We start from the raw sequence: 72,089 nt of genomic DNA, 5'->3' as shown, positions 1-72,089 counted from the left end.
CTTCAATCTCACACGCACCAAACGTAGCACTACACCTACAGACCCATCATGCACACCAGACAAGGTTAGAAGCACCACCTTATGTATACCCACGAATGCAACCACCAACATTGCATTATAGTTTTCACGTCTAGTAGATGTGAAGAGGGGATTTGTCATATATATATATGTAAACATTCATACACATAGCTCATATATTATACAGTGCCAAGCCAAACCGCCTGACTCAAGTCATTTCACATACCCCTGCTAAAACAGGAACCAGGTCACTCTCCCTGCAATAAAACTACCCCCCCTAACACTATCCCCTCACCTCTGTTGTCTTACCACCCCAGGAAACAAAGACATTCCATCGCAAGAACACATACACCCAGCCATAAAACTGACCCCCTCTGTTCTCCAGCGTCCATGATTTGGTCTCAACTCTCCAATATTTAAACACTAACCATGTATGATTCGTAAAACATTGTGGTAATGGATTCCATGGTTGAAATTCCAGGGTTGATTGTTTACGTAACACCAGTGAATTTGAGCACTTTCAATTGTGTGGAACCATGTTAGGTATTTAAAGTTGAAAAACAACCTCTATAGAAAAACATAACGGCATATGTTTCGGGAAATTAGCTAGGTTGAATTTGGTTATTCGAGCTTTTCCCCTGATACGTAGAAATCCGTAACAGGGGCAAGTGTTTTTTTTCCCTTGACGAACTAACAGATGTAAACGTGAGTCTCTGAGTAAGTTTGCCATCTGAAGCATTATAGTAGTGAGTTTCCGTATAGTTTGTTTTTGCTGGTAAAAGTGTTTTGTTTATTTGTTTACTGGTTATGGTCAATTTTAGGGGTTGATTTAACTTAGTTGACATTGTGTTCTGGCGGGTTTAGGTAGAACTCTTTGTTCCGGGACGGATGGGAGTTACCAAAAATAAGTAAATTAAAGGAGCCATGAGAGAATGCGAATGCATATTTATTAAATATCGGGGATTAAATTACGGATTCCATACACTGTGAAATGTACGACATTTGCGGCAGAGGGAAAAAGTAATGCATTGGATAATAATGTTATCGGGTTAATTGTATCTAAAGGTAGCATGTTCATTTAAGTAAACATATCCGTAGACGATGTTTAAAACTTATGATTAATGATTTGAGTCAAAGGGGAATTATCATTAGGTTTTAGTTATAGTTCACTTATTGAGTTTCTGATTCGAGGTAGCATAGTGAATGATAGTTAGGTGTGTGGTGTCTCACTTTTAGAAGCCTCCTGGGATTATAATTTTGGGGAGAGTGGGGGAGAGAGCAGCCATAAACGACCAAATTGAAAAAGGTCTGCAAATATATACACATAAAACAATTGTTAGAACTATTTGTTTTAGTGCAAGGGTATTTTAAAGAGGCACGCTCACATATGGAACCTTATGAGATGTTATTTTATGGGTTTTAATTACACAGGTGACTATTTCTATTGTAAGGATAAAGGGTTCTTTATGTCTAATATGGTATGACCTTTTGACCTTATCGTGACTGTCTTCTGAGGTCTGATCAGCCTCAGGGGAGAGTCATTTGTATAATGAATGTAGTCATATTGAGTTACTAGTTTTAAGGTAAATTCATTAGAAATGAAGCAGTTTTGGTTGAGGGGTTAGAATTACTGTTTGAACCGCAAATGAGAAAGTGGTTCAGGATTCTGTTTTTACAACATTAGCTGTGAAGTTGTTGAATGGGCTATTAGTGATTTGGTATTGTTACAGAGAGAAAGTCATATTTATCATTGAGAATAAATAGGGGAAGATAACATATTTTGAGCCAACAGGGCAGGGAAGAAATTGAGATATTTTTGTTTGGTTTTAACACCTGTGTACGGGAGTGCCAAAAGATGGGAGACATTACCTGTGCAATGGGGGAGGGTGTCCGTATGGGGATTACATGATAACCAACTTGGGACAGTTCTGGGATTGGAGAAGAGGATATCCTTATAGCATAGGGGATCCCACAAAGGGGGACCATACCAATAACTCCTGGTGACAGCTAGTTGAAAGAGCTACCCGGATTCATATCGCACTGCGGGAGGGTAAGGCACATTTGACACTGTCGAACAATAACAGAGTTCGAGAGGAGAACTGGAATTAACAGAATTCTGGGGGCCATCTCTCGAATGAAAAATACCTTACTTGTCCTTTCCTCACTGTTGTTGTTCATAGAAGTGAAGATGTGTCTGGCTCTTGCTAAGCGATGTGTTCTAGGGGAGAGGGTGGGGCTTCACATGGAAGCTGTTCGTCTGAAGCTGCCTTATCGTGGGTGACATATTCCTGATACAGCACGTCCTACTCGAGTATGCGGAGAGTGGTAATTTGACCCATGGTTTAGACGGTGAGGATTTTGTTCCAAAATAGAAGAGATACCGGTGCAGGTTCCCATATTGATCGTGGACACAGGTCATAGCTCATGGGGAGAGAGGATATGAATCCACTCACCCAGTATGGAGAAAGGTAGAGTAGAGTGGCATAAAGAGACGCTTAACCCTTTAAATAGAAATGAAGGAGGATCAAGGGTTGTGGTAGGGAGATGACCAGGTCTTGGTCGACACCCTAGTACGGTTCTGGGTAGAGGAATGTGGGTCGGTATGGTAAAGCTGTTCATGAAAGCAGGAATGCCAGATAATGACACTTGTATTGATTTGCACTATTTATATCCCCAGGTTCCCCTTAAATCAAGACTTCCTCCCTTTACAGTGACAGGAGGAAAATATTACTGTCTGGCCCGGTACGGTACACATGGGAAATACGTGGGGGAAGTTAGTACTTGCAATAGGACAGAGAATATGACCACTGACGAGACCATGTCTGATTTGACAGGCTGGTTGAACTCTGGGGATTTCAATCAAATAAAATGAAAACTGATCTATCAGCAGCAGCAGCTCTGACTGCACCTGACTACAAGAACAAGTTCCATTTGGATGTTTCTGAAAAGGAAGGATTCACATCGTCCGTCCTATTCCAGAAAACAAGAGGGGAGAGAAGGGTATTGATGTACCACTCCTCCAAACTTGACCACATTGAGGTAGGACAGACAACATGCTCCAGATACGTTGCTGCAGTAGCAAAAGCTATTGAAAAAACAGCTCACCTCGTGATGTGTCATCCATTGGAGATCCACACCCATCATGGCGTCGCTGCGTATCTGATGAGTAAAGAATTCACGTTTAGTGCTGAAAGAAAAACTAAGATTCAGAACAAATGCACTCAGTCACATATCACGTTTGTGAACACAGAGAAAAATATGGCAGATGCACTCAACGCAGAAGAAGGACTGCCCCACTCTTGTGCTGAAAAAGCGGCACAATAATTAAAACTGAGACCAGACCTGAAGAATGAACCATTGACTAATCCCGACTACTGGCTGTACACTGATGGCTGCTGCTACAAAGGGAAGAAGGAAACATAGCAGCCTATGCAGTGGTGCAGCAATTCCCAGACGGCTCACACGTCACCCTTGAATCGGCCATCATCCCTCAACCAGCATCGGCCCAATTAGCTGAAATCATCGGATTGACACAGGCCCTCATCAGAGCAAAAGGAAAGACTGTGAACATTTACACAGACTCAGCTTATGCTCATGGAGCAGTCCACACTGATGGACCACAGTGGGTAAGAAGGAACTTCACTACAACAGGAAACCTCCCAATCAAACACAAGAAACAGATGGAGAAACTAATAGCAGCAGTATCACTACCGGAAAAGGTAGCCATCATGAAGTGCAAAGGACACCAGCAATTGAAAACCAGGATCAGTGCGGGAAATGATGCAGCTGATAAAGCAGCCAAGAAGGCTGGAGGTTACGCTCCCAAACAGATGGTACTACAACCACAGCTATCACAAACAGAGCTTACCCAGCAAGACATAGTGGTGCTACAACACTCAGCAGGACCCTATGAACACTCAGTCTGGGCACAGAAAGGGGCGACCAAAGGACCAGATGAACTCTGGAGATGTCACGACGGCAGACTGGTAGCCCCAGCAAACCTTTGTCCAGAACTCATACGAGGTGCGCATGGCCCCACACATGAAGGCAAATTGAGGACCTTTCAAAAGGTCTCGCACATCTGGTGGCACCCTCACATGGAAAATATGACTGACTTATTTTGTGACGAATGTAACATTTGTGGCAGCCACAACCCAAAGAAACCATATCAAACACCAATGGGCTCATACCCAGTACCTAATGCATGTTTTCAGGACATCAGCATAGATTACACCGATATGGGCGCTGATAATGTAACCAAAGGGAAACGCTATCTCTTAGTCATGGTAGATAGGTTCTCCAAATGGGTGGAGGCAATACCAACAGCAAAAGAGGATGCCAAGTCAGTCATTAAATGGCTACAAACAGAACTTATACCCAGATATGGTATCCCAGATAGATCTCAGATCCGACAATGGGTCCCACTTCAATAACAAACACCTGAGACAGGTGGAAGAAAGATTTGGCATAACCCACAGATTTGGATCTGTGTACAGGCCCCAGTCTCAAGGTCTGGTAGAACGCGGGAATCAGACTCTGAAATCTAAGATAGCAAAAGTGTGTGCAGGTTCGAAGTTGACATGGGTTGAAGCCCTGCCCCTGGCGTTGATGGCCATGAGAGCCTCACCAGGAGCAGGCACCCATCTCTCTCCTCATGAGATAATGACTGGAAGAGTCATGCCTGGTCCACCAAGGGAGGGAGGTCATATGCCCGCTCTTGATGTACAACAAATTGTAATGTCTGATTATGTGAAAAAACTGACGGTTCTCTCTGCAGCACTCTCTACCCAGGTTCACAAGGTCCAGGAGGGGGAGCTGCCTGGGGACACGCCACCACTGAAGATAAAGGTTGGGGACTGGGTGAGGGTTAAAGTCCACAAGAGAAAGTGGCTGGAACCCAGGTGGACTGGACCGTCAAGTGAAGGAGGTTACTTCACACTCAGTCCAGGTCAAAGGTAAATCAGGCGCACCTTGGCACCACCTTACACATTGCACTCCAGCCCCAACTCCTTCCAGAACACTGACAGAGGTCAGAGCTGATTTGAACAGCCTAAATTTGATTCCAAATGAAGATATTCCTGACTCAGGTAATGGGGCATCAAACCCCTATTCCTGATACATTCCTAGCACCACTCCCTTCAATCTCACACGCACCAAACGTAGCACTACACCTACAGACCCATCATGCACACCAGACAAGGTTAGAAGCACCACCTTATGTATACCCACGAATGCAACCACCAACATTGCATTATAGTTTTCACGTCTAGTAGATGTGAAGAGGGGATTTGTCATATATATATATGTAAACATTCATACACATAGCTCATATATTATACAGCGCCAAGCCAAACCGCCTGACTCAAGTCATTTCACATACCCCTGCTAAAACAGGAACCAGGTCACTCTCCCTGCAATAAAACTACCCCCTAACACTATCCCCTCACCTCTGTTGTCTTACCACCCCAGGAAACAAAGACATTCCATCGCAAGAACACATACACCCAGCCATAAAACTGACCCCCTCTGTTCTCCAGCGTCCATGATTTGGTCTCAACTCTCCAATATTTAAACACTAACCATGTATGATTCGTAAAACATTGTGGTAATGGATTCCATGGTTGAAATTCCAGGGTTGATTGTTTACGTAACACCAGTGAATTTGAGCACTTTCAATTGTGTGGAACCATGTTAGGTATTTAAAGTTGAAAAACAACCTCTATAGAAAAACATAACGGCATATGTTTCGGGAAATTAGCTAGGTTGAATTTGGTTATTCGAGCTTTTCCCCTGATACGTAGAAATCCGTAACAGGGGCAAGTGTTTTTTTTCCCTTGACGAACTAACAGATGTAAACGTGAGTCTCTGAGTAAGTTTGCCATCTGAAGCATTATAGTAGTGAGTTTCCGTATAGTTTGTTTTTGCTGGTAAAAGTGTTTTGTTTATTTGTTTACTGGTTATGGTCAATTTTAGGGGTTGATTTAACTTAGTTGACATTGTGTTCTGGCGGGTTTAGGTAGAACTCTTTGTTCCGGGACGGATGGGAGTTACCAAAAATAAGTAAATTAAAGGAGCCATGAGAGAATGCGAATGCATATTTATTAAATATCGGGGGATTAAATTACGGATTCCATACACTGTGAAATGTACGACATTTGCGGCAGAGGGAAAAAGTAATGCATTGGATAATAATGTTATCGGGTTAATTGTATCTAAAGGTAGCATGTTCATTTAAGTAAACATATCCGTAGACGATGTTTAAAACTTATGATTAATGATTTGAGTCAAAGGGGAATTATCATTAGGTTTTAGTTATAGTTCACTTATTGAGTTTCTGATTCGAGGTAGCATAGTGAATGATAGTTAGGTGTGTGGTGTCTCACTTTTAGAAGCCTCCTGGGATTATAATTTTGGGGAGAGTGGGGGGAGAGAGCAGCCATAAACGACCAAATTGAAAAAGGTCTGCAAATATATACACATAAAACAATTGTTAGAACTATTTGTTTTAGTGCAAGGGTATTTTAAAGAGGCACGCTCACATATGGAACCTTATGAGATGTTATTTTATGGGTTTTAATTACACAGGTGACTATTTCTATTGTAAGGATAAAGGGTTCTTTATGTCTAATATGGTATGACCTTTTGACCTTATCGTGACTGTCTTCTGAGGTCTGATCAGCCTCAGGGGAGAGTCATTTGTATAATGAATGTAGTCATATTGAGTTACTAGTTTTAAGGTAAATTCATTAGAAATGAAGCAGTTTTGGTTGAGGGGTTAGAATTACTGTTTGAACCGCAAATGAGAAAGTGGTTCAGGATTCTGTTTTTACAACATTAGCTGTGAAGTTGTTGAATGGGCTATTAGTGATTTGGTATTGTTACAGAGAGAAAGTCATATTTATCATTGAGAATAAATAGGGAAGATAACATATTTTGAGCCAACAGGGCAGGGAAGAAATTGAGATATTTTTGTTTGGTTTTAACACCTGTGTACGGGAGTGCCAAAAGATGGGAGACATTACCTGTGCAATGGGGGAGGGTGTCCGTATGGGGATTACATGATAACCAACTTGGGACAGTTCTGGGATTGGAGAAGAGGATATCCTTATAGCATAGGGGATCCCACAAAGGGGACCATACCAATAACTCCTGGTGACAGCTAGTTGAAAGAGCTACCCGATTCATATCGCACTGCGGGAGGGTAAGGCACATTTGACACTGTCGAACAATAACAGAGTTCGAGAGGAGAACTGGAATTAACAGAATTCTGGGGGCCATCTCTCGAATGAAAAATACCTTACTTGTCCTTTCCTCACTGTTGTTGTTCATAGAAGTGAAGATGTGTCTGGCTCTTGCTAAGCGATGTGTTCTAGGGGAGAGGGTGGGGCTTCACATGGAAGCTGTTCGTCTGAAGCTGCCTTATCGTGGGTGACATATTCCTGATACAGCACGTCCTACTCGAGTATGCGGAGAGTGGTAATTTGACCCATGGTTTAGACGGTGAGGATTTTGTTCCAAAATAGAAGAGATACCGGTGCAGGTTCCCATATTGATCGTGGACACAGGTCATAGCTCATGGGGAGAGAGGATATGAATCCACTCACCCAGTATGGAGAAAGGTAGAGTAGAGTGGCATAAAGAGACGCTTAACCCTTTAAATAGAAATGAAGGAGGATCAAGGGTTGTGGTAGGGAGATGACCAGGTCTTGGTCGACACCCTAGTACGGTTCTGGGTAGAGGAATGTGGGTCGGTATGGTAAAGCTGTTCATGAAAGCAGGAATGCCAGATAATGACACTTGTATTGATTTGCACTATTTATATCCCCAGGTTCCCCTTAAATCAAGACTTCCTCCCTTTACAGTGACAGGAGGAAAATATTACTGTCTGGCCCGGTACGGTACACATGGGAAATACGTGGGGGAAGTTAGTACTTGCAATAGGACAGAGAATATGACCACTGACGAGACCATGTCTGATTTGACAGGCTGGTTGAACTCTGGGGATTTCAATCAAATAAAATGAAAACTGATCTATCAGCAGCAGCAGCTCTGACTGCACCTGACTACAAGAACAAGTTCCATTTGGATGTTTCTGAAAAGGAAGGATTCACATCGTCCGTCCTATTCCAGAAACAAGAGGGGGAGAGAAGGGTATTGATGTACCACTCCTCCAAACTTGACCACATTGAGGTAGGACAGACAACATGCTCCAGATACGTTGCTGCAGTAGCAAAAGCTATTGAAAAAACAGCTCACCTCGTGATGTGTCATCCATTGGAGATCCACACCCATCATGGCGTCGCTGCGTATCTGATGAGTAAAGAATTCACGTTTAGTGCTGAAAGAAAAACTAAGATTCAGAACAAATGCACTCAGTCACATATCACGTTTGTGAACACAGAGAAAAATATGGCAGATGCACTCAACGCAGAAGAAGGACTGCCCCACTCTTGTGCTGAAAAAGCGGCACAATAATTAAAACTGAGACCAGACCTGAAGAATGAACCATTGACTAATCCCGACTACTGGCTGTACACTGATGGCTGCTGCTACAAAGGGGAAGAAGGAAACATAGCAGCCTATGCAGTGGTGCAGCAATTCCCAGACGGCTCACACGTCACCCTTGAATCGGCCATCATCCCTCAACCAGCATCGGCCCAATTAGCTGAAATCATCGGATTGACACAGGCCCTCATCAGAGCAAAAGGAAAGACTGTGAACATTTACACAGACTCAGCTTATGCTCATGGAGCAGTCCACACTGATGGACCACAGTGGGTAAGAAGGAACTTCACTACAACAGGAAACCTCCCAATCAAACACAAGAAACAGATGGAGAAACTAATAGCAGCAGTATCACTACCGGAAAAGGTAGCCATCATGAAGTGCAAAGGACACCAGCAATTGAAAACCAGGATCAGTGCGGGAAATGATGCAGCTGATAAAGCAGCCAAGAAGGCTGGAGGTTACGCTCCCAAACAGATGGTACTACAACCACAGCTATCACAAACAGAGCTTACCCAGCAAGACATAGTGGTGCTACAACACTCAGCAGGACCCTATGAACACTCAGTCTGGGCACAGAAAGGGGCGACCAAAGGACCAGATGAACTCTGGAGATGTCACGACGGCAGACTGGTAGCCCCAGCAAACCTTTGTCCAGAACTCATACGAGGTGCGCATGGCCCCACACATGAAGGCAAATTGAGGACCTTTCAAAAGGTCTCGCACATCTGGTGGCACCCTCACATGGAAAATATGACTGACTTATTTTGTGACGAATGTAACATTTGTGGCAGCCACAACCCAAAGAAACCATATCAAACACCAATGGGCTCATACCCAGTACCTAATGCATGTTTTCAGGACATCAGCATAGATTACACCGATATGGGCGCTGATAATGTAACCAAAGGGAAACGCTATCTCTTAGTCATGGTAGATAGGTTCTCCAAATGGGTGGAGGCAATACCAACAGCAAAAGAGGATGCCAAGTCAGTCATTAAATGGCTACAAACAGAACTTATACCCAGATATGGTATCCCAGATAGATCTCAGATCCGACAATGGGTCCCACTTCAATAACAAACACCTGAGACAGGTGGAAGAAAGATTTGGCATAACCCACAGATTTGGATCTGTGTACAGGCCCCAGTCTCAAGGTCTGGTAGAACGCGGGAATCAGACTCTGAAATCTAAGATAGCAAAAGTGTGTGCAGGTTCGAAGTTGACATGGGTTGAAGCCCTGCCCCTGGCGTTGATGGCCATGAGAGCCTCACCAGGAGCAGGCACTCATCTCTCTCCTCATGAGATAATGACTGGAAGAGTCATGCCTGGTCCACCAAGGGAGGGAGGTCATATGCCCGCTCTTGATGTACAACAAATTGTAATGTCTGATTATGTGAAAAAACTGACGGTTCTCTCTGCAGCACTCTCTACCCAGGTTCACAAGGTCCAGGAGGGGGAGCTGCCTGGGGACACGCCACCACTGAAGATAAAGGTTGGGGACTGGGTGAGGGTTAAAGTCCACAAGAGAAAGTGGCTGGAACCCAGGTGGACTGGACCGTACGAAGTGAAGGAGGTTACTTCACACTCAGTCCAGGTCAAAGGTAAATCAGGCGCACCTTGGCACCACCTTACACATTGCACTCCAGCCCCAACTCCTTCCAGAACACTGACAGAGGTCAGAGCTGATTTGAACAGCCTAAATTTGATTCCAAATGAAGATATTCCTGACTCAGGTAATGGGGCATCAAACCCCTATTCCTGATACATTCCTAGCACCACTCCCTTCAATCTCACACGCACCAAACGTAGCACTACACCTACAGACCCATCATGCACACCAGACAAGGTTAGAAGCACCACCTTATGTATACCCACGAATGCAACCACCAACATTGCATTATAGTTTTCACGTCTAGTAGATGTGAAGAGGGGGATTTGTCATATATATATATGTAAACATTCATACACATAGCTCATATATTATACAGCGCCAAGCCAAACCGCCTGACTCAAGTCATTTCACATACCCCTGCTAAAACAGGAACCAGGTCACTCTCCCTGCAATAAAACTACCCCCCCTAACACTATCCCCTCACCTCTGTTGTCTTACCACCCCAGGAAACAAAGACATTCCATCGCAAGAACACATACACCCAGCCATAAAACTGACCCCCTCTGTTCTCCAGCGTCCATGATTTGGTCTCAACTCTCCAATATTTAAACACTAACCATGTATGATTCGTAAAACATTGTGGTAATGGATTCCATGGTTGAAATTCCAGGGTTGATTGTTTACGTAACACCAGTGAATTTGAGCACTTTCAATTGTGTGGAACCATGTTAGGTATTTAAAGTTGAAAAACAACCTCTATAGAAAAACATAACGGCATATGTTTCGGGAAATTAGCTAGGTTGAATTTGGTTATTCGAGCTTTTCCCCTGATACGTAGAAATCCGTAACAGGGGCAAGTGTTTTTCCTTGACGAACTAACAGATGTAAACGTGAGTCTCTGAGTAAGTTTGCCATCTGAAGCATTATAGTAGTGAGTTTCCGTATAGTTTGTTTTTGCTGGTAAAAGTGTTTTGTTTATTTGTTTACTGGTTATGGTCAATTTTAGGGGTTGATTTAACTTAGTTGACATTGTGTTCTGGCGGGTTTAGGTAGAACTCTTTGTTCCGGGACGGATGGGAGTTACCAAAAATAAGTAAATTAAAGGAGCCATGAGAGAATGCGAATGCATATTTATTAAATATCGGGGATTAAATTACGGATTCCATACACTGTGAAATGTACGACATTTGCGGCAGAGGGAAAAAGTAATGCATTGGATAATAATGTTATCGGGTTAATTGTATCTAAAGGTAGCATGTTCATTTAAGTAAACATATCCGTAGACGATGTTTAAAACTTATGATTAATGATTTGAGTCAAAGGGGAATTATCATTAGGTTTTAGTTATAGTTCACTTATTGAGTTTCTGATTCGAGGTAGCATAGTGAATGATAGTTAGGTGTGTGGTGTCTCACTTTTAGAAGCCTCCTGGGATTATAATTTTGGGGAGAGTGGGGGAGAGAGCAGCCATAAACGACCAAATTGAAAAAGGTCTGCAAATATATACACATAAAACAATTGTTAGAACTATTTGTTTTAGTGCAAGGGTATTTTAAAGAGGCACGCTCACATATGGAACCTTATGAGATGTTATTTTATGGGTTTTAATTACACAGGTGACTATTTCTATTGTAAGGATAAAGGGTTCTTTATGTCTAATATGGTATGACCTTTTGACCTTATCGTGACTGTCTTCTGAGGTCTGATCAGCCTCAGGGGAGAGTCATTTGTATAATGAATGTAGTCATATTGAGTTACTAGTTTTAAGGTAAATTCATTAGAAATGAAGCAGTTTTGGTTGAGGGGTTAGAATTACTGTTTGAACCGCAAATGAGAAAGTGGTTCAGGATTCTGTTTTTACAACATTAGCTGTGAAGTTGTTGAATGGGCTATTAGTGATTTGGTATTGTTACAGAGAGAAAGTCATATTTATCATTGAGAATAAATAGGGGAAGATAACATATTTTGAGCCAACAGGGCAGGGAAGAAATTGAGATATTTTTGTTTGGTTTTAACACCTGTGTACGGGAGTGCCAAAAGATGGGAGACATTACCTGTGCAATGGGGGAGGGTGTCCGTATGGGGATTACATGATAACCAACTTGGGACAGTTCTGGGATTGGAGAAGAGGATATCCTTATAGCATAGGGGATCCCACAAAGGTGGATAGGTTTTCCGTGATATGGGGAAAACCTGGGAGCACTGTTGAACTTTGTAAAGGTGATGAAATCCTACTAACCATCAAAACTATTAAGCTCTCTGATGCAGGCACTTACACCCTCGGACTACAAAGGACCGGGACAGACACGATGGGTGTGTTTTCTATTAACCAGTTGCTCCTACCCTCTACTTTTTTGAACATTTTGTTAAAAATCGCGCAACATTTCAGCGCCCTGCTACTCATGCCAGGAATATAGTACGTTCATATGGTTAGAATGTGTGGATAGGAAACCCTCGGACGTTTTTAAAACTGGTTAAATCACGACTGTGGCTATAACATAACGTGCGTTACATCGGAAAGCGCAGGAAAACCTGATCACAGAAAATGGAAATAAATATCCTTGCGCCACTTCCAGCAATTGTTAACAGTGAGCCGAATTAGATAACCGAAACAGGGGCACCACTTACCTCCAGTCTCCGCCCAGATCATTCTGGAAGAGCTCTCTCGTGAAATTTTTTCCAAGACGACAGCTAATGATTTTTACATCGCCTACGGATGATTTTTATCGCTTATTAACGTTTACTAATACCTAAAGTAGCATTACAAATGTATTTCGAAGTGTTTTGTGAAAGTTTATCGTCTACTTTTTGAATTTTAAAAAATGACGTTACGTTGTGAAATCGCTGTTTTTTTCGTTTATCACACAGTCTACATATAACGATATCTTGGCTTTATATGGCCCGATTTAATCGAAATAAAGACCCAATAGTGTTTATGGGACATCTAGGAGTGCCAACAAAGAAGATGGTGAAAGGTAATGACTGTTTTCTACTTTATTGTGCGGTTTGTGTAACGCCGAAATGCTAATTATTTTGTTTACGTCCCCTGCTGTGCTTTTGTGTTGTAGTGTATTGGTGCATGCTATCAGATAATAGCTTCTCATGCTGTCGCCGAAAAGCATTTAAAAAATCTGACTTGTTGCCTGGATTCACAACGAGTGTAGCTTTAATTTGATACCCTGCATGTGTATTTTAATGAACTTTTGAGTTTTAACTAATACTATTAGCATTTAGCGTAGCGCATTTGCATTTCCAGAGCTCTAGTTGGGACGCAAGCGTCCCAAGTAGAAGCAAGAGGTTAAGGTACTGCCAAAACCAGAGGTCCCAGACGAACCAGGGCCAGACACACTCCTCTACCACCCCTGGACCGAACCTGCCACCACTGTGTTAAAAATCCCATTCAGGTAATTAATGTTAGACTATTCAGCTATTGATCAATTAGGCACTGAGACTGGTTTTGATGGTAGGGACAATTTGTGGCTGTCTTATACAGAATAGACTTGCTTTGGATATGCTTCTTGCCAGTCAGGGGGGCGTCTGCAAGATGTTCGGTGAACAATGTTGCACGTATATTCCTAATAACACCAGTCCAGATGGTAGCATATCTAAGGTCCTTAATGGGCTTGATGCACTATATGTTGAGATGAGGACCATGGCGGGGGTGGAGGAGTCTGTTCTCTTGGTTGGGAGCCTGGTTTGGTAAGTACACTGGTATGGTGGTTACTGGATTTCTGACCCTAATTCTTGTATTTTTGTTATTGATGTGTCGTGCTGCTTGCATCATACCGTGTTTTAAGAAGTCTGTTACAGATGTGGTGAAGGCTTCAGGCATGATGCCTTTGCTTGATGCTCCAGTTGGAGATTCTGATACTGAAGCATGCTTTCAGGGGAGGATGAGACTGACTGAGGATGACCCATGTATGTTTGTTCTCCCTGTTGTGAAGGGTGGCATGGTGCCCACCTGGTGCAGGATAGGAGTAGCTGAGAGGACCAGATGGGTTATAATAATGCTTTGCTCTGCTTTACTCTGTTTTCCATGACCAAAGTTTTATTCCACACTTTGCAACACATATTAAATCCATGTTATTGTCAGATAGAATACTGAGGGTCCCCAAGGAGAGGGCTTGTTAGTGTAGGAAGGAATTTTAATATGGTTAGCATTTATTAGACCTTGATTGATTATTATAAGTTTTTAAATAGTATTACATTTAACAGGAATATAGGACATCTGTGATGATTTAGGATTATTGTTAGGATTAAGATAGATTGATTAAGGAAATATAAGGACTTTAGAGAAAAGCCGCTCATAGACATGTTTTTTCTAAAAGAAAATCCATGAGTTTAGATAAAGCCAAACAGTGAGACATGTAGTTCAAATTTGGAAACATGAGAAACAGAGCTACAGACAGAAGAGCCCTCCCCCGCACTGCAGAGACCTTGAAGGTTGGAGAGCAGAGAGAAGTTTTAGAAGGGGAGCCAGGACGAGCAAAGATAACATAATGTGTAGATAACAGTTACTGAGTGGAGACAAAAGCGAGAATTGGACATGTGGAAAATGAAAGGGGCGCTCCTAAATGATAATGTCAGAACAGAAGGATAATATACTAAATCTTACCTAAGTCATTGTTTAAGAATAAGGCAAGGTTGTTACCTGGGCAGAGCCAGGTAACAAAGGGGGGATGGGTAAATGGTGTTCTAGAATAGGATGTGACCTACGGGATAATTAACTGATAAAAAAAAACTTTTTAGCTAATAAATGAGAAACTGTTTGTTAACCTGTATGTCCAAGATTTTATGCACTACAGGTGAAATACAGGTGAAGTCACTCAATCCAGTCCCATAGGCCTGTCGGGGGGACCATACCAATAACTCCTGGTGACAGCTAGTTGAAAGAGCTACCCGGATTCATATCGCACTGCGGGAGGGTAAGGCACATTTGACACTGTCGAACAATAACAGAGTTCGAGAGGAGAACTGGAATTAACAGAATTCTGGGGGCCATCTCTCGAATGAAAAATACCTTACTTGTCCTTTCCTCACTGTTGTTGTTCATAGAAGTGAAGATGTGTCTGGCTCTTGCTAAGCGATGTGTTCTAGGGGAGAGGGTGGGGCTTCACATGGAAGCTGTTCGTCTGAAGCTGCCTTATCGTGGGTGACATATTCCTGATACAGCACGTCCTACTCGAGTATGCGGAGAGTGGTAATTTGACCCATGGTTTAGACGGTGAGGATTTTGTTCCAAAATAGAAGAGATACCGGTGCAGGTTCCCATATTGATCGTGGACACAGGTCATAGCTCATGGGGAGAGAGGATATGAATCCACTCACCCAGTATGGAGAAAGGTAGAGTAGAGTGGCATAAAGAGACGCTTAACCCTTTAAATAGAAATGAAGGAGGATCAAGGGTTGTGGTAGGGAGATGACCAGGTCTTGGTCGACACCCTAGTACGGTTCTGGGTAGAGGAATGTGGGTCGGTATGGTAAAGCTGTTCATGAAAGCAGGAATGCCAGATAATGACACTTGTATTGATTTGCACTATTTATATCCCCAGGTTCCCCTTAAATCAAGACTTCCTCCCTTTACAGTGACAGGAGGAAAATATTACTGTCTGGCCCGGTACGGTACACATGGGAAATACGTGGGGGAAGTTAGTACTTGCAATAGGACAGAGAATATGACCACTGACGAGACCATGTCTGATTTGACAGGCTGGTTGAACTCTGGGGATTTCAATCAAATAAAATGAGCCAGTGTTGACACCTAGTGGTTGTGTGGGGTCAGGTGCGTTGGATGTCTTTACACATTCAGACAACAGGACATGAAGTTATCTAAAAGGGAAAAGAGAAGCACTCCAACTGGGTCATTTGATGACAAGGTATACATTGATAACATTGGGGTTCCAGGGGAGGTGCCAGATGAGTCAAAGCAAGAAATCAGATCCTAGCAGGATTAGAGTTAAGCATTTCCGGGGCTCTACTCTCACAAGAACGTGGACTGGATTAATTATAGTTATGATAATCAACAGCGCTTTAGCAGGAATACCAGAGGTGTTATTAAAGGTTTTGTAGAACAGACTGAAGCAACCAGCTGGAAGACCTGACAATAGAATTGCATTAGATAAAAGGGGGAAGTGGGCGTGATAATCAGGACCATGTCTTACATCCCAGGTAACACAGCTCCGGACGAATCAGTGCCCGAAGCCTCAGCTGGTTTGACCACCCTGGCTCACGGGTTGGCAGAAACTCTGGGGTGGATACTTCTCTGAACTAAATTGGATTGACAGTATTTATGGAAAAATGTGGTGTTATGGGCTACCTTCACCTGTGTGACTGTGTTAGTTTTGTACGTACGTGGTTGATTGCGTGTATGTATGAAAGTTATTGTTTCCAGGACTCTGGAGAGATCAATGACACTACAGATGGTGCGTTATGGGCCGATTCCAGGTTCTGACCCGTGGAGGACTGAAGGCATGTCTACAGAGGAAGTGGACGAATCTGGATCTTTCATTTGTGGGGAATTTATGTTTGATGAGAATAGTGTTGAGATGAAGGGGAATTAGATTGTAATTTGTTTCAATGATTAAACTGTTTTTTAATAAAGATTGTAACGAAAATCCTGAAAGAGGAGTTATGATTCTGATGTAGGTTTAAAAACAGTTGGAGTTAAGGTTAGATTTGATTAATAATGGGTGAAGAGTCGGATAAACATTTATAATAATGTTAGTATGAGTAGATTAATATTTCTATTTTGTAGATTTGAATGTATAATATTTGATCAAAGGGAGGATTGATAGAGGAAATTATGGTTGAAATGACTAATTATGTATACATTCCAATCAGAACTGACTAGTCCAAATGCTGTAATGTACTGTACATGTGAATTTTCTCTCTTGCTCCCATTCCCAATTGTATATAATGTAGTCAGGAGTTTAGTAACAATGAAGGTCTGTTCCTTAGTTCATTCAGTTGTACAAATCTCCAGGTGGTGGGAACGGCCCATCTCCAGATTGTCTAGAATGTTGATTCATACTGACTGGCCTTGACTTCGTGCTGATAACGCGAAGGCTCAAGAGCTAGAGGGCCCCTCTACTTGTAAATAGAACGTTTGGAAGACGCTGACGTCATTTTCAGTTTATAACCTGTGGAAATATGTGTATGCGTTTGGTACTCTCTTGAAATAAACGCTGTTACCTTTGGCTTTTAAGACTGGTCTCAATCTACTTCATGCATAATTAATGAACTTACAATTCATTAATGAATTAGAATGAGTGAGAATCTGGTTTTGGCTATAAAACACATACGAATTTAGAATTCCTCTATCAGGAGCTTGTAAAGAACATCCTCCAACGTGGACATAATGTAATGTGAACGTCGCAGAGCCCGGTTGAGGTGTTTAGGATCAATGCATAACTGTAGCTTGTCTGGTTTCTTGACAATAACCATATTTCTTATCCAGTCCGTAGGCTCGGTGACGGATATGATGTGACCATCTGCTTCGTATTTGTCAAGCTGAGCCTTCGTAGCTGCTTTCATGGCCACTGGTACATTGCGGGGTGCACACTGGACAGGCTGGATCGCTGCGTCCAACTCAAAGTGGACTTACCCGGGAACTGACTCGACCGGTGCGTTGAAGACATCATGGTACTTGCTTAGGAGTGTCTCCTTGCTCAGGGGCCCAGCCTGGACTTTGTCTATAATGTTAAGATCAGCTGGGATGGTGAAGTTAATAAGTCCAAGGCGCTCACATGTAGAACCTGACAGTAATGGCTGTTGACTAGCCTCAACTATTTCAAACTCAAGGGTGTATTTCTGGCCACGTAAAACACACTCTGTCACAAACAGGCCTAAAGATGTCATGAACTGGCCTGAATACAGTTTCAGCTTGGTGCTACTCTGTGTGAGTTTGTCTCTGGGCGCGAGCCTCCTTTTGTCTTTAAGGCTCATAACGTTGCATGTGGCCCCTGAATCTAGCTGGCATTGCTGTGGTTTATTATTAAGTAACAGAGTGACAAACCACTTTTGTCCTTTTGCCCTCACTGCCCCTATGCACTCGCTAGCATGTACATCCTCTGTGCTGTCATTCCCTTCATCTGTGTTTGTTTCCATGGAGTGCACTTTACCCTCCTTTCTCTTGCTTTTCATGCAGACCCTTGCGAAGTGATTAGCTGTACCACAGGATTTGCATATTTTTCCATAGGCTGGGCAGTGTTCTTTTCCTCGTCCATGAGAAATGCCACAATATCGGCATGTATTGGTGTTGTCTACTGCAGAGTTGGCTGTAGTATTACCCACTCGCCGTCGGATCCTTACAAGGAACCCCAACCTACGTCCCCAATATCTCCATCTCTTTCTAATGCGAATCACATCCAACTTGTTTAAGAAAAAGAAAATTGTCCAGTGCGAGGTGAGTAATTGCTGTCCTGATATCCAGAAGCTCTTTTTGGTCATAAGAGACGTTGGCAGAAATATTATGTACAAAATAAGTTACAAATAACGTGAAAAAACACACACAATAGCACAATTGGTTAAGAGCCCGTAAAACGGCAGCCATCTCCTCCGGCGCCATTCTATATATGAGTATGACAAAACATGTATTTTTACTACGGCTAAGGGCTGTGTCCTAGCAGTCCGTGTTGTGTTGTGCATAAGAACAGCCCTTAGCTGTGGTATATTGGCCATATAGCACATCACTTCAGGCCTTATTGCTTAAATAAGTCACTCTGGCCTTACCCAGCATTAATAAGAGAAATTACCATTTCTGTCTCCTGCCAATGCTTTGAACTCTGGCACAAATGGCGTGAAAGCAACTCTGAGAAAATGGTGGAAGTGTTCATTGGTGAGCCTACTGTGATGTTTGTTTTTAATGAAGTGCATTGTGGAGAAGGCTGATTCACAGCTCTTTGTGGAGCCAAACATGGTCAGGATGTTACAGTTGAACCGCGGTCAAATATTTCTGTTTCTTTCTACCTGCTTGTCCAAAGGTTCTGCTGAGGATATTTGGATTAATGGGATTGGGTAAGACGCAGCCTCTTGTATTTCCATTTAACCACGAGATTGGATTAGACAGGGCACTAGTAGAGGCGGGCGTTGAGAGAGAAAAAAAGAGGTCGCAAAGTTAAAGATGCTGCTGCACCCTGTTGATTTTTTAAAGCTGACTAAAAAATAATGTATTGACTTTTATATAACAAAATGCGATGTTGTCCTGTCCGGATTGACCCTTCTCTGGGTCCGGACACGGACTGCGGTCCGCCAGTTGAGTTTGACTGACCTAGGGCATCAGGCTTGTTGGAAGTTTGCATGCAAAATAAGCATAGGACAACCACGCTCTCACCAAACTCTAAGAAACATATGGTTCTCAGAATGTTATGTGCTACCTTGGAATATAGATATGTACAGTGGCGACCCATCATTCAGGGCAGATGGGGATTTCCTGTTTTGCTTATTTGGCATTAATACCTGTCACATATCAGCTTGCGAACAATGTAAAAAAATATATATATCATTGAGTTAATAAAGCTACATACAAACATGGTCTCTTTTTTGTTTTCTTGAGTAAGGAAGCTCCAAAATGCAGGTGTTTCAGCCTAGCTCAGTGCTTTCTGTGGTGGTGGGGCAAGCCAGCAGAAAGTACGGAGCATTGGCCGTGATTGGCTCAGTGTTCTGTCACTCATGGGGACACTACATCACCGCCAAGTCTAAGGGTAGAGCTAGAAAATTCAAGCCCCTTGGGTGCTGCCATAGAGTTACATTAGAAATGCCTATCCATGAAGGCTAAAGGTCATTGGCCACAGATAAAATTACATCAAATCACATTATATCTACAGTAGCTTTGATTGGACTGATCATGTCAACATCATACTTTCAAAATCTTAGCTAGCAGTCATCATCATGAATCAAGTCGAAAATCTACTTGCAAATCCTTTTTAATCCTTGTCATATGAAGAGAAATAATTAAGAGAAATTATAGATAAAGCGTATCTGTGCTCTTCAGCCATTGGACATAAACATTACACAAAAAGTTGGAAATCGCAAATTCAACAATGAGTGGTTTGTAAGCTATCAGTGGATAACTGCAAGCATTGAAAAGCAATCATTAGCCTGCTATTCAGTGGAGTGGCTGTGTGGTCCCAAGGGTCTCTTTTCCTAGTTTAAAATGATAAACATTCAACATTGCCTTGCTGTCAATGAAGCATGATTTTGTAACGATCCTCTTCCTGTAAATGACTGGACCAAAGCGCAGTGTGGTACGTGTTCATGATATTTTATTAAATCAGAACACTTGAACAAAAATAACAAAGAGGAAAACGAACCGTTCTGTAAGGAAACTAAACTATACAGAAAACAACTACCCACAAAAACCCTGTGGGAAAAAGCTACCTAAGTATGGTTCCCAATCAGAGACAACAATAGACAGCTGTCCCTGATTGAGAACCATACCCGGCCAAAACAAGGAAATACAAAAACATAGAAAAAGGAACATAGAATGCCCACCCAAATCAAAATAGAGACTTAAAAAGCTCTAAGGTCAGGGTATGACAGATTTGTGCCGCGCTCAAAGCAACTATTAACTCGGAACTGAAAAATCGGACTTTAGTGAGTTCAAGACAACAGGGAACTCGGGAAAAATGAGCTACGACTGGGAAAATATGTTTTGAACTTTCATCCAACTCGGAATTGTAAATTCGCAACTCGGGCCTCTTTCGAGTGCTTACAGCCTGAAGATCACTGATGTCGTAGGTGAGTGAGTCAGTGAAATTATAGGACTATAATTTCCTCCTCAAAATGTACAATATGTGTTTCTCTGCACACCTAGGCCGAGGCTATTGATGGATTCAAGACAATGTAGTCTCAGTTTGTCAGTGTCAAAGTATCCTGTCATTTTGATCATTTGTGAGGTATTTAAAAAAGATTCTGCTAAAGACTCCATTCATCTAAAATGATGTAGTTATGAGATCCGTTTATTAAAGGCAAACATTTTCCCGGACTCTAAGCTACAAAGCATGTTCTCCATGTGTGCAACTTCTGCAAGCGCCTGCACACCACTGCTCTATGCCAGTAAGCAAAAGCAATGATAACGCATTCAATGCTTTATTTGTTTTTTTAATTCATGCATTCTGGTACCTCAGAGGACACCCTAATATCAGTGTGTTTGAAGACAAGTTGATGACAACAGGAATTTACAGCATGACCCTCATATCAAAATCCTAATTCAGTCCTAACAGCCTTAGGGTGCCTAAAGTATGTGTCCAGAAGTTCTCTCTGGCAGAGTTTGCGATCTCCTCCTCTTGGTGACACTTCCACCTTCTCAATGGCCTGGAATTGTAGAGAATACACACTGCGACAGCACTGGACAAAGTGACAAGCTACAAGGTCATTTTCATTCTTGGCTCTTATAGAACTTCACTTATTCTCTGCTTCAAGCATCTGGATGTCTTGCCCACGTACATTTTGTCACAAACACTGCGTAGGATGTAAATCCCATTTTTCGTGTGGCATGTGATCATGTCTTTAACACTGTATCTTCATCTAGACCCAGGGTGTTAGAACTCAGATGTTTTTGGGGGCACAATTGTCACAGTTGTAGTTTCCATATGTCAGGCGAGTAAAGAGGGTTTGTTTAGGACCAGTGTTAAGGATGGCTCAGGCTAGTCTACTGTGAAGATTAGAGCTCCGTTTGTAGATTAATAAGGGGGGGGGGGGTCCTGGAATTCCTGCCTGAGCGCAGGGTCTGAAGTGAGTATATGCCAGTGTTTCATCACTATGTTTTCAATAATGAAGGCTTTGGAGAGGAAGGTCTGTCAGTCTGTCTCTTTGTCTGACTCAGATTTTCTTTGTTCTTCTTTGTTGTCACTCTGTCTGTATTTGCTTCTCCTTGTGCTCCTCAGCATCCCTACTTCCTGCGGCTATGACCCTATCTCCCCCAGTAAAACTAAGCCCCTGCTAATAGGGCTATAGGCTACTTATGGTGATCGCTGATGCGCTCTTCATGGCAATAGCCTATCTCAAGATTAGCTAATTCAAATAGGGATTTGTTGAGAAAAACACATTTCTATTGGTTCTGCAGACAGATTCGTTCTTCTCTTTTCAGCAGTGGGCATTTGCTTTACAAACTGTATGTTTTTCCTGCGATTACATTTTGAGATCTGCAAAATGCAAACTGACAGCTGCAGCCAACCATAGAAATATAATACATAGATGTAAGTTCTCATTCAAGTCAGGACTGGCATATATTGCTAGTTTACCCATTAGTTTAACAGTCAAATTGCCAGGGTAAGAGGTTACAAAACTCTTCTATGGATTATATGTACAGTACTAGTCAAAAGTTTGGACCCAACTACTCATCGTTTTTCTTTATTTTTACAGTTTTCTACATAGTCAAATATTAGTGAAGACATCAAAACCTCCTAGTAACCAAAAAAATGTTAAACAAATCAAGATATATTTTATATTCTTCAAAGTAGCCACCCTTTGCCTTGATGACAGCTTTGCACACTCTTGGCATTCTCTCAACCAGCATCACCTGGAATGCTTTTCCAACAGTCTTGAAGGAGTTCCCACATATGCTGAGCACTTGTTGGCTGCTTTTCCTTCACTCTGCAGTCCAACTCATCCCAAACCATCTCAATTGGGTTGAGGTTGGGCAATTGTGGAAGCCAGGTCATCTGATGCAGCACTCCATCACTCTCCTTCTTGGTCAAATTCCACAGCCTGGAGGTGTGTTGGGTTATTGTCCTGTTTAAAAACAAATGATAGTCCCACTAAGTGCAAACCAGATGGGATGGCATATCGCTGCAGAATGCTGTGGTAGCCATGTTGGTTAAGTGTGCCTTGAATTCTAAATACATCACAGATAGTGTCACCAGCAAATCAATCGCTGGTTGAAAACTGTTTTCTGCCCCTCCCAAAAGATACAATTGTAGATAATTGGCCCTCTTTCTGGGACTCACCCACAAACAGGCCAGTTAAGAACAAATTCTTATTTTCAATGATGGCCTAGGAACAGTGGGTTAACTGCCTGTTCAGGGGCAGAACGACAGATTTGTACCTTGTCAGCTCGGGGATTTAAACTTGCAACCTTCCGGTTACTAGTCCAACGCTCTAACCACTAGGCTACCCTGCTGCCCCAGGGCAGCTTTAGTGTACCTTAACTTCTTCCATTGTCAAGTAATACAGTGATTTCGTAAAGTTTTCAAACCCCTTGACTTTTTCCACATTTTGCTACATTACAGCCTTATTCTAAAATTGATGAAATGTTTTTTTTCCTCATCAATCTACGCACAATACAACATAATGACAAAGCAAAAATAATTTTTCTTACAAATGTATTAAAAATATAAAACTGAAATATGACATTTACATAGGTATTCAGACCCTTTACTCAGTACTTTGTTGAAGCACCTTTGGCAGTGATTACACCCTCGAGTCTTGGGTGTGACGCTACAAGCTTGGCACACCTGTATTTGGGGAGTTTCTCCCATTCTTCTCTGCAGATCCTCTCAAGATCTGTCAGGTTGGATGGGGAGCGTCAATGCACAGCTATTTTAGGTCTCTCGAGGTGTTCGATCAGTCCACTCAAGGACATCCAGAGACTTATCCCAGAAACCACTACTATGTTGACTTGGCTGTGTGCTTAGGGTCGTTGTCCTGTTGGAAGGTGAACCTTTGCCACAGTCTGAGCGCTCTGGAACAGGTTTTCATGAAGGATCTCTCTGTACTTTGTTCCGTTCATCTTTCCCTCGATCCTGACTAGTCTCCCAGTCCCTGCCACAGAAAAATATCTCCATACCATGATGCTTCCACCACCATGCTTTACCGTAAGGATGGTGCCAGTTTTCCTCCAGACTTAACGCTTGGCATTCAGGCCAAAGAGTTCAATCTTGGTTTCATCAGACCAGATAATCCTGTAGGTGCCTTTTGGAAAACTCCAAGTGGGCTGTCATTCCATCTGGTCACTCTACCGCAAAGGCCTGATGGGTAGAGTGCTGCAGTGATGGTTGTCCTGCTGGAAGGTTCTCCCATCTCCACAGAGAAACTCTGGAGCTCTGTCAGGGTCAGCTCCCTGACCAAGGACCTTCTCCCCTGCTTACTCAGTTTGGCCGGGCGATCAGCTCTAGGAAAAGTCTTGGTGGTTCCAAACTTGTTCCATTTAAGAATGATGGAGGCCACTGTGTTATTGGGGACATTCAACGCTGCTGACATTTTTTGGTAACCTTTCCCCAGATTTGTGCCTTGACATAATCCTGTCTCGGAGCTCTACGCACAATTCCCTTCACCTCATGGCTTGATTTTTGCTCTGACATGCACTGTCAAAAGTGGGACAGGTGTGTGCCTTTCAAAATCCTGTCCAATCAACAGAATTTACCACAGGTGGACTCCAGTCAAGTTGTTGAAACATCTCAAGGATGGTTAATGGAAACAGGATGCACCTAAGCTCAATTTCGAGTCTCATAGCAAAGGATCTGAAAACATATGTAAATGAGTTATTTCTGTTTTTGGTTTTAATACATTTAGCAAAAAATCTCTAAAAACCTCTTTTCACTTTGTCATCATGGGTATTGTCTGTATATTGACGAGGATGTTTATTTATTTAATCCATTTTAGAATAAGAATGTAACATAACTAAATGTGTAAAATGTCAATGGGTCTGAATAATTTCAGAATGCACTGTATATAAAGTTGAAGTTGGAAGTTTACATACACTTCGGTTGGAGTCATTAAAACTAGTTTTTCAACCACTCCACAAATTTCTTGTTAACAAACTATAGTTTTGGAAAGTCGGTTAGGACATTTACTTTGTGCATGACACAAGAGTTTTTCCAATAATTGTTTACAGACAGATTATTTCACTTATAATTCACTGTATCACAATCCCAGTGGGTCAGAGGTTTACATACACTAAGTTGACTGTGCTTTTAAACAGCTTGGAAAATTCCAGAAAATGATGTCATGGCTATAGAAGCTTCTGATAGGCTAATTGACATCATTTGAGTTAATTGGAAGTGTACCTGTGGATGTATTTCAAGGTCTACCTTCCTACTCACTGCCTTTTACATCTGTACAAACAATAGTACGCAAGTATGAACACCATGGGACCACGCAGCCATTATACCGCTCAGGAAGGAGACGCATTATGTTCCTTAGAGATGAACGTACTTTGTGTGAGAAAAGTGCAAATCAATCCCAGAACAACAGCAAAGGACCGTGTGAAGATTCTGGAGGAAACAGGTACAAAAGTATCTATATCCACAGTAAAACGAGTCCTATATAGACATAACCTGAAAGGACGCTCAGCAAGGAAGAAGCCACTGCTCCAAAACCGCCATAAAAAAAGCCAGACTACAGTTTGCAACTGCACATGGGGACCAAGATTGTACTTTTTGGAGAAATGTCCTCTGGTCTAATGAAACAAAAATGGAACCGTTTGGCCATAATGATCATCATTATGTTTGGAGGAAAAAGGGGGAAGCTTGCAAGCCGAAGAACACCATCCCAACCGTGAAGCACGGGGGTGGCAGCATCATGTTGTGGGGGTACTTTGCTGCAGGAGGGACTGGAGCACTTCACAAAATAGATGGCATCATGAGGAGGAAAATTATGTGGATTTATTGAAGCAACATCTCAAGACATCAGTCAGGAAGTTAAAGCTTGGTCGCAAATGGGTCTTCCAAATGGACAATGACCCCAAGCATACTTCCAAAGTTGTGGCAAAATGGCTTAAGGACAACAAAGTCAAGGTATTGGAGTGGCCATCACAAAGCCCTGACCTCAATCCCATAGAAAACTTTTGGGCAGAACTGAAAAAGTGTGTGCGAGCAAGGAGGCCTACAAACCTGACTCAGTTACACTAGCTCTGTCAGGAGGAATGGGTCAACATTCACCCAACTTATTGTGGGAAGCAGAACGAATTGAGTAAAATGTAAATGTAAAGATAACTAACCGACTCATCCCTGTATCCTAAACAGTGTCCGTAACCAAACCCCGACCCTATCCAAGCACCTTCCCCTTCCCCGACTCGGCTTCCCAACAACATAAGATACAAGACAATTTAAGGACGCTCTCCTCCCACCCAAAGGGTCTGTATCCCCCCCCAAAATATAATTTTATAGTATAATTTCTTTATCTTATCCTTTACTCTTATAATTGTATCTATTTTATGTACTTATTGCCCAGGATTATGTGCCTATTGACTTGCTTCCCTAGAAATGTAATTGTACAGAAACAGTTTAATTTACTCCTCCTGTACACATTCACAAATGCCTTGCCAACCATGCTCCACCCCCTCCGCAAAGCCCACCAATCCAAGACCGAAGCAACTGTCTACCAGCCCAGAGTACCACTGTGGTTGACATGCCTGTCTATTCGTTCACAATGATGCTGATCCTGACTGTCTCATCTGCACTCTCTTTTGCTCAGGTAACACCGCTGACCTCTCACACTGAGACGGCAATCTAGCGAGATAAAGATGAACTTTTTAAAATTTTATTTAATTTAACCTTTATTTAACTACGCAAGTCAGTTAAGAACACATTCTTATTTACAATGACGGCCTACCAACTTGACTGCGTCACTCCCAAATACCTGTGTTAATATCCTTCATAGCTAAATTGCCTTTACACAATATAGGTCAATTATCTTGTTTAATGTGTATTGGTATTTTCTTGTTTTTCAGTTGAGATGCTGCGGTGTCTTAACTGCATTGATCCAGAGTGTATAAACTCATCTTTAGTTACCTGCCTAGCCTCTTCCAATGAAACAAGTGTCACTAGTGTGACTACTACCATAAACGTAACAGATGTGCTTAGAGTTTGTTATCTACTTAAAAATGTTTAAAGCCAACCCCTGATGCTGTTAGCTTCCTTATGAAGGATCTTTTGAAACCTGATGTAAGATTACAATGTACAATATTTATGGGTAATTGCCTCTTTGCTCTATACTTCTATTTCATTAGATTCTATTCAAAATTGATCTATTTTTCTCTTGTTTTGTAAAGGGCTTGATACTGGTGAAGGTTCCATCAAGGTAAACAGGACATGTGGCATTAAGAGTCACTGGCCACGTACTGTACACTGAGTGGACAAAACATTAGGAATACCGTCCCAATATTGAGTTTAACCTCCTTTTGCCCTCCGAATAGCCTCAATTCGTTAGGGAATGGACTCTACAAAGTGCTGAAAGTGTTCCACAGGGATACTGTCCCGTATTCACTCCAATGCGTCTAAGAGTTGTGTCAAGTTGGCTGAATATCTTTTGGGTGGTGGACCATTCTTGATATATACGGGGAACTGGTGCGCCTGACACCTACTACCATACCCCTGTTCAAAGGCACTTCAATCTTTTTATCTTGCCCATTCACCCTCTGAATAGACAATCAATGTCTCAAGGCTTAAGAATCGTTGCTTTTACCTGTTTGCTCACCTTCATCAAATCCAATTTTATTTGTCACATACACATGGTTAGCAGATGTTAATGCGAGTGTAGCGAAATGCTTGTGCTTCTAGTTTCGACAGTACATTAATATCCAACAAGTAATCTAACAATTCCCCAACAACAACCTAATACACACAAATCTAAAGGGGTGAATGAGAATAGGTACATAAATATATGGATGAGTGAAGGCTGAGCAGCATAGGCAAGGTGAAGTAGATGGTATAAAATACAGTATATACTGTACATGTGATATGAGTAATGTAGGATATGTAAACATTATTAAAGTAGAATTATTTAGAGTGGCGTTGTCACGTTCTGACCTTAGTTCCTTTATTATATTTTGTGTTAGTTTGGTCAGGGTGTGAGTTGGGGTGGGTAGTCTATGTTGTTTTTTCTATGTAGTATTTATGTGTTTGGCCTGGTATGGTTCTCAATCAGAGGCAGGTGTCGTTCGTTGTCTCTGAGAATCATACTTAGGTAGCCTGTTTTCCCCATTTTAGTTGTGGGTGATTGTTTTCTGTGTCCGTGTTTTCACCATACAGAACTGTTTCGTTTTTCGTTTTTGTTGTTTTGTTCAGTGTTCAGTTGTTTTATTAAAAATATGGACACGCCACGCTGCACATTGGTCCTTCTCTCTTTCTCCGGACGACAACCGTTACAGGCGTTGTATAAAGTGACTAGTGATTAATTTATCAAAGTGGCCAGTGATTGGGTCTCAATGTAGGCAGCAGCCTCTCTGAGTTAGTGATGGCTGTTTAGCAGTCTGATGGCCTTGAGATAGAAGCTGTTGTTCAGTCTCTTGGTCCCAACTTTGATGCACCTGTACTGACCTTGCCTTCTGGATGATAGCGGGGTGAACAGGCAGTGGCTCGGGTGGTTGTTGTCCTTGATGATCTTTTTGGCCTTCCTGTGACATCGGGTGCTGTAGGTGTCCTGGAGGGCAGGTAGTTTGCCCCCGGTGATGCGTTGTGCAGACCGCACCATCCTCTGGAGAGCCTTGCGGTTGAGGGCGGTGCAGTTGCCGTACCAGGCTGTAATACAGCCCAACAGGATTCTCTTGATTGTGCGTCTGTAAAAGTTTGTCAGGGTTTTGGGTGACAAGCCAAATTTATTCAGCCTCCTGAGGTTGAAGAGGCGCTGTGTCTGTGATGTGTACGCCGAGGAACTTAACTTTCCACCTTCTCCACTGCTGTGCCTTCGATGTGGATAGGGGGTGCTCCCTCTGCTGTTTCCTGAAGTCCATGATCATCTGCCTTGTTTTGTTGACGTTGAGTGAGAGGTTGTTTTCCTGATACCACACTCCTTCACCTCCTCCCTGTAGGCCATCTCGTCGTCGTTGTTGGTAAACAAGCACACTGCTGTTGTGTCATCTGAAAACTTGATGATTGAGTTGGAGGCGTGCATGGCCACGCAGTCATGGGTGAACAGGGAGTACAGGAGGGGGCTGAGCACACACCCATGTGGGGCCCCAGTGTTGAGGGTCAGCGAAGTGGAGATGTTGTTTCCTACTTTCACCACCTGGGGGCGGCCCGTCAAAGTCCAGGACCCAATTGCACAGGGCAGGGTCGAGACCCAGAGCCTTCAGTTTGATGATGAGCTTGGAGGGTACTATGGTGTTGAATGCTGAGTTGTAGTCAATGAACAGCATTATTACATAGGTATTCCTTTTTGTCCAGATTGGATAGGGCAGTGTGCAGTGTGATGGTGATTGCATTGTCTGTGGACCTGTTGGGGCGGTAAGCAAACTGAAGTGGGTCTAGGGTGGCCGATAAGGTGGAGGTGATATGATCCTTTACTAGTCTCTCAAAGTACTTCATGATAACAGAAGTGAGTGCTATGGGGCAGTAGTCCTTTAGTCCTTTAGTTCAGTTATCTTTGCCTTCTTGGGTACAGGAACAACGGTAGCCATCTTGAAGAATGTGGGGACAACAGACTGGGATAAGGATTGATTGAATATGTCCGTAAAAACACCAGCCAGCCGGTCTGTGCATGCTCTGAGGACGTGGCTCGGGATGCTGTCTGGGCGAACACATTTAAATGTTTTACTCACGTCAGCCACGGAGAAGGAGAGGGGGCGCAGTCCTTGTTAGCGGTCCGCGACGGTGACACTGTGTTATCCTCAAAGCGGGTAAAGAAGGTGTTTTGTTTGTATGGAAGCGTGACCTCGGTGTCCGTGACGTGGCTGGTTTTCTTTTTGTAGTCCGTGATTTCCTCTCAGATCACACAGAACGTCACCCTGCCAGTGATTGAAGTAGATTTACCAAGTGACATCAATAAGGGATCATAGCTTTCACCTGGATTCACATGGTCAGTCTATGTCATGTTTTGTACAATCTGTGTATATATACAGTAGTTACAAAGGTGACCTAGGAAGTGTTCACACAGGTGAGAGGCATACTTAAGCATTTGACAGAGGCAGAGCCAACCTGCATTGGATGAACAAGAAGGGGGACAGACGCTGCGCCATCACTGGCATGGTGACGATCTGTGTGATCTGAGAGGAACACTTCACGGCAGACCACCCCTTCCTCTTCATCAGACAATAAGACTAACTACATCCTCCTCCTCGGCAGGTTTTCCTCTCCTCAGTGGAATAGGGATGGTATTGTAGTAACAACTGAATACACCAAGCCAAATGAAAAATTATATTTAGTTTGGACTGTATCATTGTGAATGATGATGGTTCCCCCTTACACTCTGTTAAGATTTGAATTGAATAATGCCAATTGACACAACCTTATCTGTTAAAGGATCCAAACAATGGTCAAAACATCTACAATCCTATTAGAAAATGTTGTGGTGTGATTATTTATTTTACAATATTTCCATGTTGGTAGAAATATATATCATCATAATCATCATAATATAATTTGTTTTAAAGCAAGCACATTTAGAATATAAATCATCATAAATAAGAAATTATTCAATCAAGAAATCCTCAAATGTAACGGGCATCAACTGGAAAACAATACAAAACTCATGACTTTAATAGTACTTATTTTGAAATACATACAAATCATTGTACATCTCCTTATGTTGTAATCAATGCGTTATGTTGTCAGAGGATTCTCAATATGCTAATCTCTTTTTCTATCAGATGAGTTTGCTTACGGTGAGGCCCAGCAGCAGAGGGACTAGGCTCAGTCTGATGGACCAGGCTGTAGCTGTTACAGGCACATTGGTTAAAGTTACAGAGGCTGTAGTTACAGGGGATGTAGTTGCAGTTACAGATACGGGCCCTGTGTTTACAGATACGGGCCCTGTGTTTACAGATACGGGCCCTGTGTTTACAGATACGGGCCCTGTGTTTACAGGTACGGGCCCTGTGGTTACAGGTACGGGACCTGTGGTTACAGATACGGGCCCTGTGTTTACAGATACGGGCCCTGTGTTTACAGGTACGGGACCTGTGGTTACAGATATGTGTTTACAGATATGGGCCCTGTGTTTACAGATACGGGCCCTGTGTTTACAGGTACGGGACCTGTGGTTACAGATATGTGTTTACAGATACGGGCCCTGTGTTTACAGATACGGGCCCTGTGTTTACAGATACGGGCCCTGTGTTTACAGATATGTGTTTACAGATACGGGCCCTGTGTTTACAGATACGGGCCCTGTGGTTACAGATACGGGGCCTGTGGTTACAGATAGAGGGGCTTTGGTTACAGAGGCTGTAGATAAAGGCACAGAGGCTGTAGATAACGGCACAGAGGCTGTAGATAACGGCACAGAGGCTGTAGATAACGGCACAGAGGCTGTAGATAACGGCACAGAGGCTGTAGGTGTTGTAGTTACAGTTACAAGGGCTGTTACAGTTACAGGGATTGTAGTTACTGGTACAGGGGATGTAGTTACTGGTACAGGGAATGTAGTTACTGGTACAGGGAATGTAGTTACTGGTACATTCTGACCCCTCCTGTCTCAGCCTCCAGTATTTATGCTGCAGTAGTTTGTGTCGGGGGGCTAGGGTCAGTTTGTTATATCTGGAGTACTTCTCCTGTCCTATTCGGTGTCCTGTGTGAATCTAAGTGTGCGTTTTCTAATTCTCTCCTTCTCTTTCTTTCTCTCTCTCGGAGGACCTGAGCCCTAGGACCATGCCCCAGGACTACCTGACATGATGACTCCTTGATGTCCCCAGTCCACCTGGCCGTGCTGCTGCTCCAGTTTCAACTGTTCTGCCTTATTATTATTCGACCATGCTGGTCATTTATGAACATTTTAATATCTTGGCCATGTTCTGTTATAATCTCCACCCGGCACAGCCAGAAGAGGACTGGCCACCCCACATAGCCTGGTTCCTCTCTAGGTTTCTTCCTAGGTTTTGGCCTTTCTAGGGAGTTTTTCCTAGCCACCGTGCTTCTACACCTGCATTGCTTGCTGTGTGGGGTTTTAGGCTGGGTTTCTGTACAGCACTTTGAGATATCAGCTGATGTACGAAGGGCTATATAAATACATTTGATTTGAGTTACAGGGGATGTAGTTACTGGTACAGGGGATGTAGTTACTGGTACAGGGGATGTAGTTACTGGTACAGGGGATGTAGTTACTGGTACAGGGGATGTAGTTACTGGTACAGGGGATGGGATGTAGTTACTGGTGCAGGGGATGTGATGTAGTTACTGGTGCAGGGGATGTACTGTAGTTACTGATGCAGGGGATGTACTGTAGTTACTGGTGCAGGGGATGTACTGTAGTTACTGGTGCAGGGGATGTAGTTACTGGTGCAGGGGATGTAGTTACTGGTGCAGGGGATGTACTGTAGTTACTGGTGCAGGGGATGTAGTTACTGGTGCAGGGGATGTAGTTACTGGTACAGGGGATGTAGTTACAGGTACAGGGGATGTAGTTACTGGTGCAGGGGATGTACTGTAGTTACTGGTACAGGGGATGTAGTTACAGGTACAGGGGATGTAGTTACTGGTGCAGGGGATGTAGTTACTGGTACAGGGGATGTAGTTACTGGTACAGGGGATGTACTGTAGTTACTGGTGCAGGGGATGTACTGTAGTTACTGGTACAGGGGATGTAGTTACAGGTACAGGGGATGTAGTTACTGGTGCAGGGGATGTACTGTAGTTACTGGTACAGGGGATGTAGTTACTGGTACAGGGGATGTAGTTACTGGTACAGGGGATGTAGTTACAGGTACAGGGGATGTAGTTATATTGTAGTTCATTCACCAGCGAACTGGAGAGGAGATCTGTAGGAGGAGAACAGATTTACTGTACAGTAGCTATAAATAACTATTGTTCTGATCCTGTTGTGGTAATGCAATGGAAACACATTCAGGAGCCATGTTGTCTGGTTCTCCTTAGTTCTCGTTTGTCCTGGTTATGATAGTGGAATGGAGGCAATGAGATATTACAGTACAGTAGCTCTGACTTTTCTGATAGCTACTTTATTGAGAAAAAAATATACTTACTGTATGAATTATAATCTACATAATAATTACCATATACTGTTGCTGTAGGATGATTTTCCCGCTGTAGCAAACTGTCTCAAATTAAGATCCTATAAATGTAAGACACAATCCGATCATATACTGTATTCCTTCAAACAATTACAGCTGAAATGAACACATCAAATACATTGTTGGAAACACAAACATTACTTAGGCAATAGACACAGTTATCTTACCATTCATAGTTTGATTGTTGCAGCCACTGGTGTTACAGCAGAGCTGGTTAGAGGCAGTGCAAATTAAACCCTTGTCTTTTGACACTGGCTTCAGTACGCAGAGGAGTTCCGCAGTTGGAGGTAGTGATGGATGCTGCATTGAGAGTCCCTGTAGTGGACAAAACAGGTTAAACATTATCAGACAACACATACACAGGCCTGAGATATCTTCTACATATTCATTTTACTCAAAGCAAGACATGTTTATATTAGAACACATTTGGTCCACTGGACTGAGCAGAAGGATGTCTGTGTTCTCCTCAATGTCCAGCTTAGTTGAGTAGTTCTTCAGTGGGGGCGGTGAACATGCCAAGCAGAGCACCAATCTTGGTCATCTACACACACGCGTGCATGCACAAACACACACACACACACACACACACACACACACACACACACACACACACACACACACACACACACACACACACACACACACACACACACACACACACACACACACACACACACACACACACACACACGTTTGTTTTACTATCCTTGTTGGACTGAATAATTTATTCCCATTCAAAATCCTATTTTCCCTAACCCCTAAGCCTAAGCATGACCCTAACTCCTAAACCTACCCCTAAACCTAACCCCTAACCCTAATTGTAACCCTAAAGCTAAGCCTAAAAATGCATTTTTCCTTGTGGGGACCCGAGAAATGTCCCCACTTGCCAGCTTTTCCTCGTTTGACTATCCTTGTGATTTCTGGTCACCACAAGGATTGTAAAAGCAAAAACACACCTACACAGTTATTAAATCATATACTTGATTTTTGTTTTTGTTTTACCTCCACCAACATTTGAGATGAAATGAAGTTCCTCTTTTGAACCATATGATGGTGCTGTTGTATTGGAAACATTACTTCCTCTTGTGATATGCAGTGGGTGAAGGACACTGCATACCGTGATTCTAAAATGCTGCTATATTTATTCAGTGGTGTTCAGTGGCCTGCCTAGCACATCTTTTTTGCAAAATATACAATTCGTTTTATATCACCATTTAGGACTGATTTAGAGGTGGTTTTGGACTGTACATGATGACAGGGCAGTGGCCAGGTTGATGTCACCAGGTTGTTCCACTGAGCCTTTACAACAATCAAGGCCGTCTTAGTGTGTCTGTGAAGCTTCATCATGTCTTATGAACATACTCATAAGCATACTGTACAAGGAATACAAAAAGTGCAGTTCACACAAAATGTACAAGATGACTAAATGTGTCATGCCTGTGTCAGGGCTCTGTATATGTAATGCTCCATGGCACAGTCTTGTTCGCCACTTTTGAAAAGTAAACAGTTCTTTGTACATCGCAAACATAGTGACTCAGAGGTCAGTGGACCCTTCCTGTGTTCAATCCATTTCTGCCCTGAGTCCCTGAGGACCCAAAGGATTCCCCTCTAATGCAGAGCATGCACACGCATTACTTCCAACGGTAAGTTCCCAAATGTACATGATAACTTCATTTTGAGTAGCCTACTGCAAAATGTGTCAGTCACATGTTTTATCTGATCTGTGACATGTCAAAGAACTGTCTGGTGAACAGAATGCATCTGTTGATGTTAATCTGTGAACCTCTCCTATTTGTTTCTGTCAGCAAGATGAAAGACGTAATTATACTCTCCCTGCTGGGGATTCTGGGAATGGGAAGGTGCTCTAAAGATGAATTAGGTTGGTCAACGCTTTTACCTTGTTGGGTCCCATGTGAATCTATTTTCTATTGTTCTATATGTAAAGTTAACGCATGAAAATAGTGTCATTATTTCAAATGTGGATATCTAATTAAATACAGTATTTAAAAACGATTTTATAACATGTATGGGGATTATCAGATGGTAACATGATTTATGGTTCATCTCTGTTCTGAATAGCTATCCTCACTATTCTCCTTCTGGCCCACAGTGAATGTTGCTCTGAGGGGCAAAGCAGCCCAATCCTCCACATCCTATGGAGGCACTGCAAAAAGAGCCATTGATGGAATTTGGAACCCAACTTACGAATATGACTCCTGCAGCCACACTTCGGGAGAGACCAGCCCCTGGTGGAGGGTGGACCTGCTGGAGACCTACCAAGTCACCTCCGTCACCATCACCAACAGAGATACTTTAGCAGAGAGGATCAACGGGGCTGAGATCCGCATTGGAAATTCCCTGGAGAACGATGGCAACAGTAACCCCAGGTATGGCACTGCCCTTCATCCTACATTTGAGCATTAGAGGAACATAATGTTGTATGCCCAGGCTGATAGCCCAGGTGTCTGCTATGTCACAATTCTGTTATTCCTCACATCCTATCTCTTCACCTGCTTCTCAATAGTATTGAGGAGAAGGTTCAAGGTGCCTCCACTATGACTTTTTTATCCAATGGGGTTTGACAGTTGCATAAAGTAGCTTTAGTACAAATGCCTTTGACAAATTTTACTCCACTAGATTCCTATTTTATGTTTACTTTTCACTCCCATACATTTTCCCTGGCACCCAAAAGTACTCAGGCAGGACAGCAAAATGGTCCAATTCACACACTTGTAAAGATAATTTTACTGGGTGACTTTCCCTTTTACTTCTATCTTTTTTACTGCAGTATATTTACTTTTACTCAAGGATAACTGTTCTGTACTTATTCCACAACTGGGTTTTTAAAAGGAGGCGAGGATAGAGGATACGAGGAATCCGCCTCCTCCTAATACGTCTTACTGTTCCATCCAGGTGTGCGTTGATATCCTCCATCCCCGCAGGGGGCTCCACCACATTTCAATGCCACGGGATGCAGGGCCAATACGTCAATGTGTTCCTCAGAGGATACATGCAATATCTGACCCTGTGTGAGGTGGAGGTGAATGCTCATCCTGCTCCTATTGGTACGCATCAAAACCTGGAAGAAAATAACCTAACAGAGTGATCATACACATACAGAGATACATATTTTGATGGTGATCCATTTGTGTGGTAGTTTTCCTTTTTTATTAGCTATAAATGGTTGATAAGACCTGTACGTTATAACTCTCATGTATGTTTCATTGTGTCTTATAAGAAGAAATGGGACCAACTCAAGCTTCAGAACTCAACTTAATTGTTCCTGTTACAGGTAAACCCAGATCTATACCACATAAGTATGTTACATAAATTAATGGATCTTTGTACTGCATTGGTAAGTGTAAACCTTCTATTTCCCTAAAGACAATGTTGCCTTAAAGAAAACGACTCGCCAATCCTCCCAGTACTCCTACATGGGGGGCTCTAACAATGCTGTGGATGGAAGACGCCTCTCCATGTACAAAGACAAATCCTGCAGCCGCACCAAGTCCCAGGTCAACCCATGGTGGAGGGTGGACTTGCAGCGAGCTTACAACGTCACCTCCATAACAGTCACAAACATTGAAGACGTTGATCCAGAGATGATCGATGGTGCTGAAATCCACATTGGAAACTCGCTGCAGAATAATGGCAACAGCAATCCATTGTGAGGAGCCTCATTAACAAATATAACACAGAGCGCATTTGGTGTTTAAGATTTGAGATCAAAAGCCTGTTTATTCCATGTGTTTTTGTTCGATTTCCTTCTTTAGGTGCGCTGTGATCTCCTCATATCCCGCGTGGGAGGTCATGACCTTTCAGTGCAGTGGGATCGAGGGTCGCTATGTGAATGTTTTCTTGCCTGGATGCAATAAACACCTGTCACTGTGTGAGGTGGAGGTGAATGTGGGCAGCCGTCCTGGTGAGGAGCAGACATTATATGGTATTGTCATCAATTAACGGAAGGGGCAATATGTGATCACTTTATCTACGTTTATAAGCTTGTTAGGGTGAGAAAATCATGACATTTGGTCAAACTTGACCGATTCCTCTAAATTACAACAAATCTCTTGGTCCTTTTACAGATATGGATGAACATCTTTCCTCTGGTATGTACAGGGTTTTAGTTACTATATCTCGGATGTGTTATTGTTGGACATCAAATCAAATCAAATCAAAATGTATCGGTCACATACACATGGTTAGCAGATGTTATTGTGAGTGTAGCGAAATGCTTGTGCTTCTAGTTCCGACCATGCAGTAATATCTAACAAGTAATCTAACAATTTCACAACACTTGCCTACATGGTAGCTATTAGATGACTTGAAGCCATGGCTAACTGTCTCTTAACAGTGTGGGTTCAAAGCCTGTGACTCAAACCTTTATGTACTGTCATGTTTCCTGTAGACAGGAGGGTGCAAGATATGAAGAGAGGGCAAGACATTCTATGCCCAGACCATAAGACTCGATATGGTAACACAATATACATTTTTTTTTAAACTTTTGTTGTATTATAGAGAATGCAACACTGTTTGAGAAATGTTTTCATTGAGATCACTGATTAGTACAGCTATGTACTGCATCTTGAACTGACAATGATCCATTTGTAAACCCAATGTTTGTAATCTGGTTTGTTCTGTGAAGAGAATGCAGCCACTGGCGGGATAGCCAGTCAGTCGTCGCAGTGGGACATGTTTGGAGATGCCAACAATGCCATTGACCTGAGCTGGACCAACCGGTACCTGGAGGGGTCCTGCAGCCACACGAAAGCAGAGGTCGACCCCTGGTGGCGGGTGGACCTGAGCAAGACCCACAACGTCACCGACGTCACCATTACCAACAGAGGGGACTGCTGCTCAGACAGGATCAGTGGAGCAGAGATCCACGTTGGGGACTCGCTGTTCAACAACGGCAATAGCAACCCACTGTGAGTTATCTTCGTAACACAACTTCTGGCTGGCTACACAACCCACTATGTGTCATCCCGGTAACACAACTCTCCCTTAAACAACCCAGCCATCTCCATAACTCATCAACTATGAGGATTTAATCAGACTTAAAGGGGCAGTTTACATACACTTAGGTTGGAGTCATTAAAACTTTTTTTTTTAACCAATCCACAAATTTCTTGTTAACAAACTATAGTTTTGGCAAGTCGTTTAGGACATCTACTTTGTGCATGACACAAGTAATTGTTTACAGACAGATTATTTCACTTATAATTCACTGTATCACAATCCCAGTGGGTCAGAAGTTTACATACACTAAATTGACTGTGCCTTTTAACAGCTTGGAAAATTCCAGAAAATGGTGTCATGGCTTTAGAAGCTTCTGATAGGCTAATTGACATAATTTGAGTCAATTGGAGGTGTACCTGTAGATTTATTTCAAGGCCTATCTTCAAACTCAGTGCCTCTTTGCTTGACACCATGGGAAAATCAAAAGAAATCAGTGTGAGCAAGGAGGCCTACAAACCTGACTCAGTTACACCAGCTCTGTCAGGAGGAATGAGCCAAAATTCACCCAACTTATTGTGGGAAGCTTGTGGAAGGCTACCTGAAACATTTGACCCAAGTTAAACAATTTAAAGGCAATGCTACCAAATACTAATTGAGTGTATGTAAACTTCTGACTCACTGGGAATGTGATGAAAGAAATAAAAGCTGAAATAAATCATTCTCTCTAGTATTATTTTGACATTTCACATTCTCAAATAAATTGGTGATCCTAACTGACCTAAGACAGGGAATTTTTACTAGGATTAAATGTCAAGAATGATGAAAAACTGAGTTTAAATGTATTTGACTAAGGTGTATGTAAACTTCTGACTTCAACTGTAGCTATGGATACAATGACTGACCAGCTATGATATCAAAATTATAGTTGGAACCATGTTTTGAGGCTATATAGTTTGTTTAAATTTACTATGCTTAAGAACATTGGATAAAACAATATTATATTTTTGGTTCTGATGGGCTATGACAGTTGAACTAAACTCATGAGGCATTTCTAAGATATGTTCTTCAAGAATCATTGGGTACATATCATTAATTTATACATCCCAAAATGGATGTAGCAACTGCAGATTGCCCCTTTTAAGCATTCAGGAAACTCGTCCCTGATCCCTTATTTTGAGCAAATACTGTTTGTCCTGTAATCATCTTGTAACACATAACAATGCTCAAGATTCCTATGCCTGTAGGTGTGCCAGGATTCCATACATCCCTGCTGGGCAAAGCAGGACATTTCCGTGCGGTGGGATATCGGGGCGCTATGTCAACATTCTCCTTCCAGGAAAAGAGAAGTACTTGACTTTGTGTGAGGTGGAAGTGCAAGCAAGCACCTTTCAGGCAGGTATGGGCTCCATCGTTCAGAATGTACACCTTCTCCAGCAGATGCCTTTTTTATTATCGTTTACCGATGTTCATTATTTTACTCCACTCCCTTTCTCCCTCTGTCCTCCTTTTTCCAGGCCTGCCTTCAACTGCCCCTGAGACAGCTGTTACAGCTCCAAACCTAAACCTGGCCTGGTTGTGGGATCTTCTGATATCCCTCGGAAGGCCTGCTATTCGGAAAGGTCAGCTACTCCTACATCCAATCATACAGTATGCCAAAGCCAAAGGTGCTTCTACAAAGTATTGACTCAGGGGTTTGAATACTTAGGTTATTGAAATGTTTCTGTATGTAATTTTAAATACATTCGTTAAAATAAAATAAAAACATTTTGTTCACTTTGTCATTATTGGGTATTGTGTGTAGGTTATCATGTTTTAAATGTTGTTTTATCCATTTTGAATTCAGGCTATAACACATCAAAATGTTGAATATATCAAGGGGTAAGACTAAATTCTGAAGGCACTGTTTCCCCCCCTAATTCTTGTTGTGTCCCCCTCAGAGAATCTAGTCTCCGGTGGAATAGAGGTCCATTCCTTCCAGTATGACAGCCACGGTGCTGCCAGCAATGCCACCGACAGGAAGCGTAACCCACTGTACCCTGCTGGCTCCTGCAGCCACACGGAGGCAGAGACCAACCCCTGGTGGAGAGTGGACCTTTTGGACACATACCAAGTCACCTTTGTCACCATCACCAACAGAGGGGACTGCTGTCTCCACAAGATCAACGGGGCTGAGATCCGCATTGGAAACTCCCTGGAGAACAACGGCACGACCAATCCACTGTGAGAAGATATGATTCATGAAGCTTTGGCTTAGATGATCCACAGCAGTCATGTTTTGGAGATGTTGTGGCGAATTCACATCAATGATTGCAGGTTTCATGATCAGGAAAAACCTCTGGCTGTATGCTCTAACTTACTGGTATGTGTGCGTTTCAGGTGTGCTGTGATCTCCGAGATGAGAGAAGGGCAGCCAATGGATATTCCATGTAACATGGAGGGCCACTATGTCACTATCGTTCTCCCAGGCAGAGAGAAGTACCTGGCACTGTGCGAGGTAGAGGTGTATGGGGGAAAGTGATGTCCCTAACCAATCTGAAATGACTCCTTTTACAGGAAAGTTCCAAATAATGCCAACAGTTACCATCTAACTACAGAATCACTTAATATTTTGAGAAGTGTGGAGAAAGTCACTCACTTTCTCGTCATACCCAGTGGAATCTCAAATAGTTTTTTGTTGAAGGCGGACGCCGTATTATAGCCAAATTATAAACCGTCACATTTGTATTCAGGTGTGTATTCTATTAATAAAAGGCTTGTTACTGTGAATCCAGAAACCATTTAATAAATTTAATATCAAATTCTCTCAAATGATCAACCAGCAAAAACTTGCATTGATTTCACTGTTAATCAAAAACAAGAGAAAGAAAGATGCTGATAAACATTTTATTTTCAAAATACAGATGAAATCAACAAGCATTAGACAAAGCTAGGCCTGTCACAAGAAATGTTGATGTCAAAATATTTCAAATTGTGTGGTCACCGCTCCACCACTAAAAACAGGCATTTTGCTTTCAAGATCACTTCAGTACCTTACTGTATATCTTGGACATAACCAAAAATAAACTTAGCATAAAACACTTGCTGTGCTATTCATGAACAGTCACAGAAATAGCAGAATACATTGAAATAAACTTCTTGCATTTAATTGAAAACGCTGCTTGAAACTATTACAATTGATGAATGTTGTAGAAACCTTCAAGTCTGAGTAACGAACAGCTTATTGCTAAAATGCCTCACCTGTATTGGTGAGATGATTTGTACCCAACAATACTGTAGCTTTTACACTGGAATGATTACACGGGGGTTGTTTTAAGTAACTTCAAAGCCACACTGGTAAAAAGGCAGAATGAGTCACCGGGATAATGAGAACTACACTCCAGTTAAGTGGAGCTCTGGAGCACTCTCCTGTTTGACCCTTGACCTCAGAGTGGCAAAGGGACTTTCACAGTCAGGACTCAGAGCTGCATGAACAAAAGGGGAAAGTGGTTTTAAGAGAGTAGAGCACACCAGTGCAAAGTGGAGTCCAGAGTGGCGTAGTCTTTCACAGCTATATCCCCACAATAAAATGGGGAAGTAACCGCAAGCGCATTACAATTCAAATCATTCAAAACATTTTTTTTGTTGTTGTCATAATACATTGTTGAATTCAATTATGTTGCTGTTGTGACATGTGCAAAGGCCACTGAGGTGCAAAAAAAAAGGCTACAAATTAATGACGTAACTTCCTGTGGTGGAGTACAAAGCAATGACGCTAAATTGGCATGACTTTAACAATTCCCAAAAAATGCCTAAAAGTATTTTTTGTATGTCAAAACAGGGTCCTAAACCACTGATATGGTGGTAGGTCATTACGCTAATACTTAAAATAATGCACTGCTACAAGTTGCAATGGGTTGTTGGGAAAAATCTGTTTGCAGATGATCATATTCCGCTTCTCTTAAAAAGGACTTTTCAGGTGTGCTACATTAAGCTGACACTTGCAGCTGTAACACTAGTAGTTATACTAACTACACTTTGCTTTGGCAAATAACAAAATTATTACACTAAATATTGACAATTCTTAATATGCAAAAAAGGGCATAAAAGTACAAAAACTAAATATGCCTGACATCCAAAATGTACTAATACACACAAAAATAAAATGCATTTCTATCTTTAAGAACAACTTTTAGTATAAGCTCGCATAAAATTAAATGAAATGCTTACACAACACAAGTGGGGACTCTTATCTAGCCCATCACGTCAGTCCACTGCTCTAACAGAGCCTCAAAAAGGGAGACGTAAAACGCAGCTGTGGCAGTGGTACCTCCAAAGGAGACAGACCAACAGGAAAGGGAACTATATAAAAACACGCACCAGGTCGGTGGAAATAATAGAAGGTAGCACCAAAAACAGGCCGACCCTGCTGTTATCTGAGCTCTTTAGTTGCTTTGGGAACTTTTAGAACTTTGTAAACGTTGTTGTGAAAAACAGTGGCAAAGTGGGGCCTGGAGTCCCTGGACATGAGCGTACAGAGGGGGACTTTCCCAGCGTTCTGAGGGTCCTCCACATCCCAGATCTCAGGCATACTGCAGCCAGGCCTGGAGAGCACAGAGAAAGAGAAAGGGGCAGAGAAAGAGAAAATATTTCAGCAAAGAAACAAACTGAACCAAAACATTGTGTGATTAACAGACTGCGAAACAGATAGTTCAAATGGTCACTTGGCAGCAGAATTGGGTTCAGTTAAATTCAGAGTAATTTGTGAGTGAGTTGGAAAAATGCCCTGTACTGACTGGAATGACTTGTTGACAATGTCACAAGAACATATGACAGTGTAAACAGCAGTTGGTTACTGACGGGAAGGCCACCCAGGGTTACCTGGAGCGCCGGGTGCACCACGAGTCCTCCAGGACAAAGTAGTCCACCTCCATCTGCATCAGGTTCCTCTTCACCACCTCGGCAGACTTGCGGCTATACATGGCATACACCAGCTTGGTCCTCTCCCTGAGTGGAACAGACCACAACGTTTAGACAACGCTGAATTGGTGTTAGCCTAGCACATAGCGAGTACAGTAGTATCAATGTTTTGTCCACACCTCAGTCCAGCGTCCTCGTAATGTGGGTGGTTGACGATGGGCCGGCCGGCTGACAGCTTCACACTGGCCATGGTGGGCATAGCTCCAGCAAACACAGAGTCTGCACCACACACAAAACAAAACAGTACATCTAAGAGAAGAGTCCACAGAGGCATGGGTCATGATCACTGATCTGAAAGGGACTGGATACCTGAAAGCGAGGTTACCAGCCAATTGCTTTCACCAATCCAACCTAGTCAGATCAGTCAATTCCTTAACGAAGGATGCCATTTAGAATTATTTGTTTATCTCGAGCCTCTGGTTTCAGAGGTAGGATGAAGACGTTACTTACTGGGCGGTGTGTTGTCTCTGATCCAGTCCAGCAGCTGCTCCTGGGGTAAGTTGCTGAATTCTCCCATGATGCCCCACTGGGCCTGCAGGTTGGCCGCACCCTGCATGGCCATGATGGACAGGATGCCAAACACCATCACGTGGAGCTTGAACTTCTCCCCTATCCAGCCAAACAACTAACACACAGACAGACAACACATGAGCATCAATGAGAACATTGGTCTGTAGTGCGTCTGATGGAGGTCTCTAGTGGTAGTGGTGTTGTGATCCATCTTTGGTACGTTATGTACTCTGCGGTATCTGTGTGGTGTGTTGAATCTCACCGAGTTGCGATGAGTGGTGTCTTGTCATGTTGAGTCGTGTCACGTTGAGTGGCGTCGTGTCACGTTGAGTGGCGTCATGTCATGAGTGGTGTCATGTTGAGTGGCGTCATGTTGAGTCGTGTCGTGTCATGTTGAGTGGCGTCGTGTCATGTCATGTTGAGTGGCGTCGTGTCATGTTGAGTGGCGTCGTGTCATGTTGAGTGGCGTCGTGTCATGTTGAGTGGCGTCGTGTCATGTTGAGTGGCGTCGTGTCATGTTGAGTGGCGTCGTGTCATGTTGAGTCGTGTCGTGTTGAGTGGCGTCGTGTTGAGTGGCGTCGTGTCGTGTCATGTTGAGTGGCTTCGTGTCATGTTGAGTGGCGTCGTGTCATGTCGAGTGGCGTCGTGTCATGTCGAGTGGCGTCGTGTCATGTCGAGTGGCGTCGTGTCATGTCGTGTGGCGTCATGTTGAGTGGCGTCGTGTCATGTTGAGTGGCATCGTGTCATGTAGTGTCATGTTGAGTGGCGTCGTGTCATGTTGAGTGGCGTCGTGTCATGTTGAGTGGCGTCGTGTCATGTTGAGTGGCGTCGTGTCATGTTGAGTGGCGTCGTGTCATGTCATGTTGAGTGGCGTCGTGTCATGTTGAGTGGCGTCGTGTCATGTTGAGTGGCGTCGTGTCATGTTGAGTGGCGTCGTGTCATGTTGAGTGGCGTCGTGTCATGTTGAGTGGCGTCGTGTCGTGTTGAGTCGTGTCGTCGTGTCGTGTTGAGTGGCGTCGTGTCGTGTCATGTTGAGTGGCTTCGTGTCATGTTGAGTGGCGTCGTGTCATGTTGAGTGGCGTCGTGTCATGTTGAGTGGCGTCGTGTCATGTTGAGTGGCGTCGTGTCATGTCGTGTGGCGTCATGTTGAGTGGCGTCGTGTCATGTTGAGTGGCATCGTGTCATGTAGTGTCATGTTGAGTGGCGTCGTGTCATGTTGAGTGGCGTCGTGTCATGTTGAGTGGCGTCGTGTCATGTTGAGTGGCGTCGTGTCGTGTCATGTTGAGTGGCGTCGTGTCGTGTCATGTTGAGTGGCGTCGTGTCGTGTCATGTTGAGTGGCGTCGTGTCATGTTGAGTGGCGTCGTGTCATGTTGAGTGGCGTCGTGTCATGTTGAGTGGCGTCGTGTCGTGTCATGTTGAGTGGCGTCGTGTCGTGTCATGTTGAGTGGCGTCGTGTCATGTTGAGTCGTGTCATGTTGAGTGGCGTCGTGTCATGTCATGTTGAGTGGCGTCGTGTCATGTTGAGTGGCGTCGTGTCATGTTGAGTGGCGTCGTGTCATGTTGAGTGGCGTCATGTTGAGTGGCGTCGTGTCATGTCATGTTGAGTGGCGTCGTGTCATGTTGAGTGGCGTCGTGTCATGTTGAGTGGCGTCGTGTCAAGTCATGTTGAGTGGCGTCATGTCATGTTGAGTGGCGTCGTGTCATGTCATGTTGAGTGGCGTCGTGTCATGTCATGTTGAGTGGCGTCGTGTCATGTCATGTTGAGTGGCGTCGTGTCATGTTGAGTGGCGTCGTGTCATGTTGAGTGGCGTCGTGTCATGTTGAGTGGCGTCGTGTCATGTCATGTTGAGTGGCGTCGTGTCATGTTGAGTGGCGTCGTGTCATGTTGAGTGGCGTCGTGTCATGTTGAGTGGCGTCGTGTCATGTCATGTTGAGTGGCGTCGTGTCATGTTGAGTGGCGTCGTGTCATGTTGAGTGGCGTCGTGTCATGTTGAGTCGTGTCATGTTGAGTGGCGTCGTGTCATGTTGAGTGGCGTCGTGTCATGTTGAGTGGCGTCGTGTCATGTTGAGTGGCGTCGTGTCATGTTGAGTGGCGTCGTGTCATGTTGAGTGGCGTCATGTTGAGTGGCGTCGTGTCATGTTAAGTGGCGTCATGTCATGTCGTGTCATGTTGAGTGGCGTCGTGTCATGTCGAGTGGCGTCGTGTCATGTTGAGTGGCGTCGTGTCATGTTGAGTGGCGTCGTGTCATGTTGAGTGGCGTCGTGTCATGTTGAGTGGCGTCATGTCATGTTGAGTCGTGCCATGTTGAGTGGCGTCGTGTCATGTTAAGTGGCGTCATGTTGAGTCGTGCCATGTTGAGTGGCGTCATGTCGTGTCATGTTGAGTGGCGTCGTGTCATGTTGAGTGGCGTCATGTCGTGTTGAGTGGCGTCATGTCATGTTGAGTGGCGTCATGTCATGTTGAGTGGCGTCATGTCATGTTGAGTGGCGTCATGTCGAGTGGCGTCATGTCGTGTCATGTTGAATGGCGTCGGGGACTGACCTGTTTGGAGCAGATCAAGGAGGCCATGATGCACATGTGGGGTGTGAGGAAGAGCTTGAGACGCATGATGAGCATCGCCAGCACTACAAACGCTATCAACTGTAGGCTATGGTACACCAGCTGACACCATGACAGAGAAAGAGAGATAAATAGAGAGAGAAAGAGCCCAGGTAGAGAATGAGGGTTGAAGGGCACAGGGAGAGAACACGATTGGGGGAGGGATGGATGGAGGAAGTGAGAGAAATAAATGGTTAGAGCTAGAACTGGTGATAAAGCGAGCAATTTAACTGGCAGGAAAAAATTGCCTCTGTATGCAGGTTATGAAAATCACTTAGACGATCATTACTATTGTAGCTGAAGCAGATGAACATTACCACATTTAAGGGAAAAAAAGAAGGCTTGAATCATATGGCGTGAGGAGACTCTGGCACGGTGTATACAGCAGTAACATTCAGGGAAATCAGGATGCTTGCTTACCTCTCCTTTTGCCAACATTTCTGGGCTGTGAAAAAAAGTTATGAGTTGTCAAAATGTCAAGTTGTGTTGTCTTTATAAGAATGAATGGGCAAAATGCACATGGAAGTTTGCCTTGACTTGTGCTGTTAAGAGGGCGAGTTTTACAACAGAGGACAGAGGGAAATATACTCACTGTTCATCGTCGTCATCGTCTTCAGGTTTGACAGAATACTTCTCTCCTTCCCTCAGGAACCTCACAACATCCTGGATGGTCTGTACAGAGTAGGAGAAGGGACAAACAGTGTCACAAAAAAAGACAAACCGTAGAAGGGATATAACGTTGACCCAATGACCAGTGAGCATATTCACAGCAAATAATGAACCATTATAATTTCTACCAGTATCACTATTTAGAAGCCCTCCATTTCTTCACCAAGTCAAGCAGAATCAAAATGGCACATTATTTCTTATTACCCCTTTATCTCCCCAATTTCTTGATATCTAAATTGGTAGTTAGTCTTGTAGTCTCGGGAGAAGTGAAGGTCGAGAGCAACATGTCCTCCGAAACACAACCCTGCCAAGCCGCACTGCTTCGCATAACCCAGAAGCCAGCCACACCAATGTGTTGGAGGAAATTCCGTACAACTGGCGACCATGTCAGCGTGCATGCATCCGGCCCGCAACAAGGAGTCGCTAGAGCGCGATGGGATAAGGACATCCGGCTGGCCAAACCCTCCCCTAACCGGATGTCGCTAGGACAATAGTGCGTCGCCTCATGGGACTCCCGGTTGCCGCCGGCTGCGACATAGCCCGGGATCAAACCTGGATCTGAAGTGACGCCTCAAGCACTGTAGTGCCTTTGACCGCTGTGTCACTCGGGAGGCCCGCACTTGTCTTATTAATTCTGCATTTGACACACAATTAGATCAAACTGACACATTTGGACACGCTCGAGGAGATTCTTGAATATTTTTGGAACATAATTATCTTTCCATTTCTCAAGCCTGCCTCAAATATGATAAATTGAGCTCAACAGGCATGTCAAAAGCAGAACGGGAGAAATGACCTTTCAAGGATGCCTGCCTTGTTCACTAACAGTGGATTGTGTGGAGTGCCTGGTGTATGGCACACAAATGAAGTCTTACCCGTCCTGCTATGACAGCAACCACCAGCATGTTGATGGGAAGCAGCAGTGTCTTGATGTAGCGCAGTGGGGTCTGAGAAGAGCAATGTTATACACGTCAGATCGACTGGAGAAAAACATTTCTTTCTGACACATACCACACACGACCTTTACAAAATGAGCTGCCAAATGGGACGACAGGTAGCCTAGTGGTTAGAGCGTTGGACTAGTAACCGAAAGGTTTCAAGATTGAATCCCCGAGCTGACAAGGTAAAAAAAGATGTCGTTCCGTCCCTGAACAAGGCAGTTAACCCACTGTTCCTAGACCGTCATTGAAAATAAGAATTTGTTCTTAACAGACTTTCCTAGTTAAATAAATGTAAAATAAAATAAATACTATGAAAGGATGCCTTCTAACACTAGTGCCATGTTGCTATGCCAAATACGGCCAAGTGTCTTTCATACCTCAATTTCCATGAAGTCAAACTCAGCAGCACAGGTATACATCATGGTGTCAAAGTCCTTGTAGCTGGTAAACTTGGACTTTATTAAGCTACTGATGTGAGCCTGGGAGAGAAATTGTTGTAAAAGTAGATGCAACTTCAAATACTGTTAGCATATTCCTATTTACTTTAATTACTATCATACTTTTGAGTGATGGCTTGTTTCAAAATGCAGTGATTCTGCCAGAAAAGGCACCAAAATGTAAGGCATTTTGTTTCAAATGCACAGGGCTATTTTCAAAGACTTACATCATCAGAGGCTCCAAAGACAGCTGACAGCATGAACTTGAGAATGACCGTGGAGACAACACATACCAGGCCCTGCATGACCTGAGAGCAGACAGACAAGTCAACCAGGAGACAGACAGACGCAGTCTTCTTTTACTAACATTGTGGGGACACACAATTGATTCCCATTCAAAATCATATTTTCCCTAACCTAAACCTTAACACTAATTCTAACCCCTCTAGAAATATACTTTTTGTCCTCGTGGGGACCGGCAAAATGTCCCCAGTTTTTAATTGTTTACTATACTTGTGGGGACTTCTGGTCCCCACAAGTATAGTAAACATGTCCACACACACACCTCTTACCCATGTGATGAAGCCAGGTTTGAAGGCTTCTGCAAATTTGTCCCGCAGGGCAATTATTCCCTGCAACCAGGAAGGAACTGATTTCAACACCATACCATTTTCAACATCACACCATGCTTAACATAAAAGACATCCTCTACACATTGAAAGCATGAGGAGAGTGCTAGTCCAGCTCACCCAAATGGAGACCAGCGAGGAGGCGTAGAATGATGTCAGCAGCATGGAGTTTCCAAACATCAGAACAAAGCACACGGCAAGTGTGATCTGGAGATGGAGTGGGGTGGAAAGAAGTTTAGTGACATAGTCCGAGTCGATATTTACATAATAATAAGGAATTCCCCTTGACCACGCCTACAAATTGTGGAAAACAAACATTCTTTCCCATTGACCTCAAGTGTAAGAGTGTAAACTTCATCATAGATTTGTTAAACAAAAAAATAAATGCAGAAAACCTGCTGTGTTGTTCAATGTACATGTAATGTAACCAGGTCAAAAATCCCAGCGGTTCACAATGCATCCACATAGGGAAATAGAGCATGCGAGAAGAGCCCTATGGCTTCAGGCTATTCGGTGTAGGACAGTGGGAAATATGGCGACCCAGTGTCCAAGTAAGCATGTGCCTTATATACACTGGAATATTTAAATCATTTTACATCATTAGCTACAGTATGTGTGTGGAAAACATTATCACATTCAAAGACATTTAACTTGTTTAGTAGAGTCCGTTTGTAACGCCACTAACCCCAACGGAAAACGTGAAGCCTTCAGTCACAGTCTTAATGCTACTGCTTGTAGCTGTATAATCCGTTATAGTCCGTTTGTTTGTGTTGTTGGTCTTGGCTAGCTTAATGTTCTGGTCGGTAGCACTCACATGGCTGTTAGCACCCTCATGAAAACAGCCATGAGGCAACTCTACAATATGTTTCTCTAAGTAGTGAGAACGCTCGGGAGCAGGCAATTTTGATAAGTTATCTTTAGACATGTTGTAGTTTTGTAATTGACTAAAGCAGGTTGACAACAAGGAAATTGCGTTTCAGCTGTGAGCCAATGGGGTAACCTAGGCAACCACCGGTTGTTTTCCCCCACAGGTGGGCAGGGCTGCAACATTCAATCTAATACCGACTGGGACTATCAAAAGAGTTGTGTGTGAAAGTTTTTTTTCTTTTCCTGTTGTCATGGCACATTGACACGCACACCAAACACGCACACCAAACTTGTTACTTGTTGCTTAAAAATGCTGTAAGTCGTCGAGGACACAAGCCTGTGTGTGTCCCAGTTTTCTTCACGCTGCCACTTCTTGCCAGGCGGATAAATTATTCACCGCCATATGTCCCTGCATACCACTGCTGGCTTGCTTCTGAAGCTAAGCAGGATTGGTCCTGGTCAGTTCCTGGATGGGAGACCAGATGCTGCTGGAAGTGGTGTTGGAGGGCCAGTAGGAGGCACTCTTTCCTCTGGTCTAAAAAAATATCCCAATGCCCCAGGGCACTGCCCTGTGTAGGGTGCCATCTTTCGGATGGGACGTTAAACGGGTGTCCTGACTCTCTGAGGTCATTAAAGATCCTATGGCACTTATCGTAAGAGTAGGGGTGTTAACCCCGGTGTCCTGGCTAAATTCCCAATCTGGCCCTTAAACCATCACGGTCACCTAATAATCCCCAGTTTACAATTGGCTCATTCATCCCCCTCCTCTCCCCTGTAACTATTCCCCAGGTCGTTGCTGCAAATGAGAACGTGTTCTCAGTCAATTTACCTGGTAAAATAACGGATAAATAAATAAAAATGTCCTTCTCTCCTCCTCCGACGACACAAATTTCCAGTATCATCTTAATACAAAGGGCCTCTTCTCTTATCTCCCCAGCTCCTTACGCTATCCACACTAACAGCCTGTGTTGCTTAGAGGATTAGGAGAACTGGAACTGTGATGGAGAGGAGTAATGTAGCTACGGACCAAAACGCACACACAAACACACTCCTTGACAGAACGCACAGCCCTGTTTTACGATGCACGCCCACAAGTACAGGTTAGTTAGGAACCAGAAAATACATTTACCATGTGTGTCACTAGGAGGGACTGCATTTTGGTGGGGCTGATGTATCCCAGGATGTACGAGGCAAAGAGCGAGGCCACCTGAAACAAGTAGTCAAGTGTAAACACAAGCAATAAGTAGTGTATACAACAACCTTGAAATGATTGCAATAAAGGGTGCATGCTTATTTTCGAGCACAACACATTGATGTTATAAGTACTTAGATTACAGTTTGTGGTAAAATCCCCATATATAATGCTCTAATTAGCTAGCAGAGGGACACTTGCTATAATAATCTAGCCAGACTGATAGCAAAGCTGTTGCTAAGCAAAGATGCCAGCAGATCCTGTTTGTGTGAGACTAACCTTCAACGCTTTGGTCTGCCTCCCCACCTCCTCCAGTCTTTTTCTCCATCTGTCTCACACCCTCCCTCCGTTTTCACTGTCTGTTGCTCTTTTTTTGTTATCCTCTTCTCCATCTCTTACAATGTCCCTTTACCAGTTTACTCTTCTCCCTTTCTCTCAATCTCTCACAGCCTCCCTTCTTCACTCTATCACCATCTCTTCCTCACTCTGTCTTCCTCTTCTCCACTCCTCTCACAGCCTCCACCCTTCTCTATATTTATCTCTCCCTCTTTTTCTCTTACCTGGGTAAGCAGCACAAACTGGGCAAACTGCCAGGGCAGCATGAAGCACAAATTGGAGATGGCCAACGCCCACATGGCCTTTCTGCTGGGGTTGCGTGTCCTTTGGAGAGATAGATGTGGAAAAGGGCAGGAGGCAAGAGGTAAGGACATCCATTGACACAAGCCTACACTAACACTCACATTCTATTTAGAGGCAGCCTGAATGGATCAGCCACCAAGCCCTCCACTCACACTGACAGCTTTAGAGAACAAGTTAAAGGGGTCGAATAGCAGAGACTTTGACTCCAAGTGAATTAGACTGAATACAAAATGTGATCAATGTGGGAACGGAACCAACAACCTTGGTATTGCCAACATCAGGCTTTACAAACCAGATATCTGGACCACAATTAATTGAGATCATAACAATTGCAGAGCTCTCATTATACTCTACATCGGTGGTTCTCCAATGGTTTTGCCTCGGGATCCAAATTGAACTAGGTTGTCTCAGTCGCGAATCAATATTCGCATCGCGATAAAGAATCGCCAAAATCCAATATTGAAGAAAAAAAGGAATGGTATATTGATAGTTAATGTAGGAATTATATGACAAGGGAACAACATTCACAGCCACCTCTTTCATTGTCAATAATTACACTTTGCACATATTCTCGATGAAGAATGTTAATAAAGTCACCTCACTGGCTTGAGATCACAAAAATCAACCAAGATAGTGCTGCTAATAGCTCTATATTGAAATATTGTGATTTAAAAAAAGGTGTTCAGGGATTAAATAAAAACATGTAAGTACATTATCATTTCTACCCACTATCTACCTGGTTTAAGATCAGACTGGAGTATTTTTTTATACAAAAATAAATACAATTTAGTCAGACAGCCGCAAACTATCAAAAACCTTCTACAACCAAAATTTGTTGGAGACGGCCAGCACTAGATGTCGACCGATTAATCAGCACGGCCGATTAATTAGGGCCGATTTCAAGTTTTCATAACAATCGGTAATCTGCATTTTTGGACGCTGATTATGGCTGATTACATTGTATTCCATGAGGAAACTGCGTGGCAGGCTGACCACCTGTTACGCGAGTGTAGCAAGGAGCCAAGGTAAGTTGCTAGCTAGCATTAAACGTATCTTATTTGAATTTTTTTAATCAATATTCACATAATCACTAGTTAACTACACATGGTCTGATATTACTAGGTTAACTAGCTTGTCCTGCTTTGCATATAATCAATGCTGTCCCCGTTAATTTATCATCGAATCACAGCCTACTTCGCCAAACGGGGGATGATTTAACAAATGTGCATTCACGAAAAAAGCACAATCGTTGCACGAATCTACCTAACCATAAACAATGCCTTTCTTAAAATCAATCTTGCGTTCATTGCACGCTGAGTCAGGGTATATGCAACAGTTTAGGCCGCCTGGCTCGTTGCGAACTAATTTGCCAGAATTTTACACGTTTTATGACATAACATTGAAAGTTGTGCAATGTAACAGCAATATTTAGACTTAGGTTTTCCACCCGTTCGATAAAATACGGAACGGTTCCGTATTTCACTGAAAGAATAAACTTTTTGATTTCGAAATGATAGTTTCCAGATTTGACCATATTAATGACCAAAGGCTCGTATTTCTGTGTTCATTATATTATAGTCTATGATTTGATATTTGATAGAGCAGTCTGACTGAGTGGTGGTAGATGGCAGCAGGCTCGTAAGCATTCATTCAAACTTTACTGCGTTTGCCAGCAGCTCTTAGCAATGCTTAATACATAGCGCTGTTTATGACTTCAAGCCTATCAACTCCTGAGATTAGGCTGGCAAAACTTCAGTGCCTATTAGAACATCCAATAGTCAAAAGGTATATGAAATACAAATGGTATAGAGAAATAGTTGACGCGCCATAATTCCTATAATAACTACAACCTAAAACTTCTTAACTGGGAATATTGAACCACCAGCTTTCATATGTTCTCATGTTCTGAGCAAGGAACTTAAATGTTAGCTTTTTTACATGGCACATATTGCACTTTTACCTTATTATCAAACACTGTGTTTTTGCATTATTTAAAAGTGTTCATTCAGTGTTGTTGTAATTGCCATTATTCCCAAAATACATACAAATCGGCAGATTAATCGGTATCGACTTTTTTTGGTCCTCCAATAATCGGTATCGAAAATCAGTTGTTCGACCTCTAGCCAGCACCAGTTGAGAATCGCTGCTTTACATTACATATCACTAGCACATGAAGAGGCAGCCAGAGCGTGTTGAAAAGAGAAGGAGAGAAAGGAAGGCGGAAGGAAATAGGGATGGTGAGTTACCGGAGGATGTGGGTGAGGAGTAACATCTGCAGGACCAGGAAGGGATAGGAGAAGCTCTCCCTCAGGGGCGGAGTCCACATGACCCGGGTGCTCTGCGACACAGAAACACACACATAAAAACAAACACAATCCTACTTTATTTTGCGACAACACATTGCTGCGTAGAAGGGGATTTTTTCTGTACCGCTACGCAATCAATGACAACTGCGAAAAACTATTTGTACATAAAAATGCATCCAGTAATCTCATCCAGTACATTTAGTCTTCATCCTACACCCACACTGCACCAATGCTCCTATAATAATGATTTGGATACATTCACACTTCTGCGTTGAAACCAGCACAGACTGAGAAGGTAAAGGAGACAAGTGGGTGGCGACTGGGGAGAGGAGAGTATGATTGAAATGTCAGTATCGATTGGTGTGAATATTACAATAGAGCAACTACTCAGCATGTCTGATACTGACTGAGATGGAGATCCTTTTGATGGCTGCCTGCATTGTATCCATCCCCCATCTCCACCCTCATCAGTCTACCTCCACAGTTCTGTACGGTACACACTCACCTCTCCATGGTTGAAGAAGAAGCACAGCACCGTGACCATACCCCCAAGCCGACTGCCACTAGAGAGGGGAAGGGAGGGGGATAATTCAGCCTTTCTTATTTTAGCAGTCTTTGTTAGAAGATTAAAGTGACTAAATTACTTTTAAAGTCTTAATCTGAGCCCAACCGTTGCAGAATCAAAGGAGGCTAAAGGTTAAGTTACCTGAGGTAGGTCCCGTAGATGAAGAACAGACTCATCATCAGACCATTGAGGAGGAACACAAAGGTCACGTAGAAGTATGCAGGGTCACCCATACCTGACACACACAGACAGAGAAACTATTAGGATTGAGACTGGCAATGGCAAGGACCTCGAATAGCCAAAGACCATAACTTCAAAACACTGATTCTCATGACCAGAGATTCTATTCAAATACTATATGCTATTTTATGGCCATGGCCTGAAGTCCTAGACAGAAATGAAAGTGAGAATATTGTTTGCTTGTTGTATTACTGTACCAAACAAATTAACTTACTTTCAGAAAATGTTAAGTCGACTGATGGAATGGCTCAAAATAAGATGCTTGAAAGCATGATGTAATATTGATTGATACCTGACATGGCTCGCTCATAATGAAAGACATAGGCTAATGGAAACATTGAAGCCTTCAGTGAGTCGCCTTCTTAATGCTTTCCTGAAGTGGGAGGCTTTCTTTCATTGCACTACCATAGAACTGCTGAGGATAAAGGGCTATTCTGAGTCTGCTCTAATTTGCTGCGCACTCAGCTTGTGGAAACAGGAACAAAAGGCAGGCGGCACTTACATGTACAGCAGCACCTTCAAACTACATAGAGTGTGCTTTCACATAATTCACACCTTTAATTAGAAATAAGTGTAACTTGCTCCAGTCTTGACTATATAACACTGAGAAGTACTACGCATATAACATGCCATGAAGTGCTAATGACAAGTTAAGAGAACAGTTCAACAAGTAGAAAAGGGGAACAACCTCCCCCTTACAAAACACATTCCCCTTATTCATAGATTTCATTGAAGTTGGCCCAGATACATGTGAAATGTGTTATGTGAAATTTAAAAAACCAAAGCTTTCCCTTAGTGCAGCAGCTCAATTAAAATGCAACGAAAGCAAGAAATAGCCTCACAGATTGCAATTATTCATAAGCTAAGCAACTGCATGGCATTCCTTTGGGAGACACAGATCTCTATTTTCCTGAAATGAACTGGTATTCAGTCAAACTTACACATTTGGAAATCCACAATTCAGAAAAATAACATTCATCCAGTGCAGTGGAATATATATATATGTTGAAATTAAAATCAAACAGATTGGCTTTGTGTCTTCAAGCAGTTCTCTCTCTATAGAGTGGAACACTGGTGTTATGCCAACTTTCAATTTCATATGCAGCAATAATGAGGTTTTTACAACTAATATTTCAGATGAACCACTGCAGCTGGGTGGCACAGGAATAACGCTCATTTTCTTTATGATTTCCAATAGAGCTGGTTTGATTGCATCCGGCCTAGAGAGTTGTGTGTGTGTGTGTGTTCAGGTCAAACAAGACAGCATTGGTACCTTCACAGCCGTCCACTGCAGCCATACCCTCTCCTCTATTGATGGACCAACACATCTTGGTGGGGAGTCCAAAGAATTCCATTATATCTGTGTAGATTCTGTACCAGCTGGCCAGGACCACCTAGACAGCAGTGGAGGAAGGATTTCAGCATGAAGACCCTCAACAAAGTCTGTTGTCCAATCAAATGCCAAGGATGTTCATTTCCACAAATGTTACCTCTGGATAGAGATTGAACCTCTTCAGTGTGTTTATAACCAGTGGGTACTCTGTAAGCCGATCGTTCATGACCAGATAAAGGCCGTTGAGAAAGGTTGGGGCCTCAATGATGGTCTTGAAGTAGGAGTAGTATAAGCCCTAGATCAGGATCATATAACAATTTGATTAAATTCTCACACAAAAGCCCTTATCAGGTATTGGCTCATGGCCTGCTACAGAAACAAGGCTCTAAGATTTTGCAAGGCACAGTATCACAAACACATAGAATAGGTCATCATTATTTCATTCGTTTCTTCTTCTGTCATCTTTCAACAACACAAGACTTACCATTTCTGTCCGAAATGCCATTTCCTTTTCCAGCCCTGACAGATGTGAGAAGTGCCTGTCATTTTCAAAGAGGCGTGAGAGATGGTACCTACAGAAACAACAAATAGGCTTTAGGATATCTAGCTAACTAGCTAACGTTAGTTATCTACAATCAATGTACACAGGAAACATTCAAGACCTGGAAGTGCATGTCAATGACCTGAAATGTTGTTAGACTGAGGTTAACGTTAGTTACTTAACTTACCAATGTAAATACCCAGCCAGAGCAGCTATGAAGAAAAAAACAGAACCGTTAATGATATTAAGTTGTGGGGTTTAATCAATGTTCTAATATTAGTTAGCCAGCTAGTTAATAATATAATTACCGTTGTTAGCTAACTACAGTAACGTTAAATTGGCTATCATCATTTGCTAGCCACCAATGACCGTGGCACAGCCTAGCAACCTCAGTAACGTTAGCTGTCGTCGTATGCTGTTTGAGCTAGCGCTAGCTAACGTAAGCGACCTAGCAACGTTAGCAACATCGTTACAGTACTGGTAGCTAGCTAAGTACTGTATATGTGTTGTGTGACACTTACCAAGAACCAGAGTAATTCCGAGTTTCACAAAAGCTGACGGAGTAAGGCCAAGCTTACTTCTGATGAATGAAAACCCAGGAAATAGTCCATTCTTATTGTGAAGCAAGCTGTTGAAAGGGGTGCCCTTTCCTGCTCGTCTACTTTTCCCGGTGCCTGGCGATACAAACGGACTCCTGTCTCTGTAGTCGACGTTGGGCTGCGGAGGTTGATCCTTCACGTTTTGTTTTCTAGTTTTTACGACCATGTTTTCATAATCGTAAATCTCCGGCTGTGAAATACGTTTTGTAGAAGTAACTGGATGGGTACCTTCTATCCACACATTTTGCTAGCTACCTGAGTGATGATGTGTTCACTGCACAAATCTTTGAAATGTTCGCCCCCAACTGGAGTTAATACAGACTGCATGCGTTAGTAGCCATGGTAACACACATACATGCGTGTCAGTTGGTAGCTAGAACGCTTAAGTTCAAAATGTTGTTTTTCTAACGTAAATATAACCAACCCTAATGCGACAGTGGCACAGCAGAATCCCCCCTGTCTGTCTCTGTCTCTCTCGCTGTCTGTCTCTCTCTTTCAATTCAATTCAATGTTAAGGGCTTTACTGGCGTGGGAAACATATGTTAACATTTCCAAAGTCTTTGAGGATCTGTGTAATTTCCCTCAGATCTGTGTAATCTATATTATGGTCATACATTTGGCAGGAGGTTAGGAAGTGCTGCTTAGTTTCCACCTCATTTTGTGGGCAGTGTGCACATATCCTGTCTTCTCTTGAGAGCTAGGTCTGCCTGCAGTGGCCTTTCTCAGTAGCAAGTCTATGCTCACAGAGTCTGTACCTAGTCAAGGCTTTCCTTACATTTGGGTCAGTCACAGTGGTCAGGTATTCTGCCGCTGTGTACTCTCTGTTTAGGGCCAAATAGCATTCTAGTTTGCACAGTTTTTTGTTTGTTAATTCTTTCCAATGTGTCAAGAACCTATCTTTTTGTTTTCTCATGATTTTGTTGAGTCTAATTGTGTTGCTGTTCTGGGGGTCTGTTTGTGTTTGTGAACAGAGCCCCAGGATATTTCCCTGTACATTATGAATGTAAAGCATAGGTTTACATTTGCATTACTCATACTGCTACATTTTCCAGAAATTGATAAACTACAGTAATGGCATCGCTTCACCAGCAGACAATGCTTGCTGGTTTACACTTGTCTTGGTTTTAACCACTAGGTGTCCCTACAGTTTCAGGTATGAATTGAGAACGGTCAGGTTTGCCACTAAACCAGCCAAAATTTCATTCCATTTACTACACATGTACGGTCTGACCTGATAATGTATACCTAATGGTCTCTGTATCTCACAAAAGTAGCTGACTACAAAACTATATACACTACTACTTTATGAGAGTTTATTGGACACATGTAGTATTAAATCATTTGTGCTACTTTTGTGTTACCTTTTTGTTATCGCTCTTTCTAGTTTTTTTATTTGAATAAATCGGATGTAGTGATCACAATGTTTCAATTATGGTTCATTAAATGTATTTATTTCATTATACGTCTTCAGATTAATATTGGACTGATCAAGATGTCTTCCTATAGATACAAAATGTTCTTGGTTGAAGGTTATCAGAGAAAATAACTGACCAATAATGTGCAGAACTATATTTGCTGTCATACCAGAGATGCCACCTTTATGCCAGGTGACCGGAATAACTGAGTATCTTTAGAGCCTCTCTGCGGCCGCGGCAACCCTCGAGGACAGAGACATGGTTACCAAAGCTGCAGTGGAGTGGAGTAAGGGTGGCTGGTCACACAGACAGGAACATCAGGAAAGATGATCTGATCTCATCTGTTTGGCTTGGAAAGGGACAGAGAGCACTAGAGGGAAAAGCTGCCTTCTGGTGATGACATCATGACAGCTTCTCACCATCTCCACAAACAAACACGTCGGCTTGGTGCGCTCTTTCTCGGCGGGGGCGGTGGGTGGCGGGTGAGTGGGACGAGAGGATGAGGGGCAGGAGGGAAGCGCTCTGTTTATTTTCCCTGGTGTTCTCCATCGTGTTGGCCCTGGGACCCAGGAGCCTCCTGCTTTCTCTGGGAAACACGGCTGAGGAAGAGCGAGGACCCCGACCGGCCCACACAGAGGCCTGCCTGGTACAGGTGCAGAATGAGGGAATGTTGTTCTGATGCCGACAGGCTATCAGGGTGCTGAGCCTCAGAGTATTCTAATGTCCTTCAATGGAAGCAACCCTCAGAATGTTGTCCTTACATTCTTAGAAAAAAAGGGTTCTTAGAACTCTCTAGAGAGCAAGCAATGTATCAAAAAGTTGAAACAAGAGTACATGGACTATGTGGACCTCAATGGCATAAAATGTACCTTTTAGGGTTTAGCCTTATTGGCCCATGGAATAACTGAATAAACTCTGGATAACAATATCAGCACAATAACATTGAATACACATAGGCTAATAGATATATTTAGATAAGAGATAACGTCCCGAACCCATTCCAACACCCTATCACTGACCTCCACATACAAGTGACAGGATGCTTATTGTTACTCCACCTTGGAACAGTTTTCCTTGGAGCACCTCAGTTTCTTACACCACCAGTCTGCCCCAGTCCTCTCCCTTGCCTGGCCAAAGCCACGCCTTCACAGACGCATGTATATATTATATGATACCCTAACTAAGGCCCCTACATGCCAAGCTTTCAACATTGCACCCCAATCCCTCCTCCGCCTCCCCTATCCCAATGCCAAGCTCAGGGTGGCATTTCTTGGGCCCCTGACTGATTCATGGGTGCCAGACTGAGCCTAAATACAATAACAGGGTCAGAGTGCCCATCAGGACTGTCAGAAACAGGGGTGTGGGTTGGGGGTGGGGGGACTGGGGTGAGGGGACGAGTCATTGAAAACTGCTCTGCTGTTAGCTCAGCTTGCGGCCACACTGAGGGAATTTGTTTTTTTACCAAACAAAGCGCTGCAGCAGCGCCCGCTGGCCTGGGCTGGCTGGAAGGAGGGTGAGCGGGGTAGAGGCGGACAGGGAGCAGGCGTTTTGCTGGTACGGGCAGGACAGCTCGGTGCAGTGTAGTGTGGCTGATGACACCCCCTATTGACTGCCCCGGGGTAATGAAGCCAGCCGCCACGGCCCGGCCGCCCCATGCCGAGGCTAAATGGCATGCTGGGAAGAGGAAGGGTGTTTGGGCCTCCGTTTCTCGGAATTGTTGGCCATCTTGGTTTTACAAATAATTGTCCCATTGGAGTCTTTCATGAGATTCTCAGATGAATTTTGAAGTTTCATGCTACCATGTCATCTTTTTTTGCTATTTCCCTTCTCCACAACAGTCCGGCTCCCTAGATTACATGATAGCAGGGCTGGTTTTGGTTGGTCCAGTAGGTAAGCACACAGTCGGCAGTCTGAAGTGTGAATCAGGGACCAGTGTTTATGTATTGAGCTTTCAGAGCACTGAAGCTCTCCCAAGTCTCCACTACACAAACATCTACCATATGGAGCAGCCAGAGAACTGAGGGAAGCATCTGGGCCAGGGCAGCCCATGGGTGCCAAAGTAACCACAGGACAGTGGGAAGAGATCTGTGATCACAAGCAGTGTGTGCGTGTGTCAGTCTGTGGCATCTCAACATTTTTTTAGCTTTTAGAGGTTTCTATAGTGACATCTTGACAGTCCAATTATTAAATATAATACACAACATATTATAGGATTACACATGTCATTTCAGCAGTGAAAGTTTGCAACCTGATTACTTAGTCACTAGTTGCAGTACAAAACCATAAAATGTATTGCATGCTGTGCATGTGGTGAGACAGAATTTCAGAGGAAATTCAACTGGCTCCCTGTTTCCGTGACATGTTTATTACTGACAAGAAACACATGCTGTCAATGATCACTTATTCTTTGGGTATCAGTTATCTCAACATTACGCCTCATTAGTATTCTCTGGAAACCAATTCAATTAGGCCTCTCCAGGGGCCTGGGGCCGCAACACAGCATCAATCTGAATGAGAGGGAGAGCGGCTGTCAAATCAGTGCAAGGGTGTGTGATGTGTGTGTGTGTGTGTAGAGGTAGGGGTGTCGTGGGGGTTTGTCGTCACAGAACTCTGTCACTCACCCAAAGGGGAGAGAGAGGGGGGGGGGTGAATGGGTGGTCAGAAGGGCAGAGAGAGGTCCAGAGTTTGTCAATGATCCCCTGAAGAAAAGTGATTTCTTATTGCTCGGCTTTTGTGATATTGACCACTTTGTTGGCCACTTTTGAAAGCTTCAACTACTGCCGTCTATTTCAGCCTTTACAACGTTCCAGTCCTGATCTCTGTCTCTTACGGCATGTGAACAAAACCTGACTTTAGAGTGCAGAAAGCAAACAATCCAGGTTTGATACCAATCGGTTACAGGAGCTCAGCAGGTCCTGTGGTTGTCATGGCAGCTTGTGGCATGGTAACAGGCACACCTGTTCAGGCTGACTACGGGGCACTTGCCCTCGTCTTAATCCTGGTAATACCACTGGCAGATTACCGGCAAGCCTCAACCTCCATGTTTCATTTTCCTCTTTTCCTGGGACAAAGCACTAGCCTGCCTTACCTGCATGGTTGCTGATGGAGAGATAACAGAGTGATAATAAAGGACATACTGTATATCAGCCTAAAAGAAGAGGTATCAGCCTTTAGCCCTGAAGAACATTTAGGTCACTGTGCTCTCATGAAGCAAGTGAGGCCACATTAGGTCTATGAGACAGGCATTGTGAAGACCTATGTCATTGTGAAGTTCTATGTTACTCCATCTACAACTATAACATTTTACGACAAGATAGAACTGCCGAAAGGGGCGGAGGTGGAATCTACTGCAGAGATAGCCTGCAGAGTTCTGTCATACTATCCAGGTCTGTGCCCAACAAATTAGAGCATCTACTTTTAAAAATGCACCTTTCCAGAAACAAGTCTCTCACCGTTCCCGCTAGTTATAGACCCCCTTCAGCCCCCTGCTGTGCCTTGGTCTCCATATGTGAATTGATCGCTCCCCATCTATCTTCAAAGTTCGTACTGTTAGGTGACCTAAACTGGGACATCCTACAATCTAAAATAGATGCCCTCAATCTCACACAAATTATCAAGGAACCTACCAGGTACAACCCTAAATCCAAAACCATGGACACCCTCTTAGATATCATCCTGACCAACTTGCCCTCTAAACACAGCTCTGCTGTCTTCAATCAGGATCTCAGCGATCACTGCCTCATTGCCTGCGTGCGTAAACGACCACTCCTCATCACTGTCAAATGCTCTCTAAAACATTTCAACGAGCAGGCCTTTCTAATCGACCTGGCCCGGGTATCCTGGAAGGATATTGACCTCATCCCATCAGTAGAGGATGCCTGGTTGCTCTTAAAAAGTGCTTTCATCACCATCTTAAATAAGTAGAACTAAAAACAGATATTGCCCTTGGTTCACCCCAGACTTGACAGCCCTTGACCAGCACAAAAACATCCTGTGGCGTTCTGCATTAGCATCGAATAGCCCCCGCGATGTGCAACATTTCAGGGAAGTCAGGAACCAATATACTCAGTCAGTTAAGAAAGCTAAGGCTAACATTTTCAAACAGAAATTTGCATCCTGTAGCACTAATTCCAAAAGTTTTGGGACACTGTAAAGTCCATGGAGAATAAGAGCACCTCCTCCCAGCTTCCCATTACAACTGAGGCTAGGAAACAGTCAACACCGATAAATCTATGATAATCGATCATTTCAATAAGCATTGTTCTATGGCTGGCCATGCTTTCCACCTGGCTTCCCCTACCCCGGCCAACAGCTCAGCATCCCCTGCAGCAACTTTCCCAAGCCCCCCGCTTCTCCTTCACCCAAATCCAGACATCTGATGTTCTGAAAGAGCAGCAAAATATGGATCCCTACAAATAAGCTGGGCTAGACAATCTGGACCCTCCCTTTCTGAAATGATCTGCCGAAATTGATGCAACCCCTATTACTAGCCTGTTCAACCTCTCTTTCGTATCGTCTGAGATCCCCAAAGATTGGAAAGCTGCCGCAGTCATCTCCCTATTCAAATGGGGAGACTCTCTTGACCCAAACTGTTACAGACCTACATCCATCCTTCCCTGCCTTTCTAAAATCTTTGAAAGCCAACTTAACAAACAGATCACCGACCATTTCGAATCCCACCATACCGTCTCCACTATGCAATCTGGTTTCCGAGCTGGTCATGGGTGTACCTCAGCCACGCTCAAGGTCCTAATTGATATCATAACCGCCATCGATAAAAGACAGTACTGTGCAGCCGTCTTCATCGACATGGCCAAAACTTTTGACTCTGTCAATCACAGCATTCTTATCGGCAGACTCAATAGCCATGGCTTCTCAAATAACTGCCTCACCTGGTCATCTATAAGTCTTTGCTAGGTAAAGCCCCGCCTTATCTCAGGTCACTGGTCACCATAGCAACACCCACCCATAGCACACGCTCCAGCAGGTATAGTTCACTGGTCTTCCCCAAAGCCAACACTTCCTTTGGCCGCCTTTCCTTCTAGTTCTCTGCTTCCAATGACTGGAACAAATTGCAAAAATCACTGAAGCTAGAGTCTTATCTCCCTCTCTAACTTTAAGCATCAGCTGCCAGAGCAGCTTATTGATCACTGTACCTGTACACAGCCAATCTGTAAATAGCACACCCAACTACCTCATCCCCATATTGTTATTTATCCTCTTGCTCTTTTGCACCCCAGTATCTCTATTTGCACATCATCATCTGCACATCTATCACTCCAGTGTTAATGCTAAATTGTAATTATTTCACCTCTATGGCCTATTTATTTCCTTACCTCCCTAATCTGCTACATTTGCACACACTGTACATGTATTTTTCTATTGTGTTATTGACTGTACGCTTGTTTATGTGTAACTCTGGGTTGTTGTTTTTGTCGCACCGCTTTACTTTATCTTGGCCAGGTCGCAGTGTTAAATGAGAACTTGTTCTCAACTGGTCTACCTGGTTAAATAAAGGACGGTCTACAAAACAAGGTTGTTAAACTGGGAGGATTACATGTGAGATGTCTTTCCTGTTTGCCCCTTTCTTGGTATCACGGAAAGGACATGAGAGACATGTACATTTTTGGTTGGTAATTATTTTACAGTGGAGCATATATACATACAATAAACCATATTTGTCTATATAAGGGGTATTCAACTGGGGGTCCGCGGTTGAAAAACCACCAGCAGACAGGCTACCAGTGCAGCAAGTGCCTCTGGCTTTTTTGACTTAGACATACATTTTTTGCCAACACATGGCCAACACATTTTTGCAAACAGTTGCTCTTAGTGAAAATGTTTCTGGAGTTACCTTTCAAAAGCTAATAGGCTGTATTAGCATTTACATTTCTTCTTCCAATTATAATGTGGGGAGTTAATGAAAAACAATATACCAAATCATTTTAAAATGCTGATTTCTTCACCTTGCCATTATCATTCACCTGATGATAAGACAAGACATACATTTTATTTATTTTTTGCCAACGCATGATGGGTCGCCGGTTTTCCCTGGGGGGTCCCTGGGAAAGACAAAGGTTGAAGCCCCAGGTCTGATCAACAAACAGACAGAGAGATCATTCAAATGGGGAAGAACAAAATGTATAGGGAAGACCAAGAACCACATAGATTGAATCCTGGAGAGAGAAGGAGAGAAAGAAAGATGGAAAGAAAGAGAAAGGACATGATTGGCTTAAGCCTGTGCAGAAAGATTGTTTCCTTTGGCCCTGCGTTGCAATTTCCTGCCCTGTGATCATCTCTTCCATATGATTAGGCCGATGTGCAGAGCATGCAGTCATATGATGGGCTTACGCCACTGGGCCGGGCCTTGGCAGGGCGTGGAGTGAAATGAAGCGGAGCAGAGCAGAGCAGGGCAGCCTACAGGATTAGCTTTTGAGCGCCCAGGAGAAAAAGCACATAACTTATGTTCTACATATTAACACTGGCCCTGAGCCCCCCAGTGCTAGCATAGCTCTGTTATAAACAGATGATGACGCTTCTGTTTGATGCAATTGTAGACCTATAGAATCCATCCAGCTCATTGAGATAGGAGATAGTAGTTACACATGTATAATTTATACTATGTGGGTACACACACACACACACACACACACACACACACACACACACACACACACACACACACACACACACACACACATACACACACACACACACACACACACACACACACACACACACACACACACACACACACACACACACACACACACACACACAAAACTTAACTGGCATTGAGTAGGGACTGTAATGTAATTAGCCCAATACACTAGGCTCTCTTTTAGACTCTACACAGTACCAAGGGGCCCCTGCCTACCCTCTGCATCCCCCTCTCTCCCCACTGACCCAGCTGGGCCCTGCTAGCTAATGGAGACACAATCAGCCATTACTCTGTCTATCTGTCCGTCAAATAGAGACATTGTCAAAAATGAGTATGGCTTTGTTGGTAGCTATATTATGTGAGAGGGTTGAACATATGCACATTCAATAGCTTCTAGCAGGTGCTGGATATCGAAGCATACATCCATATGTTCATCAATTTTATTTTGCAACGTTGTGGTGTCGAAAGAGTATGGATTCCAGGATAAGTCAAAGATTTAACCTGCGCACATACACTTGCACACACTGCACTGTCTCTGTCTCCCTCTGTCTCTCTCAAACACCTAATCCAACCCTACCCTCTTCTCCCCGGGCTGTGTCCTCTCTCTCTCTCTCATTCCCAGAAATATTTCCACTAAGCCTCTTACTCATAAAGACGTACCTGATCGACTATTGGGAAAGCAATCTGGAAAGCCAATTAGTTTAATTAAGGTGAAGAGTCCTGGCCGATGGCTGAGACCCTATGGAGTGTGACTTCTTCAGAGCAGCTTACACACTCGAGGAGGTTTCTCTGTCACTTGTCAACACCCTAATGTTTTAATCTTTCCTGCCTGTGCGCATATAAAAAGATGATGAGCTTTCTGCATGGCTTCATGCCGCCACATAAGGGCCTGTTCTCCAGGGGCGATGTAGATCTTAGATGTAAGATCTAGGGCGCAGGCTAGGGGACGAGGAGGGGGATTGTTTACTGTTCTTCCACAGGTGATGCATGCAAGACATTTTCACGCAGACTTGGATATGAAAGAGTTTTTCAGTCAAAGTTGTGTTCATTTCTGCTATATTTGTTTACGCAAAATATACTTTCCGTGCATTACATTCAAGTTTGTTTACAAGATAGGTCTACTATGGAGTTTGTGTTTTGTCAAGCAAGTGTCTATCCTACAGATTATTCTATGCATGTTTGCTGTGACTCACAGTAGGCCTGTTTACCAGTGTATTCCCTGAGAACCAGTGTGCGTGCATGAGTGTGAGTGTGAAAGAGAGAGCGTTTCTATTAACACTCCCAGGTACAGAGGCGAGGTCTAATAGCCTCTTTCAGCACTTTGGCGGGCTTGCTGTGTGCTGCATCTTTCAGCGGCAGCCAGGCTCCCTGCTAACAGGCCGCTCAGAGCAGCCGTTCAATTAGCAGTTTATTATTACAGAGGCCCAGCACAAGGCGCTGATAGCCACATGCCAATACTGCTACTGACACTTTGGAGTGTGTGTGATGGTGTATGTGTGTGTGTGTGCATATAAGTGCGTGTGTGTGTGTTCCTGTGTGGGTGTGCGTGCGTGTGTGTGTGTGTGTGTGTGTGCTGGGCGAAAGTGAAGAGTGACACCTTTCACTCATATCAGAGGTGGAGGTATTTAGGAAAACATGTTTCTATGCAGTACAGTTCCTACACTGTTAGTACGTCAGTCTGTGTTCCTGATAGAGGTACCAGTGTGTCACACAGTGGAGTGGGGCACGTAGCATGTAGTATCATATTGAGTGTCTAAAGAGTAAAACTATCTATCCTACCTATCCTATCTATCCTATCTTTAAAGTTGAAAGGATGGTGAACTAGTAATGGTATTCATTTCGGTGCTCTTGCTTACATCAACACTTGTATTGGCGTTACAATCTGTTAGTTCTATAACTAGCACATGGAGATACTGTCAGGCTGCAGGTGTTTGGGATGTTCTCTGATTAGAGGGCTACAGTAGAGTAGAAATAACCAGAGATATCACTGTCTCTGACGGTCTGTGTCAGTGTGGGAGAGAGGGAAGACAGTATTGGCTAAATCTCACTTTCTCTCGCACACACATACGCGCGCACACACACACACACACATACACACACACACACACACACACACACACACACACACACACACACACACACACACACACACACACACACACACACTCACACTCCTACTCCCCTCCATGTGTGGCTCTCCAGACCCCGGCTCGCCTATCTGCCAATGCGCATGTAGAGATATTGTTTGCATTCTGTTTGCCATTTACATTTTCTCTGCTTGACATAATTGAGGAATGGATGCTCTTATGAAAATTAAACTTGCGGTCCTCCTGGGTTACTGTAACCCTGTTAAAATGTCATGAGATTCTTTATGCCTCTTCTTGTGATTTTTTATTAAATAGAATATCAGTATGACTAATTCCCCAGGCCTAAATGCAGACTGGGACATAGCATTATTGATAGGCTAGTGCATAAGTGGTCTCCCTTCCCCTGCCTCTAATGGTCTAATAATGCATTATACCAGTATCAGTGGGTCTGTGGCTTGCAGTGCTTATTGTCGTTATTGAAAACACCTGGGCCAACCATTCATCAAGGTTAAATCAAGAGGGCCCTTCCGTTCATTAGGCTGTCAGTACACATCTTTATTTAGTTTCGCCGTCCGAAGCCGGTTAGCAGTCCCACGGTAAGGCACGAGCCCCAAGCAGCCGGGGCGCACGAGCAGCAGTCAGCCCTCCAAATGAGACTTTCCCCAGTTCGACCCTCGCCTGACGGTTAGCGTTGTCATTTTGGATGGATGATGAAGCGGAACGGATTATGTTTGCTTGCCATTCCCGGAACCAATGCAATTTTACGATAGCTATTCACTGCCATATTTATCATACTGATGATTGTTTTGAGTGTAAACAGAGAGAGAGAGCGAGACTGACAAACTTATTTTAGACAGGCTTTCAGAATTGTGTCGGTAGTTGTTCTGTACTTGAAATGGAAGCTAGATTAATCATTAGTGTCATAAATTCTCAGTTTGTTTTTCTAAAATAAAGGGAAAAAAGTATAATTATTTATTTAAATGTCAGAGATTTAAAAAAAATCTTAATTAATTTATAAATCATTTGGTTTGTTATTGGCACAATTAATTGTTAGCCTTCCAAAAATACAAGGCCTAAGCCTACAAGTGCCTGACACAGTACAATAAATAAAAATGCCTTACACCATAAAGAGAATAAATATATTTCTGCTTCCATCTAACACAAATGTAAATTCTGTAGTTAGCGGTGACACTGACAATTAATTCAGAGTTAATTAGTACAAATCATGAGGACTTAAACTGAGGAGAAAAACAGTCAATACAAACATTTCTAAAGGAGCGAGGCCTTTCCTACATTTATCAAAAGGAAAACCAATCAACTCTTTCCCTATAGTTCCGAGTTTAATCTGGAAAGTGTGTTTCAAATCGAAATTTTGCAGAGTCGACTGTTTACAAAAGATATTGGGTAGCTGGAAAATGGACATCTAAAGTGCAAAATATAATTACATGAAACAAACTTTGTAGGGGTCCTTTACAGGAAGCTTGATGATTTAAACTTTGTAGGGATCCTTTCCAGGAAGCTTGATGATTTAAACGTTGTAGGGGTCCTTTACAGGAAGCTTGATGATTTAAACTTTGTAGGGGTCCTTTACAGGAAGCTTGATGATTTAAACTTTGTAGGGGTCCTTTACAGGAAGCTTGATGATTTAAACTTTGTAGGGGTCCTTTACAGGAAGCTTGATGATTTAAACTTTGTAGGGGTCCTTTACAGGAAGCTTGATGATTTAAACTTTGTAGGGGTCCTTTACAGGAAGCTTTTGATGATTTAAACGTTGTAGGGGTCCTTTACAGGAAGCTTGATGATTTAAACGTTGTAGGGGTCCTTTACAGGAAGCTTGATGATTTAAACTTTGTAGGGGTCCTTTACAGGAAGCTTGATGATTAAAAAAACTAACATTTTCAGTGCAGCTGTTCCTCACTTCATCACCTGTCCCCATAGAATCAGGAATTAGAATACTATATTATGTATTATTTGTTTATTATTATTATTATTATTATTATAATAGTCATTTAATAGGATTTGTATATGTGTCCCCTGTACTACTAAAATCACAAAGGGCTACCTCTAACAGCAGCTATTTTGTCACCTCATCTTAATTCATTTTAGTCATATCCATTACATAAGGGTCTGTACAACAGCATAAACATAAAATGGAGTCGGGAGTACAAAACACTACACAGTTTGTGTCATACCTGCCATAATGAACACACCTTCCTTCTCTCCCAGCCTCAAATAAATAAACCACAAGGTGTCGTGTCACATCAATTGACACTTTAACTCCATCACTGACAGTGGGATTGCAATAAAATGCAATGAGAAAACCGTCATTACATTTATTTTGACACTATGAGTGTGTAGCAATGTAGCACACAACACCATCCACCAATTCCACGAGCAGTAAAAAATAACACACTGAAACTGTCACTGTCTCTGCAACCCTGTAAAAGCACTGTAGAAAAATATAAATAAACAGACAACACCTAAACACTCGGCCGTCACTTTCACCACTGTAATAATGACACTGAGAGACAGGGAGTCAAGAGGAGATATGCAAGCGAACACAGACAAAGGGGCTGTGTTTTCAGCTTTCACACACACATACATGCACACACACACACACCACTGGTACACTGGAAGGAGATAGCCACATGTGATTGGGAGGGCGGTGGCGTTGATGAATTGATGCGCTGGGCTGGGGTGTGCTTCCCTTGCCAGCCTGGGACACACAGCTTGGATTCATGGGAACTGGTAGTTCCACGGAACCATATTTCTCTCATAGCCCAAGGCGGGAGAGAGCTAGGACTGCACACGTCTGTCACTGGGCTGGGCCGGTCCCTGCGCCCTCAGACCAAAGACAAACAAACACATGCAGCTGGATCAGAGACTTTGTCTACTCACTCTCTCATGTACACACACACACACACTCATACTCAAAACATGGACAGTACACACTATATAGCACACATACTGTCCACATACACACTTCTATCTAGCACTTGTACAAAGTCCTACTGTCTCTCACACACACACGCCTCTGTCTCTCCGTTCGCTATGTCTACATTCCCCTCTGGTTATCCAAACCTATAGGCATTGTTGCACAGACCTTTATACTGTTTCACAACGTATGTGCAACACAGCAGAACATCTTATTGTCTACCTCTGTACAGCAGTTGCAACATTGGACTTTGAACTCTAGGGGGCGACCATAGAATACGCAGAGTAGGATGGCAGGGAAAACTCAAAGGTTGTAGAGCAAGAAAAACCTCTTGTCATGTAGACCACAAAAGGCCTGAACATATTTCTAAAGAGGTCTTACGTCAAGATGAGTGGATGTCCCACACTATCGACGGCGATGGACATGGATTTGTCTTGACAGTAGAACACTTTAGAGGTCTGGAAATGTCTAAGAGTCATTGCTATTGGAATGAACTGTTACTTTAGCACACAGTCACCTCCGTATGGCTTATGGCTATACATGTACGTGACAATTACCAGATATATAAGAAACACTCACATGTTGCTGTTAGTGCTTCTTTAATGGCGACTAATGTATCTGCTTCCTTTACACTGTTTCAATTATTTGAGTGACGTATTGAAATTGAATTTAGAGACATTAAACCTTGGGATTTTCCAAGTATCTGCCAACATATTAGTGAGTGTTTAACAACAGATAACTTAAATTAAAAGCTATTTAAGTGAACTTATTTGGCAACTAGGCCCACATTATTCTTAAATACAATAGCCAGCTCTCCTGGCACAGAGAGCCAAAGTCAAGCATTCTCCACAGTGTTCGTCGTCATCATCACAGCAGCCTGAGAAGTTCTGAAGGAGTAAAATGATTTGATTATGTTGAGGCTAATGACAAGAGGCATACTTAAATCCATCTCCACGTTTTTCTTGATTCTGCCTCTGATTCAGCGGCCTGTCAGCAGCTTGTTAAAGTTTTACTGCGGTATTTCAGAGCTCTGCTATGAGCTCCCATCAGCCCAGTACACAGTGAGAGAGAGGCCCTGTGGAGAACTGACAACCAACCGTTGTACTGTAAAACAGTTATACTGTGCACAAACCCTTTGTCTTAAGGCTTGTTATACACTATCAATGTAATGGCATAATATATATTAATAATAATAATATATTTCATTTGTAAAGTACTTTTCTCACACCCAAGGCACTGAAGGTGACAGATAGTGTCAGCTTAGGACACTTTAAATTGTCATTACACAAATCACTATTTAGAATAGATAGGTTTATAACCATAGCCAACCAGCTCTCTACTGTAAATGATGCCGTGTTAAACGATAGTTGTATAGTGGATTGACATCAGCTGTCATGACCACCACAACAACCTCTCTTTCCCTCCCTCTCTCCCCCTCTTTCTCCCTCTCCGGGCTGGATGGCTGCTTGGCTGTTTCCGAAGGCCCGTCTATGTTTGTTTTCATTCGGCCTGTTGTCGGGGACAATGCTCACTGGTTGATTGTATCCCTTGGCATCTCTAGTTTGTCCATGTCAGGGCAGTACCTGGGGGCGAACCCCATAGCATTGGTTTGATTGCATCCGGCCGAGAGAGAGAGAGAGAGAGAGAGAGAGAGAGAGAGAGAGAGAGAGAGAGAGAGAGAGAGAGAGAGAGAGAGAGAGAGAGAGAGAGAGAGAGAGAGACAGAGAGGACTAACTTTACTAACATTTTCGGGTTCCAAAAATCCCCAAAAGGCAATTTTATGCTTAGGGGTTAAGTTTAGGGTTAGAATTAGGGATGGTGTTAGTTTTATAGTTTGGGATAACTAGGGTTAATTTTTGCTCTGAAATGCGCTGTCAACTGTGGGACCTTATATAGACAGGTGTGTGTGCCTTTCCAAATCATGTCCAATCAATAGAATTTACCACAGGTAGGTTCCAATCAAGTTGTAA

At 43.2% G+C, this 72,089-nt stretch overlaps 2 protein-coding genes across 5 annotated transcripts; one reads left to right on the top strand and one right to left on the bottom strand.

Moving 5' to 3' along the window:
* The first annotated feature begins 34,121 nt into the window (after positions 1 to 34,121).
* Positions 34,122 to 40,763, top strand: LOC115117630 (uncharacterized). Of its 4 annotated transcripts, none has more exons than XM_065000062.1 (14): positions 34,122 to 34,681; positions 34,848 to 34,917; positions 35,149 to 35,425; positions 35,952 to 36,103; positions 36,277 to 36,330; positions 36,423 to 36,705; positions 36,812 to 36,981; positions 37,124 to 37,147; positions 37,447 to 37,512; positions 37,684 to 37,966; positions 39,242 to 39,393; positions 39,512 to 39,616; positions 39,935 to 40,217; positions 40,374 to 40,763. In XM_065000062.1, exons 2-14 carry the CDS (start codon positions 34,848 to 34,850, stop codon positions 40,513 to 40,515), a joined length of 2,061 nt encoding a protein of 686 aa, XP_064856134.1. In that variant the 5' UTR covers positions 34,122 to 34,681; the 3' UTR covers positions 40,516 to 40,763. The 4 variants fall into 4 exon arrangements, with proteins under 4 accessions (XP_064856134.1, XP_064856131.1, XP_064856133.1 ...); XM_065000059.1 differs by having other exon boundaries at positions 34,844 to 34,917; XM_065000061.1 differs by having other exon boundaries at positions 34,129 to 34,681; positions 34,844 to 34,917; positions 36,812 to 36,960.
* Positions 40,764 to 40,866: 103 nt separating this feature from the next.
* Positions 40,867 to 57,477, bottom strand: LOC115117629 (protein C-mannosyl-transferase DPY19L1-like). The gene is made up of 22 exons (XM_029646116.2): positions 56,944 to 57,477; positions 56,610 to 56,634; positions 56,366 to 56,453; positions 56,039 to 56,176; positions 55,822 to 55,942; positions 54,450 to 54,543; positions 54,249 to 54,306; positions 53,684 to 53,775; positions 51,359 to 51,458; positions 50,736 to 50,813; positions 48,860 to 48,946; positions 48,683 to 48,742; positions 48,338 to 48,418; positions 48,051 to 48,152; positions 47,608 to 47,679; positions 46,656 to 46,735; positions 46,484 to 46,508; positions 46,007 to 46,126; positions 43,404 to 43,578; positions 43,073 to 43,172; positions 42,855 to 42,980; positions 40,867 to 42,577 (listed from the first exon to the last, which is right to left on the bottom strand). Exons 1-22 carry the CDS (start codon positions 57,185 to 57,187, stop codon positions 42,406 to 42,408), a joined length of 2,238 nt encoding a protein of 745 aa, XP_029501976.1. The 5' UTR covers positions 57,188 to 57,477; the 3' UTR covers positions 40,867 to 42,405.
* Between the last annotated feature and the right edge of the window lie 14,612 nt (positions 57,478 to 72,089).

The sequence above is a fragment of the Oncorhynchus nerka genome, linkage group LG14 (assembly GCF_034236695.1).
Source record: "Oncorhynchus nerka isolate Pitt River linkage group LG14, Oner_Uvic_2.0, whole genome shotgun sequence".
Taxonomy (NCBI): Eukaryota; Metazoa; Chordata; class Actinopteri; order Salmoniformes; family Salmonidae; genus Oncorhynchus; species Oncorhynchus nerka.
The sequence above is the reverse complement of the archived record's forward strand: the minus strand, read 5'-3'. Positions and strand labels throughout refer to the sequence as shown.

What these genes read in the sequence shown, in the direction of transcription:
- LOC115117630 (XM_065000059.1), top strand. Translation starts at nt 34,650, where the DNA reads ATGCAGAGCATGCACACGCATTACTTCCAACG. An exon ending in CACACGCATTACTTCCAACG is followed by an intron (nt 34,682 to 34,843) that starts GTAAGTTCCCAA and finishes TGTTTCTGTCAG; the next exon opens with CAAGATGAAAGACGTAATTA. An exon ending in GATGGCAACAGTAACCCCAG is followed by an intron (nt 35,426 to 35,951) that starts GTATGGCACTGC and finishes TGTTCCATCCAG; the next exon opens with GTGTGCGTTGATATCCTCCA.
- LOC115117629 (XM_029646116.2), bottom strand. Translation starts at nt 57,187, where the DNA reads ATGGTCGTAAAAACTAGAAAACAAAACGTGAAGGATCAACCTCCGCAG. An exon ending in TGGCATTTCGGACAGAAATG is followed by an intron (nt 56,177 to 56,365) that starts GTAAGTCTTGTG and finishes ATCCTGATCTAG; the next exon opens with GGCTTATACTACTCCTACTT. An exon ending in GGTTCAATCTCTATCCAGAG is followed by an intron (nt 55,943 to 56,038) that starts GTAACATTTGTG and finishes ACTGCTGTCTAG; the next exon opens with GTGGTCCTGGCCAGCTGGTA.